Source organism: Rhamphochromis longiceps, unplaced genomic scaffold, assembly GCF_057381845.1.
Source record: "Rhamphochromis longiceps isolate RC_006_pf unplaced genomic scaffold, R_longiceps_female_GT1.1 unmapped_scaffold_9, whole genome shotgun sequence".
NCBI classification, from domain to species: domain Eukaryota; kingdom Metazoa; phylum Chordata; class Actinopteri; order Cichliformes; family Cichlidae; genus Rhamphochromis; species Rhamphochromis longiceps.
This window is the reverse complement of record NW_028187229.1, coordinates 373,484-444,133: the sequence shown is the minus strand read 5'-3', so window position 1 is coordinate 444,133 and position 70,650 is coordinate 373,484.

Below are 70,650 nucleotides of genomic sequence, written 5' to 3'. Positions count from 1 at the left end.
CAAAATCTGAGAGAACAGAAAAAGGAAAGGAAACTTAGCTTAGAACCATGCAGCGCTACAGGAGACGGCAGCACTGCAGAGGTGAGGACCGGCACCTGTTTGAAAGAGACAGATGCACACAAACACACACACAACGACGAACGAGAAACAAACACAGAGAGAGGGAAAAGTGGTTATACAGAACTTGAGGACATTATCTACATGTAATTATCTACATACTTATAAATTTGTTGTGTTTTCTTTAACAATGTCAGAAGGAGAGAGGCACTGAGGCACCGTCTTCCGCCCCCCGGCGCTCCTGCTGCGCCTCCTCCTTCTGACAGGAACTGCCTGCAGAACAAGCATGAATGATGCCTGAGTGGACACACGCAACTCACAAGTTCCTGGCTCTGTCAGCTCCTCTGCAGAGGGTTTCCCTAAGAAGGTGGACCTAGCAGGGTCACCGGGGGACGGGGAGCTGTGCCTCACGGCCCTCACTTCGTCGGAGAAACCCTCATGCAGAGTTCAGAAACTTGTGTGTTGAGTATGTCGCTGTGAGCCTCCACCATTTAACTAGTGGGTGAAGCCTGAACTGTCTAGAGACAGACCAGACCAGCTGCACAACACAGACACTTCAAACCTGAGGACAAAATCTGAGAGAACAGAAAAAGGAAAGGAAACTTAGCTTAGAACCATGCAGCGCTACAGGAGACGGCAGCACTGCAGAGGTGAGGACCGGCACCTGTTTGAAAGAGACAGATGCACACAAACACACACACAACGACGAACGAGAAACAAACACAGAGAGAGGGAAAAGTGGTTATACAGAACTTGAGGACATTATCTACATGTAATTATCTACATACTTATAAATTTGTTGTGTTTTCTTTAACAATGTCAGAAGGAGAGAGGCACTGAGGCACCGTCTTCCGCCCCCCGGCGCTCCTGCTGCGCCTCCTCCTTCTGACAGGAACTGCCTGCAGAACAAGCATGAATGATGCCTGAGTGGACACACGCAACTCACAAGTTCCTGGCTCTGTCAGCTCCTCTGCAGAGGGTTTCCCTAAGAAGGTGGACCTAGCAGGGTCACCGGGGGACGGGGAGCTGTGCCTCACGGCCCTCACTTCGTCGGAGAAACCCTCATGCAGAGTTCAGAAACTTGTGTGTTGAGTATGTCGCTGTGAGCCTCCACCATTTAACTAGTGGGTGAAGCCTGAACTGTCTAGAGACAGACCAGACCAGCTGCACAACACAGACACTTCAAACCTGAGGACAAAATCTGAGAGAACAGAAAAAGGAAAGGAAACTTAGCTTAGAACCATGCAGCGCTACAGGAGACGGCAGCACTGCAGAGGTGAGGACCGGCACCTGTTTGAAAGAGACAGATGCACACAAACACACACACAACGACGAACGAGAAACAAACACAGAGAGAGGGAAAAGTGGTTATACAGAACTTGAGGACATTATCTACATGTAATTATCTACATACTTATAAATTTGTTGTGTTTTCTTTAACAATGTCAGAAGGAGAGAGGCACTGAGGCACCGTCTTCCGCCCCCCGGCGCTCCTGCTGCGCCTCCTCCTTCTGACAGGAACTGCCTGCAGAACAAGCATGAATGATGCCTGAGTGGACACACGCAACTCACAAGTTCCTGGCTCTGTCAGCTCCTCTGCAGAGGGTTTCCCTAAGAAGGTGGACCTAGCAGGGTCACCGGGGGACGGGGAGCTGTGCCTCACGGCCCTCACTTCGTCGGAGAAACCCTCATGCAGAGTTCAGAAACTTGTGTGTTGAGTATGTCGCTGTGAGCCTCCACCATTTAACTAGTGGGTGAAGCCTGAACTGTCTAGAGACAGACCAGACCAGCTGCACAACACAGACACTTCAAACCTGAGGACAAAATCTGAGAGAACAGAAAAAGGAAAGGAAACTTAGCTTAGAACCATGCAGCGCTACAGGAGACGGCAGCACTGCAGAGGTGAGGACCGGCACCTGTTTGAAAGAGACAGATGCACACAAACACACACACAACGACGAACGAGAAACAAACACAGAGAGAGGGAAAAGTGGTTATACAGAACTTGAGGACATTATCTACATGTAATTATCTACATACTTATAAATTTGTTGTGTTTTCTTTAACAATGTCAGAAGGAGAGAGGCACTGAGGCACCGTCTTCCGCCCCCCGGCGCTCCTGCTGCGCCTCCTCCTTCTGACAGGAACTGCCTGCAGAACAAGCATGAATGATGCCTGAGTGGACACACGCAACTCACAAGTTCCTGGCTCTGTCAGCTCCTCTGCAGAGGGTTTCCCTAAGAAGGTGGACCTAGCAGGGTCACCGGGGGACGGGGAGCTGTGCCTCACGGCCCTCACTTCGTCGGAGAAACCCTCATGCAGAGTTCAGAAACTTGTGTGTTGAGTATGTCGCTGTGAGCCTCCACCATTTAACTAGTGGGTGAAGCCTGAACTGTCTAGAGACAGACCAGACCAGCTGCACAACACAGACACTTCAAACCTGAGGACAAAATCTGAGAGAACAGAAAAAGGAAAGGAAACTTAGCTTAGAACCATGCAGCGCTACAGGAGACGGCAGCACTGCAGAGGTGAGGACCGGCACCTGTTTGAAAGAGACAGATGCACACAAACACACACACAACGACGAACGAGAAACAAACACAGAGAGAGGGAAAAGTGGTTATACAGAACTTGAGGACATTATCTACATGTAATTATCTACATACTTATAAATTTGTTGTGTTTTCTTTAACAATGTCAGAAGGAGAGAGGCACTGAGGCACCGTCTTCCGCCCCCCGGCGCTCCTGCTGCGCCTCCTCCTTCTGACAGGAACTGCCTGCAGAACAAGCATGAATGATGCCTGAGTGGACACACGCAACTCACAAGTTCCTGGCTCTGTCAGCTCCTCTGCAGAGGGTTTCCCTAAGAAGGTGGACCTAGCAGGGTCACCGGGGGACGGGGAGCTGTGCCTCACGGCCCTCACTTCGTCGGAGAAACCCTCATGCAGAGTTCAGAAACTTGTGTGTTGAGTATGTCGCTGTGAGCCTCCACCATTTAACTAGTGGGTGAAGCCTGAACTGTCTAGAGACAGACCAGACCAGCTGCACAACACAGACACTTCAAACCTGAGGACAAAATCTGAGAGAACAGAAAAAGGAAAGGAAACTTAGCTTAGAACCATGCAGCGCTACAGGAGACGGCAGCACTGCAGAGGTGAGGACCGGCACCTGTTTGAAAGAGACAGATGCACACAAACACACACACAACGACGAACGAGAAACAAACACAGAGAGAGGGAAAAGTGGTTATACAGAACTTGAGGACATTATCTACATGTAATTATCTACATACTTATAAATTTGTTGTGTTTTCTTTAACAATGTCAGAAGGAGAGAGGCACTGAGGCACCGTCTTCCGCCCCCCGGCGCTCCTGCTGCGCCTCCTCCTTCTGACAGGAACTGCCTGCAGAACAAGCATGAATGATGCCTGAGTGGACACACGCAACTCACAAGTTCCTGGCTCTGTCAGCTCCTCTGCAGAGGGTTTCCCTAAGAAGGTGGACCTAGCAGGGTCACCGGGGGACGGGGAGCTGTGCCTCACGGCCCTCACTTCGTCGGAGAAACCCTCATGCAGAGTTCAGAAACTTGTGTGTTGAGTATGTCGCTGTGAGCCTCCACCATTTAACTAGTGGGTGAAGCCTGAACTGTCTAGAGACAGACCAGACCAGCTGCACAACACAGACACTTCAAACCTGAGGACAAAATCTGAGAGAACAGAAAAAGGAAAGGAAACTTAGCTTAGAACCATGCAGCGCTACAGGAGACGGCAGCACTGCAGAGGTGAGGACCGGCACCTGTTTGAAAGAGACAGATGCACACAAACACACACACAACGACGAACGAGAAACAAACACAGAGAGAGGGAAAAGTGGTTATACAGAACTTGAGGACATTATCTACATGTAATTATCTACATACTTATAAATTTGTTGTGTTTTCTTTAACAATGTCAGAAGGAGAGAGGCACTGAGGCACCGTCTTCCGCCCCCCGGCGCTCCTGCTGCGCCTCCTCCTTCTGACAGGAACTGCCTGCAGAACAAGCATGAATGATGCCTGAGTGGACACACGCAACTCACAAGTTCCTGGCTCTGTCAGCTCCTCTGCAGAGGGTTTCCCTAAGAAGGTGGACCTAGCAGGGTCACCGGGGGACGGGGAGCTGTGCCTCACGGCCCTCACTTCGTCGGAGAAACCCTCATGCAGAGTTCAGAAACTTGTGTGTTGAGTATGTCGCTGTGAGCCTCCACCATTTAACTAGTGGGTGAAGCCTGAACTGTCTAGAGACAGACCAGACCAGCTGCACAACACAGACACTTCAAACCTGAGGACAAAATCTGAGAGAACAGAAAAAGGAAAGGAAACTTAGCTTAGAACCATGCAGCGCTACAGGAGACGGCAGCACTGCAGAGGTGAGGACCGGCACCTGTTTGAAAGAGACAGATGCACACAAACACACACACAACGACGAACGAGAAACAAACACAGAGAGAGGGAAAAGTGGTTATACAGAACTTGAGGACATTATCTACATGTAATTATCTACATACTTATAAATTTGTTGTGTTTTCTTTAACAATGTCAGAAGGAGAGAGGCACTGAGGCACCGTCTTCCGCCCCCCGGCGCTCCTGCTGCGCCTCCTCCTTCTGACAGGAACTGCCTGCAGAACAAGCATGAATGATGCCTGAGTGGACACACGCAACTCACAAGTTCCTGGCTCTGTCAGCTCCTCTGCAGAGGGTTTCCCTAAGAAGGTGGACCTAGCAGGGTCACCGGGGGACGGGGAGCTGTGCCTCACGGCCCTCACTTCGTCGGAGAAACCCTCATGCAGAGTTCAGAAACTTGTGTGTTGAGTATGTCGCTGTGAGCCTCCACCATTTAACTAGTGGGTGAAGCCTGAACTGTCTAGAGACAGACCAGACCAGCTGCACAACACAGACACTTCAAACCTGAGGACAAAATCTGAGAGAACAGAAAAAGGAAAGGAAACTTAGCTTAGAACCATGCAGCGCTACAGGAGACGGCAGCACTGCAGAGGTGAGGACCGGCACCTGTTTGAAAGAGACAGATGCACACAAACACACACACAACGACGAACGAGAAACAAACACAGAGAGAGGGAAAAGTGGTTATACAGAACTTGAGGACATTATCTACATGTAATTATCTACATACTTATAAATTTGTTGTGTTTTCTTTAACAATGTCAGAAGGAGAGAGGCACTGAGGCACCGTCTTCCGCCCCCCGGCGCTCCTGCTGCGCCTCCTCCTTCTGACAGGAACTGCCTGCAGAACAAGCATGAATGATGCCTGAGTGGACACACGCAACTCACAAGTTCCTGGCTCTGTCAGCTCCTCTGCAGAGGGTTTCCCTAAGAAGGTGGACCTAGCAGGGTCACCGGGGGACGGGGAGCTGTGCCTCACGGCCCTCACTTCGTCGGAGAAACCCTCATGCAGAGTTCAGAAACTTGTGTGTTGAGTATGTCGCTGTGAGCCTCCACCATTTAACTAGTGGGTGAAGCCTGAACTGTCTAGAGACAGACCAGACCAGCTGCACAACACAGACACTTCAAACCTGAGGACAAAATCTGAGAGAACAGAAAAAGGAAAGGAAACTTAGCTTAGAACCATGCAGCGCTACAGGAGACGGCAGCACTGCAGAGGTGAGGACCGGCACCTGTTTGAAAGAGACAGATGCACACAAACACACACACAACGACGAACGAGAAACAAACACAGAGAGAGGGAAAAGTGGTTATACAGAACTTGAGGACATTATCTACATGTAATTATCTACATACTTATAAATTTGTTGTGTTTTCTTTAACAATGTCAGAAGGAGAGAGGCACTGAGGCACCGTCTTCCGCCCCCCGGCGCTCCTGCTGCGCCTCCTCCTTCTGACAGGAACTGCCTGCAGAACAAGCATGAATGATGCCTGAGTGGACACACGCAACTCACAAGTTCCTGGCTCTGTCAGCTCCTCTGCAGAGGGTTTCCCTAAGAAGGTGGACCTAGCAGGGTCACCGGGGGACGGGGAGCTGTGCCTCACGGCCCTCACTTCGTCGGAGAAACCCTCATGCAGAGTTCAGAAACTTGTGTGTTGAGTATGTCGCTGTGAGCCTCCACCATTTAACTAGTGGGTGAAGCCTGAACTGTCTAGAGACAGACCAGACCAGCTGCACAACACAGACACTTCAAACCTGAGGACAAAATCTGAGAGAACAGAAAAAGGAAAGGAAACTTAGCTTAGAACCATGCAGCGCTACAGGAGACGGCAGCACTGCAGAGGTGAGGACCGGCACCTGTTTGAAAGAGACAGATGCACACAAACACACACACAACGACGAACGAGAAACAAACACAGAGAGAGGGAAAAGTGGTTATACAGAACTTGAGGACATTATCTACATGTAATTATCTACATACTTATAAATTTGTTGTGTTTTCTTTAACAATGTCAGAAGGAGAGAGGCACTGAGGCACCGTCTTCCGCCCCCCGGCGCTCCTGCTGCGCCTCCTCCTTCTGACAGGAACTGCCTGCAGAACAAGCATGAATGATGCCTGAGTGGACACACGCAACTCACAAGTTCCTGGCTCTGTCAGCTCCTCTGCAGAGGGTTTCCCTAAGAAGGTGGACCTAGCAGGGTCACCGGGGGACGGGGAGCTGTGCCTCACGGCCCTCACTTCGTCGGAGAAACCCTCATGCAGAGTTCAGAAACTTGTGTGTTGAGTATGTCGCTGTGAGCCTCCACCATTTAACTAGTGGGTGAAGCCTGAACTGTCTAGAGACAGACCAGACCAGCTGCACAACACAGACACTTCAAACCTGAGGACAAAATCTGAGAGAACAGAAAAAGGAAAGGAAACTTAGCTTAGAACCATGCAGCGCTACAGGAGACGGCAGCACTGCAGAGGTGAGGACCGGCACCTGTTTGAAAGAGACAGATGCACACAAACACACACACAACGACGAACGAGAAACAAACACAGAGAGAGGGAAAAGTGGTTATACAGAACTTGAGGACATTATCTACATGTAATTATCTACATACTTATAAATTTGTTGTGTTTTCTTTAACAATGTCAGAAGGAGAGAGGCACTGAGGCACCGTCTTCCGCCCCCCGGCGCTCCTGCTGCGCCTCCTCCTTCTGACAGGAACTGCCTGCAGAACAAGCATGAATGATGCCTGAGTGGACACACGCAACTCACAAGTTCCTGGCTCTGTCAGCTCCTCTGCAGAGGGTTTCCCTAAGAAGGTGGACCTAGCAGGGTCACCGGGGGACGGGGAGCTGTGCCTCACGGCCCTCACTTCGTCGGAGAAACCCTCATGCAGAGTTCAGAAACTTGTGTGTTGAGTATGTCGCTGTGAGCCTCCACCATTTAACTAGTGGGTGAAGCCTGAACTGTCTAGAGACAGACCAGACCAGCTGCACAACACAGACACTTCAAACCTGAGGACAAAATCTGAGAGAACAGAAAAAGGAAAGGAAACTTAGCTTAGAACCATGCAGCGCTACAGGAGACGGCAGCACTGCAGAGGTGAGGACCGGCACCTGTTTGAAAGAGACAGATGCACACAAACACACACACAACGACGAACGAGAAACAAACACAGAGAGAGGGAAAAGTGGTTATACAGAACTTGAGGACATTATCTACATGTAATTATCTACATACTTATAAATTTGTTGTGTTTTCTTTAACAATGTCAGAAGGAGAGAGGCACTGAGGCACCGTCTTCCGCCCCCGGCGCTCCTGCTGCGCCTCCTCCTTCTGACAGGAACTGCCTGCAGAACAAGCATGAATGATGCCTGAGTGGACACACGCAACTCACAAGTTCCTGGCTCTGTCAGCTCCTCTGCAGAGGGTTTCCCTAAGAAGGTGGACCTAGCAGGGTCACCGGGGGACGGGGAGCTGTGCCTCACGGCCCTCACTTCGTCGGAGAAACCCTCATGCAGAGTTCAGAAACTTGTGTGTTGAGTATGTCGCTGTGAGCCTCCACCATTTAACTAGTGGGTGAAGCCTGAACTGTCTAGAGACAGACCAGACCAGCTGCACAACACAGACACTTCAAACCTGAGGACAAAATCTGAGAGAACAGAAAAAGGAAAGGAAACTTAGCTTAGAACCATGCAGCGCTACAGGAGACGGCAGCACTGCAGAGGTGAGGACCGGCACCTGTTTGAAAGAGACAGATGCACACAAACACACACACAACGACGAACGAGAAACAAACACAGAGAGAGGGAAAAGTGGTTATACAGAACTTGAGGACATTATCTACATGTAATTATCTACATACTTATAAATTTGTTGTGTTTTCTTTAACAATGTCAGAAGGAGAGAGGCACTGAGGCACCGTCTTCCGCCCCCCGGCGCTCCTGCTGCGCCTCCTCCTTCTGACAGGAACTGCCTGCAGAACAAGCATGAATGATGCCTGAGTGGACACACGCAACTCACAAGTTCCTGGCTCTGTCAGCTCCTCTGCAGAGGGTTTCCCTAAGAAGGTGGACCTAGCAGGGTCACCGGGGGACGGGGAGCTGTGCCTCACGGCCCTCACTTCGTCGGAGAAACCCTCATGCAGAGTTCAGAAACTTGTGTGTTGAGTATGTCGCTGTGAGCCTCCACCATTTAACTAGTGGGTGAAGCCTGAACTGTCTAGAGACAGACCAGACCAGCTGCACAACACAGACACTTCAAACCTGAGGACAAAATCTGAGAGAACAGAAAAAGGAAAGGAAACTTAGCTTAGAACCATGCAGCGCTACAGGAGACGGCAGCACTGCAGAGGTGAGGACCGGCACCTGTTTGAAAGAGACAGATGCACACAAACACACACACAACGACGAACGAGAAACAAACACAGAGAGAGGGAAAAGTGGTTATACAGAACTTGAGGACATTATCTACATGTAATTATCTACATACTTATAAATTTGTTGTGTTTTCTTTAACAATGTCAGAAGGAGAGAGGCACTGAGGCACCGTCTTCCGCCCCCCGGCGCTCCTGCTGCGCCTCCTCCTTCTGACAGGAACTGCCTGCAGAACAAGCATGAATGATGCCTGAGTGGACACACGCAACTCACAAGTTCCTGGCTCTGTCAGCTCCTCTGCAGAGGGTTTCCCTAAGAAGGTGGACCTAGCAGGGTCACCGGGGGACGGGGAGCTGTGCCTCACGGCCCTCACTTCGTCGGAGAAACCCTCATGCAGAGTTCAGAAACTTGTGTGTTGAGTATGTCGCTGTGAGCCTCCACCATTTAACTAGTGGGTGAAGCCTGAACTGTCTAGAGACAGACCAGACCAGCTGCACAACACAGACACTTCAAACCTGAGGACAAAATCTGAGAGAACAGAAAAAGGAAAGGAAACTTAGCTTAGAACCATGCAGCGCTACAGGAGACGGCAGCACTGCAGAGGTGAGGACCGGCACCTGTTTGAAAGAGACAGATGCACACAAACACACACACAACGACGAACGAGAAACAAACACAGAGAGAGGGAAAAGTGGTTATACAGAACTTGAGGACATTATCTACATGTAATTATCTACATACTTATAAATTTGTTGTGTTTTCTTTAACAATGTCAGAAGGAGAGAGGCACTGAGGCACCGTCTTCCGCCCCCCGGCGCTCCTGCTGCGCCTCCTCCTTCTGACAGGAACTGCCTGCAGAACAAGCATGAATGATGCCTGAGTGGACACACGCAACTCACAAGTTCCTGGCTCTGTCAGCTCCTCTGCAGAGGGTTTCCCTAAGAAGGTGGACCTAGCAGGGTCACCGGGGGACGGGGAGCTGTGCCTCACGGCCCTCACTTCGTCGGAGAAACCCTCATGCAGAGTTCAGAAACTTGTGTGTTGAGTATGTCGCTGTGAGCCTCCACCATTTAACTAGTGGGTGAAGCCTGAACTGTCTAGAGACAGACCAGACCAGCTGCACAACACAGACACTTCAAACCTGAGGACAAAATCTGAGAGAACAGAAAAAGGAAAGGAAACTTAGCTTAGAACCATGCAGCGCTACAGGAGACGGCAGCACTGCAGAGGTGAGGACCGGCACCTGTTTGAAAGAGACAGATGCACACAAACACACACACAACGACGAACGAGAAACAAACACAGAGAGAGGGAAAAGTGGTTATACAGAACTTGAGGACATTATCTACATGTAATTATCTACATACTTATAAATTTGTTGTGTTTTCTTTAACAATGTCAGAAGGAGAGAGGCACTGAGGCACCGTCTTCCGCCCCCCGGCGCTCCTGCTGCGCCTCCTCCTTCTGACAGGAACTGCCTGCAGAACAAGCATGAATGATGCCTGAGTGGACACACGCAACTCACAAGTTCCTGGCTCTGTCAGCTCCTCTGCAGAGGGTTTCCCTAAGAAGGTGGACCTAGCAGGGTCACCGGGGGACGGGGAGCTGTGCCTCACGGCCCTCACTTCGTCGGAGAAACCCTCATGCAGAGTTCAGAAACTTGTGTGTTGAGTATGTCGCTGTGAGCCTCCACCATTTAACTAGTGGGTGAAGCCTGAACTGTCTAGAGACAGACCAGACCAGCTGCACAACACAGACACTTCAAACCTGAGGACAAAATCTGAGAGAACAGAAAAAGGAAAGGAAACTTAGCTTAGAACCATGCAGCGCTACAGGAGACGGCAGCACTGCAGAGGTGAGGACCGGCACCTGTTTGAAAGAGACAGATGCACACAAACACACACACAACGACGAACGAGAAACAAACACAGAGAGAGGGAAAAGTGGTTATACAGAACTTGAGGACATTATCTACATGTAATTATCTACATACTTATAAATTTGTTGTGTTTTCTTTAACAATGTCAGAAGGAGAGAGGCACTGAGGCACCGTCTTCCGCCCCCCGGCGCTCCTGCTGCGCCTCCTCCTTCTGACAGGAACTGCCTGCAGAACAAGCATGAATGATGCCTGAGTGGACACACGCAACTCACAAGTTCCTGGCTCTGTCAGCTCCTCTGCAGAGGGTTTCCCTAAGAAGGTGGACCTAGCAGGGTCACCGGGGGACGGGGAGCTGTGCCTCACGGCCCTCACTTCGTCGGAGAAACCCTCATGCAGAGTTCAGAAACTTGTGTGTTGAGTATGTCGCTGTGAGCCTCCACCATTTAACTAGTGGGTGAAGCCTGAACTGTCTAGAGACAGACCAGACCAGCTGCACAACACAGACACTTCAAACCTGAGGACAAAATCTGAGAGAACAGAAAAAGGAAAGGAAACTTAGCTTAGAACCATGCAGCGCTACAGGAGACGGCAGCACTGCAGAGGTGAGGACCGGCACCTGTTTGAAAGAGACAGATGCACACAAACACACACACAACGACGAACGAGAAACAAACACAGAGAGAGGGAAAAGTGGTTATACAGAACTTGAGGACATTATCTACATGTAATTATCTACATACTTATAAATTTGTTGTGTTTTCTTTAACAATGTCAGAAGGAGAGAGGCACTGAGGCACCGTCTTCCGCCCCCCGGCGCTCCTGCTGCGCCTCCTCCTTCTGACAGGAACTGCCTGCAGAACAAGCATGAATGATGCCTGAGTGGACACACGCAACTCACAAGTTCCTGGCTCTGTCAGCTCCTCTGCAGAGGGTTTCCCTAAGAAGGTGGACCTAGCAGGGTCACCGGGGGACGGGGAGCTGTGCCTCACGGCCCTCACTTCGTCGGAGAAACCCTCATGCAGAGTTCAGAAACTTGTGTGTTGAGTATGTCGCTGTGAGCCTCCACCATTTAACTAGTGGGTGAAGCCTGAACTGTCTAGAGACAGACCAGACCAGCTGCACAACACAGACACTTCAAACCTGAGGACAAAATCTGAGAGAACAGAAAAAGGAAAGGAAACTTAGCTTAGAACCATGCAGCGCTACAGGAGACGGCAGCACTGCAGAGGTGAGGACCGGCACCTGTTTGAAAGAGACAGATGCACACAAACACACACACAACGACGAACGAGAAACAAACACAGAGAGAGGGAAAAGTGGTTATACAGAACTTGAGGACATTATCTACATGTAATTATCTACATACTTATAAATTTGTTGTGTTTTCTTTAACAATGTCAGAAGGAGAGAGGCACTGAGGCACCGTCTTCCGCCCCCCGGCGCTCCTGCTGCGCCTCCTCCTTCTGACAGGAACTGCCTGCAGAACAAGCATGAATGATGCCTGAGTGGACACACGCAACTCACAAGTTCCTGGCTCTGTCAGCTCCTCTGCAGAGGGTTTCCCTAAGAAGGTGGACCTAGCAGGGTCACCGGGGGACGGGGAGCTGTGCCTCACGGCCCTCACTTCGTCGGAGAAACCCTCATGCAGAGTTCAGAAACTTGTGTGTTGAGTATGTCGCTGTGAGCCTCCACCATTTAACTAGTGGGTGAAGCCTGAACTGTCTAGAGACAGACCAGACCAGCTGCACAACACAGACACTTCAAACCTGAGGACAAAATCTGAGAGAACAGAAAAAGGAAAGGAAACTTAGCTTAGAACCATGCAGCGCTACAGGAGACGGCAGCACTGCAGAGGTGAGGACCGGCACCTGTTTGAAAGAGACAGATGCACACAAACACACACACAACGACGAACGAGAAACAAACACAGAGAGAGGGAAAAGTGGTTATACAGAACTTGAGGACATTATCTACATGTAATTATCTACATACTTATAAATTTGTTGTGTTTTCTTTAACAATGTCAGAAGGAGAGAGGCACTGAGGCACCGTCTTCCGCCCCCCGGCGCTCCTGCTGCGCCTCCTCCTTCTGACAGGAACTGCCTGCAGAACAAGCATGAATGATGCCTGAGTGGACACACGCAACTCACAAGTTCCTGGCTCTGTCAGCTCCTCTGCAGAGGGTTTCCCTAAGAAGGTGGACCTAGCAGGGTCACCGGGGGACGGGGAGCTGTGCCTCACGGCCCTCACTTCGTCGGAGAAACCCTCATGCAGAGTTCAGAAACTTGTGTGTTGAGTATGTCGCTGTGAGCCTCCACCATTTAACTAGTGGGTGAAGCCTGAACTGTCTAGAGACAGACCAGACCAGCTGCACAACACAGACACTTCAAACCTGAGGACAAAATCTGAGAGAACAGAAAAAGGAAAGGAAACTTAGCTTAGAACCATGCAGCGCTACAGGAGACGGCAGCACTGCAGAGGTGAGGACCGGCACCTGTTTGAAAGAGACAGATGCACACAAACACACACACAACGACGAACGAGAAACAAACACAGAGAGAGGGAAAAGTGGTTATACAGAACTTGAGGACATTATCTACATGTAATTATCTACATACTTATAAATTTGTTGTGTTTTCTTTAACAATGTCAGAAGGAGAGAGGCACTGAGGCACCGTCTTCCGCCCCCCGGCGCTCCTGCTGCGCCTCCTCCTTCTGACAGGAACTGCCTGCAGAACAAGCATGAATGATGCCTGAGTGGACACACGCAACTCACAAGTTCCTGGCTCTGTCAGCTCCTCTGCAGAGGGTTTCCCTAAGAAGGTGGACCTAGCAGGGTCACCGGGGGACGGGGAGCTGTGCCTCACGGCCCTCACTTCGTCGGAGAAACCCTCATGCAGAGTTCAGAAACTTGTGTGTTGAGTATGTCGCTGTGAGCCTCCACCATTTAACTAGTGGGTGAAGCCTGAACTGTCTAGAGACAGACCAGACCAGCTGCACAACACAGACACTTCAAACCTGAGGACAAAATCTGAGAGAACAGAAAAAGGAAAGGAAACTTAGCTTAGAACCATGCAGCGCTACAGGAGACGGCAGCACTGCAGAGGTGAGGACCGGCACCTGTTTGAAAGAGACAGATGCACACAAACACACACACAACGACGAACGAGAAACAAACACAGAGAGAGGGAAAAGTGGTTATACAGAACTTGAGGACATTATCTACATGTAATTATCTACATACTTATAAATTTGTTGTGTTTTCTTTAACAATGTCAGAAGGAGAGAGGCACTGAGGCACCGTCTTCCGCCCCCCGGCGCTCCTGCTGCGCCTCCTCCTTCTGACAGGAACTGCCTGCAGAACAAGCATGAATGATGCCTGAGTGGACACACGCAACTCACAAGTTCCTGGCTCTGTCAGCTCCTCTGCAGAGGGTTTCCCTAAGAAGGTGGACCTAGCAGGGTCACCGGGGGACGGGGAGCTGTGCCTCACGGCCCTCACTTCGTCGGAGAAACCCTCATGCAGAGTTCAGAAACTTGTGTGTTGAGTATGTCGCTGTGAGCCTCCACCATTTAACTAGTGGGTGAAGCCTGAACTGTCTAGAGACAGACCAGACCAGCTGCACAACACAGACACTTCAAACCTGAGGACAAAATCTGAGAGAACAGAAAAAGGAAAGGAAACTTAGCTTAGAACCATGCAGCGCTACAGGAGACGGCAGCACTGCAGAGGTGAGGACCGGCACCTGTTTGAAAGAGACAGATGCACACAAACACACACACAACGACGAACGAGAAACAAACACAGAGAGAGGGAAAAGTGGTTATACAGAACTTGAGGACATTATCTACATGTAATTATCTACATACTTATAAATTTGTTGTGTTTTCTTTAACAATGTCAGAAGGAGAGAGGCACTGAGGCACCGTCTTCCGCCCCCCGGCGCTCCTGCTGCGCCTCCTCCTTCTGACAGGAACTGCCTGCAGAACAAGCATGAATGATGCCTGAGTGGACACACGCAACTCACAAGTTCCTGGCTCTGTCAGCTCCTCTGCAGAGGGTTTCCCTAAGAAGGTGGACCTAGCAGGGTCACCGGGGGACGGGGAGCTGTGCCTCACGGCCCTCACTTCGTCGGAGAAACCCTCATGCAGAGTTCAGAAACTTGTGTGTTGAGTATGTCGCTGTGAGCCTCCACCATTTAACTAGTGGGTGAAGCCTGAACTGTCTAGAGACAGACCAGACCAGCTGCACAACACAGACACTTCAAACCTGAGGACAAAATCTGAGAGAACAGAAAAAGGAAAGGAAACTTAGCTTAGAACCATGCAGCGCTACAGGAGACGGCAGCACTGCAGAGGTGAGGACCGGCACCTGTTTGAAAGAGACAGATGCACACAAACACACACACAACGACGAACGAGAAACAAACACAGAGAGAGGGAAAAGTGGTTATACAGAACTTGAGGACATTATCTACATGTAATTATCTACATACTTATAAATTTGTTGTGTTTTCTTTAACAATGTCAGAAGGAGAGAGGCACTGAGGCACCGTCTTCCGCCCCCCGGCGCTCCTGCTGCGCCTCCTCCTTCTGACAGGAACTGCCTGCAGAACAAGCATGAATGATGCCTGAGTGGACACACGCAACTCACAAGTTCCTGGCTCTGTCAGCTCCTCTGCAGAGGGTTTCCCTAAGAAGGTGGACCTAGCAGGGTCACCGGGGGACGGGGAGCTGTGCCTCACGGCCCTCACTTCGTCGGAGAAACCCTCATGCAGAGTTCAGAAACTTGTGTGTTGAGTATGTCGCTGTGAGCCTCCACCATTTAACTAGTGGGTGAAGCCTGAACTGTCTAGAGACAGACCAGACCAGCTGCACAACACAGACACTTCAAACCTGAGGACAAAATCTGAGAGAACAGAAAAAGGAAAGGAAACTTAGCTTAGAACCATGCAGCGCTACAGGAGACGGCAGCACTGCAGAGGTGAGGACCGGCACCTGTTTGAAAGAGACAGATGCACACAAACACACACACAACGACGAACGAGAAACAAACACAGAGAGAGGGAAAAGTGGTTATACAGAACTTGAGGACATTATCTACATGTAATTATCTACATACTTATAAATTTGTTGTGTTTTCTTTAACAATGTCAGAAGGAGAGAGGCACTGAGGCACCGTCTTCCGCCCCCCGGCGCTCCTGCTGCGCCTCCTCCTTCTGACAGGAACTGCCTGCAGAACAAGCATGAATGATGCCTGAGTGGACACACGCAACTCACAAGTTCCTGGCTCTGTCAGCTCCTCTGCAGAGGGTTTCCCTAAGAAGGTGGACCTAGCAGGGTCACCGGGGGACGGGGAGCTGTGCCTCACGGCCCTCACTTCGTCGGAGAAACCCTCATGCAGAGTTCAGAAACTTGTGTGTTGAGTATGTCGCTGTGAGCCTCCACCATTTAACTAGTGGGTGAAGCCTGAACTGTCTAGAGACAGACCAGACCAGCTGCACAACACAGACACTTCAAACCTGAGGACAAAATCTGAGAGAACAGAAAAAGGAAAGGAAACTTAGCTTAGAACCATGCAGCGCTACAGGAGACGGCAGCACTGCAGAGGTGAGGACCGGCACCTGTTTGAAAGAGACAGATGCACACAAACACACACACAACGACGAACGAGAAACAAACACAGAGAGAGGGAAAAGTGGTTATACAGAACTTGAGGACATTATCTACATGTAATTATCTACATACTTATAAATTTGTTGTGTTTTCTTTAACAATGTCAGAAGGAGAGAGGCACTGAGGCACCGTCTTCCGCCCCCCGGCGCTCCTGCTGCGCCTCCTCCTTCTGACAGGAACTGCCTGCAGAACAAGCATGAATGATGCCTGAGTGGACACACGCAACTCACAAGTTCCTGGCTCTGTCAGCTCCTCTGCAGAGGGTTTCCCTAAGAAGGTGGACCTAGCAGGGTCACCGGGGGACGGGGAGCTGTGCCTCACGGCCCTCACTTCGTCGGAGAAACCCTCATGCAGAGTTCAGAAACTTGTGTGTTGAGTATGTCGCTGTGAGCCTCCACCATTTAACTAGTGGGTGAAGCCTGAACTGTCTAGAGACAGACCAGACCAGCTGCACAACACAGACACGTCGTTGTGTGTGTGTTTGTGTGCATCTGTCTCTTTCAAACAGGTGCCGGTCCTCACCTCTGCAGTGCTGCCGTCTCCTGTAGGCTGCATGGTTCTAAGCTAAGTTTCCTTTCCTTTTTCTGTTCTCTCAGATTTTGTCCTCAGGTTTGAAGTGTCTGTGTTGTGCAGCTGGTCTGGTCTGTCTCTAGACAGTTCAGGCTTCACCCACTAGTTAAATGGTGGAGGCTCACAGCGACATACTCAACACACAAGTTTCTGAACTCTGCATGAGGGTTTCTCCGACGAAGTGAGGGCCGTGAGGCACAGCTCCCCGTCCCCCGGTGACCCTGCTAGGTCCACCTTCTTAGGGAAACCCTCTGCAGAGGAGCTGACAGAGCCAGGAACTTGTGAGTTGCGTGTGTCCACTCAGGCATCATTCATGCTTGTTCTGCAGGCAGTTCCTGTCAGAAGGAGGAGGCGCAGCAGGAGCGCCGGGGGGCGGAAGACGGTGCCTCAGTGCCTCTCTCCTTCTGACATTGTTAAAGAAAACACAACAAATTTATAAGTATGTAGATAATTACATGTAGATAATGTCCTCAAGTTCTGTATAACCACTTTTCCCTCTCTCTGTGTTTGTTTCTCGTTCGTCGTTGTGTGTGTGTTTGTGTGCATCTGTCTCTTTCAAACAGGTGCCGGTCCTCACCTCTGCAGTGCTGCCGTCTCCTGTAGCGCTGCATGGTTCTAAGCTAAGTTTCCTTTCCTTTTTCTGTTCTCTCAGATTTTGTCCTCAGGTTTGAAGTGTCTGTGTTGTGCAGCTGGTCTGGTCTGTCTCTAGACAGTTCAGGCTTCACCCACTAGTTAAATGGTGGAGGCTCACAGCGACATACTCAACACACAAGTTTCTGAACTCTGCATGAGGGTTTCTCCGACGAAGTGAGGGCCGTGAGGCACAGCTCCCCGTCCCCCGGTGACCCTGCTAGGTCCACCTTCTTAGGGAAACCCTCTGCAGAGGAGCTGACAGAGCCAGGAACTTGTGAGTTGCGTGTGTCCACTCAGGCATCATTCATGCTTGTTCTGCAGGCAGTTCCTGTCAGAAGGAGGAGGCGCAGCAGGAGCGCCGGGGGGCGGAAGACGGTGCCTCAGTGCCTCTCTCCTTCTGACATTGTTAAAGAAAACACAACAAATTTATAAGTATGTAGATAATTACATGTAGATAATGTCCTCAAGTTCTGTATAACCACTTTTCCCTCTCTCTGTGTTTGTTTCTCGTTCGTCGTTGTGTGTGTGTTTGTGTGCATCTGTCTCTTTCAAACAGGTGCCGGTCCTCACCTCTGCAGTGCTGCCGTCTCCTGTAGCGCTGCATGGTTCTAAGCTAAGTTTCCTTTCCTTTTTCTGTTCTCTCAGATTTTGTCCTCAGGTTTGAAGTGTCTGTGTTGTGCAGCTGGTCTGGTCTGTCTCTAGACAGTTCAGGCTTCACCCACTAGTTAAATGGTGGAGGCTCACAGCGACATACTCAACACACAAGTTTCTGAACTCTGCATGAGGGTTTCTCCGACGAAGTGAGGGCCGTGAGGCACAGCTCCCCGTCCCCCGGTGACCCTGCTAGGTCCACCTTCTTAGGGAAACCCTCTGCAGAGGAGCTGACAGAGCCAGGAACTTGTGAGTTGCGTGTGTCCACTCAGGCATCATTCATGCTTGTTCTGCAGGCAGTTCCTGTCAGAAGGAGGAGGCGCAGCAGGAGCGCCGGGGGGCGGAAGACGGTGCCTCAGTGCCTCTCTCCTTCTGACATTGTTAAAGAAAACACAACAAATTTATAAGTATGTAGATAATTACATGTAGATAATGTCCTCAAGTTCTGTATAACCACTTTTCCCTCTCTCTGTGTTTGTTTCTCGTTCGTCGTTGTGTGTGTGTTTGTGTGCATCTGTCTCTTTCAAACAGGTGCCGGTCCTCACCTCTGCAGTGCTGCCGTCTCCTGTAGCGCTGCATGGTTCTAAGCTAAGTTTCCTTTCCTTTTTCTGTTCTCTCAGATTTTGTCCTCAGGTTTGAAGTGTCTGTGTTGTGCAGCTGGTCTGGTCTGTCTCTAGACAGTTCAGGCTTCACCCACTAGTTAAATGGTGGAGGCTCACAGCGACATACTCAACACACAAGTTTCTGAACTCTGCATGAGGGTTTCTCCGACGAAGTGAGGGCCGTGAGGCACAGCTCCCCGTCCCCCGGTGACCCTGCTAGGTCCACCTTCTTAGGGAAACCCTCTGCAGAGGAGCTGACAGAGCCAGGAACTTGTGAGTTGCGTGTGTCCACTCAGGCATCATTCATGCTTGTTCTGCAGGCAGTTCCTGTCAGAAGGAGGAGGCGCAGCAGGAGCGCCGGGGGGCGGAAGACGGTGCCTCAGTGCCTCTCTCCTTCTGACATTGTTAAAGAAAACACAACAAATTTATAAGTATGTAGATAATTACATGTAGATAATGTCCTCAAGTTCTGTATAACCACTTTTCCCTCTCTCTGTGTTTGTTTCTCGTTCGTCGTTGTGTGTGTGTTTGTGTGCATCTGTCTCTTTCAAACAGGTGCCGGTCCTCACCTCTGCAGTGCTGCCGTCTCCTGTAGCGCTGCATGGTTCTAAGCTAAGTTTCCTTTCCTTTTTCTGTTCTCTCAGATTTTGTCCTCAGGTTTGAAGTGTCTGTGTTGTGCAGCTGGTCTGGTCTGTCTCTAGACAGTTCAGGCTTCACCCACTAGTTAAATGGTGGAGGCTCACAGCGACATACTCAACACACAAGTTTCTGAACTCTGCATGAGGGTTTCTCCGACGAAGTGAGGGCCGTGAGGCACAGCTCCCCGTCCCCCGGTGACCCTGCTAGGTCCACCTTCTTAGGGAAACCCTCTGCAGAGGAGCTGACAGAGCCAGGAACTTGTGAGTTGCGTGTGTCCACTCAGGCATCATTCATGCTTGTTCTGCAGGCAGTTCCTGTCAGAAGGAGGAGGCGCAGCAGGAGCGCCGGGGGGCGGAAGACGGTGCCTCAGTGCCTCTCTCCTTCTGACATTGTTAAAGAAAACACAACAAATTTATAAGTATGTAGATAATTACATGTAGATAATGTCCTCAAGTTCTGTATAACCACTTTTCCCTCTCTCTGTGTTTGTTTCTCGTTCGTCGTTGTGTGTGTGTTTGTGTGCATCTGTCTCTTTCAAACAGGTGCCGGTCCTCACCTCTGCAGTGCTGCCGTCTCCTGTAGCGCTGCATGGTTCTAAGCTAAGTTTCCTTTCCTTTTTCTGTTCTCTCAGATTTTGTCCTCAGGTTTGAAGTGTCTGTGTTGTGCAGCTGGTCTGGTCTGTCTCTAGACAGTTCAGGCTTCACCCACTAGTTAAATGGTGGAGGCTCACAGCGACATACTCAACACACAAGTTTCTGAACTCTGCATGAGGGTTTCTCCGACGAAGTGAGGGCCGTGAGGCACAGCTCCCCGTCCCCCGGTGACCCTGCTAGGTCCACCTTCTTAGGGAAACCCTCTGCAGAGGAGCTGACAGAGCCAGGAACTTGTGAGTTGCGTGTGTCCACTCAGGCATCATTCATGCTTGTTCTGCAGGCAGTTCCTGTCAGAAGGAGGAGGCGCAGCAGGAGCGCCGGGGGGCGGAAGACGGTGCCTCAGTGCCTCTCTCCTTCTGACATTGTTAAAGAAAACACAACAAATTTATAAGTATGTAGATAATTACATGTAGATAATGTCCTCAAGTTCTGTATAACCACTTTTCCCTCTCTCTGTGTTTGTTTCTCGTTCGTCGTTGTGTGTGTGTTTGTGTGCATCTGTCTCTTTCAAACAGGTGCCGGTCCTCACCTCTGCAGTGCTGCCGTCTCCTGTAGCGCTGCATGGTTCTAAGCTAAGTTTCCTTTCCTTTTTCTGTTCTCTCAGATTTTGTCCTCAGGTTTGAAGTGTCTGTGTTGTGCAGCTGGTCTGGTCTGTCTCTAGACAGTTCAGGCTTCACCCACTAGTTAAATGGTGGAGGCTCACAGCGACATACTCAACACACAAGTTTCTGAACTCTGCATGAGGGTTTCTCCGACGAAGTGAGGGCCGTGAGGCACAGCTCCCCGTCCCCCGGTGACCCTGCTAGGTCCACCTTCTTAGGGAAACCCTCTGCAGAGGAGCTGACAGAGCCAGGAACTTGTGAGTTGCGTGTGTCCACTCAGGCATCATTCATGCTTGTTCTGCAGGCAGTTCCTGTCAGAAGGAGGAGGCGCAGCAGGAGCGCCGGGGGGCGGAAGACGGTGCCTCAGTGCCTCTCTCCTTCTGACATTGTTAAAGAAAACACAACAAATTTATAAGTATGTAGATAATTACATGTAGATAATGTCCTCAAGTTCTGTATAACCACTTTTCCCTCTCTCTGTGTTTGTTTCTCGTTCGTCGTTGTGTGTGTGTTTGTGTGCATCTGTCTCTTTCAAACAGGTGCCGGTCCTCACCTCTGCAGTGCTGCCGTCTCCTGTAGCGCTGCATGGTTCTAAGCTAAGTTTCCTTTCCTTTTTCTGTTCTCTCAGATTTTGTCCTCAGGTTTGAAGTGTCTGTGTTGTGCAGCTGGTCTGGTCTGTCTCTAGACAGTTCAGGCTTCACCCACTAGTTAAATGGTGGAGGCTCACAGCGACATACTCAACACACAAGTTTCTGAACTCTGCATGAGGGTTTCTCCGACGAAGTGAGGGCCGTGAGGCACAGCTCCCCGTCCCCCGGTGACCCTGCTAGGTCCACCTTCTTAGGGAAACCCTCTGCAGAGGAGCTGACAGAGCCAGGAACTTGTGAGTTGCGTGTGTCCACTCAGGCATCATTCATGCTTGTTCTGCAGGCAGTTCCTGTCAGAAGGAGGAGGCGCAGCAGGAGCGCCGGGGGGCGGAAGACGGTGCCTCAGTGCCTCTCTCCTTCTGACATTGTTAAAGAAAACACAACAAATTTATAAGTATGTAGATAATTACATGTAGATAATGTCCTCAAGTTCTGTATAACCACTTTTCCCTCTCTCTGTGTTTGTTTCTCGTTCGTCGTTGTGTGTGTGTTTGTGTGCATCTGTCTCTTTCAAACAGGTGCCGGTCCTCACCTCTGCAGTGCTGCCGTCTCCTGTAGCGCTGCATGGTTCTAAGCTAAGTTTCCTTTCCTTTTTCTGTTCTCTCAGATTTTGTCCTCAGGTTTGAAGTGTCTGTGTTGTGCAGCTGGTCTGGTCTGTCTCTAGACAGTTCAGGCTTCACCCACTAGTTAAATGGTGGAGGCTCACAGCGACATACTCAACACACAAGTTTCTGAACTCTGCATGAGGGTTTCTCCGACGAAGTGAGGGCCGTGAGGCACAGCTCCCCGTCCCCCGGTGACCCTGCTAGGTCCACCTTCTTAGGGAAACCCTCTGCAGAGGAGCTGACAGAGCCAGGAACTTGTGAGTTGCGTGTGTCCACTCAGGCATCATTCATGCTTGTTCTGCAGGCAGTTCCTGTCAGAAGGAGGAGGCGCAGCAGGAGCGCCGGGGGGCGGAAGACGGTGCCTCAGTGCCTCTCTCCTTCTGACATTGTTAAAGAAAACACAACAAATTTATAAGTATGTAGATAATTACATGTAGATAATGTCCTCAAGTTCTGTATAACCACTTTTCCCTCTCTCTGTGTTTGTTTCTCGTTCGTCGTTGTGTGTGTGTTTGTGTGCATCTGTCTCTTTCAAACAGGTGCCGGTCCTCACCTCTGCAGTGCTGCCGTCTCCTGTAGCGCTGCATGGTTCTAAGCTAAGTTTCCTTTCCTTTTTCTGTTCTCTCAGATTTTGTCCTCAGGTTTGAAGTGTCTGTGTTGTGCAGCTGGTCTGGTCTGTCTCTAGACAGTTCAGGCTTCACCCACTAGTTAAATGGTGGAGGCTCACAGCGACATACTCAACACACAAGTTTCTGAACTCTGCATGAGGGTTTCTCCGACGAAGTGAGGGCCGTGAGGCACAGCTCCCCGTCCCCCGGTGACCCTGCTAGGTCCACCTTCTTAGGGAAACCCTCTGCAGAGGAGCTGACAGAGCCAGGAACTTGTGAGTTGCGTGTGTCCACTCAGGCATCATTCATGCTTGTTCTGCAGGCAGTTCCTGTCAGAAGGAGGAGGCGCAGCAGGAGCGCCGGGGGGCGGAAGACGGTGCCTCAGTGCCTCTCTCCTTCTGACATTGTTAAAGAAAACACAACAAATTTATAAGTATGTAGATAATTACATGTAGATAATGTCCTCAAGTTCTGTATAACCACTTTTCCCTCTCTCTGTGTTTGTTTCTCGTTCGTCGTTGTGTGTGTGTTTGTGTGCATCTGTCTCTTTCAAACAGGTGCCGGTCCTCACCTCTGCAGTGCTGCCGTCTCCTGTAGCGCTGCATGGTTCTAAGCTAAGTTTCCTTTCCTTTTTCTGTTCTCTCAGATTTTGTCCTCAGGTTTGAAGTGTCTGTGTTGTGCAGCTGGTCTGGTCTGTCTCTAGACAGTTCAGGCTTCACCCACTAGTTAAATGGTGGAGGCTCACAGCGACATACTCAACACACAAGTTTCTGAACTCTGCATGAGGGTTTCTCCGACGAAGTGAGGGCCGTGAGGCACAGCTCCCCGTCCCCCGGTGACCCTGCTAGGTCCACCTTCTTAGGGAAACCCTCTGCAGAGGAGCTGACAGAGCCAGGAACTTGTGAGTTGCGTGTGTCCACTCAGGCATCATTCATGCTTGTTCTGCAGGCAGTTCCTGTCAGAAGGAGGAGGCGCAGCAGGAGCGCCGGGGGGCGGAAGACGGTGCCTCAGTGCCTCTCTCCTTCTGACATTGTTAAAGAAAACACAACAAATTTATAAGTATGTAGATAATTACATGTAGATAATGTCCTCAAGTTCTGTATAACCACTTTTCCCTCTCTCTGTGTTTGTTTCTCGTTCGTCGTTGTGTGTGTGTTTGTGTGCATCTGTCTCTTTCAAACAGGTGCCGGTCCTCACCTCTGCAGTGCTGCCGTCTCCTGTAGCGCTGCATGGTTCTAAGCTAAGTTTCCTTTCCTTTTTCTGTTCTCTCAGATTTTGTCCTCAGGTTTGAAGTGTCTGTGTTGTGCAGCTGGTCTGGTCTGTCTCTAGACAGTTCAGGCTTCACCCACTAGTTAAATGGTGGAGGCTCACAGCGACATACTCAACACACAAGTTTCTGAACTCTGCATGAGGGTTTCTCCGACGAAGTGAGGGCCGTGAGGCACAGCTCCCCGTCCCCCGGTGACCCTGCTAGGTCCACCTTCTTAGGGAAACCCTCTGCAGAGGAGCTGACAGAGCCAGGAACTTGTGAGTTGCGTGTGTCCACTCAGGCATCATTCATGCTTGTTCTGCAGGCAGTTCCTGTCAGAAGGAGGAGGCGCAGCAGGAGCGCCGGGGGGCGGAAGACGGTGCCTCAGTGCCTCTCTCCTTCTGACATTGTTAAAGAAAACACAACAAATTTATAAGTATGTAGATAATTACATGTAGATAATGTCCTCAAGTTCTGTATAACCACTTTTCCCTCTCTCTGTGTTTGTTTCTCGTTCGTCGTTGTGTGTGTGTTTGTGTGCATCTGTCTCTTTCAAACAGGTGCCGGTCCTCACCTCTGCAGTGCTGCCGTCTCCTGTAGCGCTGCATGGTTCTAAGCTAAGTTTCCTTTCCTTTTTCTGTTCTCTCAGATTTTGTCCTCAGGTTTGAAGTGTCTGTGTTGTGCAGCTGGTCTGGTCTGTCTCTAGACAGTTCAGGCTTCACCCACTAGTTAAATGGTGGAGGCTCACAGCGACATACTCAACACACAAGTTTCTGAACTCTGCATGAGGGTTTCTCCGACGAAGTGAGGGCCGTGAGGCACAGCTCCCCGTCCCCCGGTGACCCTGCTAGGTCCACCTTCTTAGGGAAACCCTCTGCAGAGGAGCTGACAGAGCCAGGAACTTGTGAGTTGCGTGTGTCCACTCAGGCATCATTCATGCTTGTTCTGCAGGCAGTTCCTGTCAGAAGGAGGAGGCGCAGCAGGAGCGCCGGGGGGCGGAAGACGGTGCCTCAGTGCCTCTCTCCTTCTGACATTGTTAAAGAAAACACAACAAATTTATAAGTATGTAGATAATTACATGTAGATAATGTCCTCAAGTTCTGTATAACCACTTTTCCCTCTCTCTGTGTTTGTTTCTCGTTCGTCGTTGTGTGTGTGTTTGTGTGCATCTGTCTCTTTCAAACAGGTGCCGGTCCTCACCTCTGCAGTGCTGCCGTCTCCTGTAGCGCTGCATGGTTCTAAGCTAAGTTTCCTTTCCTTTTTCTGTTCTCTCAGATTTTGTCCTCAGGTTTGAAGTGTCTGTGTTGTGCAGCTGGTCTGGTCTGTCTCTAGACAGTTCAGGCTTCACCCACTAGTTAAATGGTGGAGGCTCACAGCGACATACTCAACACACAAGTTTCTGAACTCTGCATGAGGGTTTCTCCGACGAAGTGAGGGCCGTGAGGCACAGCTCCCCGTCCCCCGGTGACCCTGCTAGGTCCACCTTCTTAGGGAAACCCTCTGCAGAGGAGCTGACAGAGCCAGGAACTTGTGAGTTGCGTGTGTCCACTCAGGCATCATTCATGCTTGTTCTGCAGGCAGTTCCTGTCAGAAGGAGGAGGCGCAGCAGGAGCGCCGGGGGGCGGAAGACGGTGCCTCAGTGCCTCTCTCCTTCTGACATTGTTAAAGAAAACACAACAAATTTATAAGTATGTAGATAATTACATGTAGATAATGTCCTCAAGTTCTGTATAACCACTTTTCCCTCTCTCTGTGTTTGTTTCTCGTTCGTCGTTGTGTGTGTGTTTGTGTGCATCTGTCTCTTTCAAACAGGTGCCGGTCCTCACCTCTGCAGTGCTGCCGTCTCCTGTAGCGCTGCATGGTTCTAAGCTAAGTTTCCTTTCCTTTTTCTGTTCTCTCAGATTTTGTCCTCAGGTTTGAAGTGTCTGTGTTGTGCAGCTGGTCTGGTCTGTCTCTAGACAGTTCAGGCTTCACCCACTAGTTAAATGGTGGAGGCTCACAGCGACATACTCAACACACAAGTTTCTGAACTCTGCATGAGGGTTTCTCCGACGAAGTGAGGGCCGTGAGGCACAGCTCCCCGTCCCCCGGTGACCCTGCTAGGTCCACCTTCTTAGGGAAACCCTCTGCAGAGGAGCTGACAGAGCCAGGAACTTGTGAGTTGCGTGTGTCCACTCAGGCATCATTCATGCTTGTTCTGCAGGCAGTTCCTGTCAGAAGGAGGAGGCGCAGCAGGAGCGCCGGGGGGCGGAAGACGGTGCCTCAGTGCCTCTCTCCTTCTGACATTGTTAAAGAAAACACAACAAATTTATAAGTATGTAGATAATTACATGTAGATAATGTCCTCAAGTTCTGTATAACCACTTTTCCCTCTCTCTGTGTTTGTTTCTCGTTCGTCGTTGTGTGTGTGTTTGTGTGCATCTGTCTCTTTCAAACAGGTGCCGGTCCTCACCTCTGCAGTGCTGCCGTCTCCTGTAGCGCTGCATGGTTCTAAGCTAAGTTTCCTTTCCTTTTTCTGTTCTCTCAGATTTTGTCCTCAGGTTTGAAGTGTCTGTGTTGTGCAGCTGGTCTGGTCTGTCTCTAGACAGTTCAGGCTTCACCCACTAGTTAAATGGTGGAGGCTCACAGCGACATACTCAACACACAAGTTTCTGAACTCTGCATGAGGGTTTCTCCGACGAAGTGAGGGCCGTGAGGCACAGCTCCCCGTCCCCCGGTGACCCTGCTAGGTCCACCTTCTTAGGGAAACCCTCTGCAGAGGAGCTGACAGAGCCAGGAACTTGTGAGTTGCGTGTGTCCACTCAGGCATCATTCATGCTTGTTCTGCAGGCAGTTCCTGTCAGAAGGAGGAGGCGCAGCAGGAGCGCCGGGGGGCGGAAGACGGTGCCTCAGTGCCTCTCTCCTTCTGACATTGTTAAAGAAAACACAACAAATTTATAAGTATGTAGATAATTACATGTAGATAATGTCCTCAAGTTCTGTATAACCACTTTTCCCTCTCTCTGTGTTTGTTTCTCGTTCGTCGTTGTGTGTGTGTTTGTGTGCATCTGTCTCTTTCAAACAGGTGCCGGTCCTCACCTCTGCAGTGCTGCCGTCTCCTGTAGCGCTGCATGGTTCTAAGCTAAGTTTCCTTTCCTTTTTCTGTTCTCTCAGATTTTGTCCTCAGGTTTGAAGTGTCTGTGTTGTGCAGCTGGTCTGGTCTGTCTCTAGACAGTTCAGGCTTCACCCACTAGTTAAATGGTGGAGGCTCACAGCGACATACTCAACACACAAGTTTCTGAACTCTGCATGAGGGTTTCTCCGACGAAGTGAGGGCCGTGAGGCACAGCTCCCCGTCCCCCGGTGACCCTGCTAGGTCCACCTTCTTAGGGAAACCCTCTGCAGAGGAGCTGACAGAGCCAGGAACTTGTGAGTTGCGTGTGTCCACTCAGGCATCATTCATGCTTGTTCTGCAGGCAGTTCCTGTCAGAAGGAGGAGGCGCAGCAGGAGCGCCGGGGGGCGGAAGACGGTGCCTCAGTGCCTCTCTCCTTCTGACATTGTTAAAGAAAACACAACAAATTTATAAGTATGTAGATAATTACATGTAGATAATGTCCTCAAGTTCTGTATAACCACTTTTCCCTCTCTCTGTGTTTGTTTCTCGTTCGTCGTTGTGTGTGTGTTTGTGTGCATCTGTCTCTTTCAAACAGGTGCCGGTCCTCACCTCTGCAGTGCTGCCGTCTCCTGTAGCGCTGCATGGTTCTAAGCTAAGTTTCCTTTCCTTTTTCTGTTCTCTCAGATTTTGTCCTCAGGTTTGAAGTGTCTGTGTTGTGCAGCTGGTCTGGTCTGTCTCTAGACAGTTCAGGCTTCACCCACTAGTTAAATGGTGGAGGCTCACAGCGACATACTCAACACACAAGTTTCTGAACTCTGCATGAGGGTTTCTCCGACGAAGTGAGGGCCGTGAGGCACAGCTCCCCGTCCCCCGGTGACCCTGCTAGGTCCACCTTCTTAGGGAAACCCTCTGCAGAGGAGCTGACAGAGCCAGGAACTTGTGAGTTGCGTGTGTCCACTCAGGCATCATTCATGCTTGTTCTGCAGGCAGTTCCTGTCAGAAGGAGGAGGCGCAGCAGGAGCGCCGGGGGGCGGAAGACGGTGCCTCAGTGCCTCTCTCCTTCTGACATTGTTAAAGAAAACACAACAAATTTATAAGTATGTAGATAATTACATGTAGATAATGTCCTCAAGTTCTGTATAACCACTTTTCCCTCTCTCTGTGTTTGTTTCTCGTTCGTCGTTGTGTGTGTGTTTGTGTGCATCTGTCTCTTTCAAACAGGTGCCGGTCCTCACCTCTGCAGTGCTGCCGTCTCCTGTAGCGCTGCATGGTTCTAAGCTAAGTTTCCTTTCCTTTTTCTGTTCTCTCAGATTTTGTCCTCAGGTTTGAAGTGTCTGTGTTGTGCAGCTGGTCTGGTCTGTCTCTAGACAGTTCAGGCTTCACCCACTAGTTAAATGGTGGAGGCTCACAGCGACATACTCAACACACAAGTTTCTGAACTCTGCATGAGGGTTTCTCCGACGAAGTGAGGGCCGTGAGGCACAGCTCCCCGTCCCCCGGTGACCCTGCTAGGTCCACCTTCTTAGGGAAACCCTCTGCAGAGGAGCTGACAGAGCCAGGAACTTGTGAGTTGCGTGTGTCCACTCAGGCATCATTCATGCTTGTTCTGCAGGCAGTTCCTGTCAGAAGGAGGAGGCGCAGCAGGAGCGCCGGGGGGCGGAAGACGGTGCCTCAGTGCCTCTCTCCTTCTGACATTGTTAAAGAAAACACAACAAATTTATAAGTATGTAGATAATTACATGTAGATAATGTCCTCAAGTTCTGTATAACCACTTTTCCCTCTCTCTGTGTTTGTTTCTCGTTCGTCGTTGTGTGTGTGTTTGTGTGCATCTGTCTCTTTCAAACAGGTGCCGGTCCTCACCTCTGCAGTGCTGCCGTCTCCTGTAGCGCTGCATGGTTCTAAGCTAAGTTTCCTTTCCTTTTTCTGTTCTCTCAGATTTTGTCCTCAGGTTTGAAGTGTCTGTGTTGTGCAGCTGGTCTGGTCTGTCTCTAGACAGTTCAGGCTTCACCCACTAGTTAAATGGTGGAGGCTCACAGCGACATACTCAACACACAAGTTTCTGAACTCTGCATGAGGGTTTCTCCGACGAAGTGAGGGCCGTGAGGCACAGCTCCCCGTCCCCCGGTGACCCTGCTAGGTCCACCTTCTTAGGGAAACCCTCTGCAGAGGAGCTGACAGAGCCAGGAACTTGTGAGTTGCGTGTGTCCACTCAGGCATCATTCATGCTTGTTCTGCAGGCAGTTCCTGTCAGAAGGAGGAGGCGCAGCAGGAGCGCCGGGGGGCGGAAGACGGTGCCTCAGTGCCTCTCTCCTTCTGACATTGTTAAAGAAAACACAACAAATTTATAAGTATGTAGATAATTACATGTAGATAATGTCCTCAAGTTCTGTATAACCACTTTTCCCTCTCTCTGTGTTTGTTTCTCGTTCGTCGTTGTGTGTGTGTTTGTGTGCATCTGTCTCTTTCAAACAGGTGCCGGTCCTCACCTCTGCAGTGCTGCCGTCTCCTGTAGCGCTGCATGGTTCTAAGCTAAGTTTCCTTTCCTTTTTCTGTTCTCTCAGATTTTGTCCTCAGGTTTGAAGTGTCTGTGTTGTGCAGCTGGTCTGGTCTGTCTCTAGACAGTTCAGGCTTCACCCACTAGTTAAATGGTGGAGGCTCACAGCGACATACTCAACACACAAGTTTCTGAACTCTGCATGAGGGTTTCTCCGACGAAGTGAGGGCCGTGAGGCACAGCTCCCCGTCCCCCGGTGACCCTGCTAGGTCCACCTTCTTAGGGAAACCCTCTGCAGAGGAGCTGACAGAGCCAGGAACTTGTGAGTTGCGTGTGTCCACTCAGGCATCATTCATGCTTGTTCTGCAGGCAGTTCCTGTCAGAAGGAGGAGGCGCAGCAGGAGCGCCGGGGGGCGGAAGACGGTGCCTCAGTGCCTCTCTCCTTCTGACATTGTTAAAGAAAACACAACAAATTTATAAGTATGTAGATAATTACATGTAGATAATGTCCTCAAGTTCTGTATAACCACTTTTCCCTCTCTCTGTGTTTGTTTCTCGTTCGTCGTTGTGTGTGTGTTTGTGTGCATCTGTCTCTTTCAAACAGGTGCCGGTCCTCACCTCTGCAGTGCTGCCGTCTCCTGTAGCGCTGCATGGTTCTAAGCTAAGTTTCCTTTCCTTTTTCTGTTCTCTCAGATTTTGTCCTCAGGTTTGAAGTGTCTGTGTTGTGCAGCTGGTCTGGTCTGTCTCTAGACAGTTCAGGCTTCACCCACTAGTTAAATGGTGGAGGCTCACAGCGACATACTCAACACACAAGTTTCTGAACTCTGCATGAGGGTTTCTCCGACGAAGTGAGGGCCGTGAGGCACAGCTCCCCGTCCCCCGGTGACCCTGCTAGGTCCACCTTCTTAGGGAAACCCTCTGCAGAGGAGCTGACAGAGCCAGGAACTTGTGAGTTGCGTGTGTCCACTCAGGCATCATTCATGCTTGTTCTGCAGGCAGTTCCTGTCAGAAGGAGGAGGCGCAGCAGGAGCGCCGGGGGGCGGAAGACGGTGCCTCAGTGCCTCTCTCCTTCTGACATTGTTAAAGAAAACACAACAAATTTATAAGTATGTAGATAATTACATGTAGATAATGTCCTCAAGTTCTGTATAACCACTTTTCCCTCTCTCTGTGTTTGTTTCTCGTTCGTCGTTGTGTGTGTGTTTGTGTGCATCTGTCTCTTTCAAACAGGTGCCGGTCCTCACCTCTGCAGTGCTGCCGTCTCCTGTAGCGCTGCATGGTTCTAAGCTAAGTTTCCTTTCCTTTTTCTGTTCTCTCAGATTTTGTCCTCAGGTTTGAAGTGTCTGTGTTGTGCAGCTGGTCTGGTCTGTCTCTAGACAGTTCAGGCTTCACCCACTAGTTAAATGGTGGAGGCTCACAGCGACATACTCAACACACAAGTTTCTGAACTCTGCATGAGGGTTTCTCCGACGAAGTGAGGGCCGTGAGGCACAGCTCCCCGTCCCCCGGTGACCCTGCTAGGTCCACCTTCTTAGGGAAACCCTCTGCAGAGGAGCTGACAGAGCCAGGAACTTGTGAGTTGCGTGTGTCCACTCAGGCATCATTCATGCTTGTTCTGCAGGCAGTTCCTGTCAGAAGGAGGAGGCGCAGCAGGAGCGCCGGGGGGCGGAAGACGGTGCCTCAGTGCCTCTCTCCTTCTGACATTGTTAAAGAAAACACAACAAATTTATAAGTATGTAGATAATTACATGTAGATAATGTCCTCAAGTTCTGTATAACCACTTTTCCCTCTCTCTGTGTTTGTTTCTCGTTCGTCGTTGTGTGTGTGTTTGTGTGCATCTGTCTCTTTCAAACAGGTGCCGGTCCTCACCTCTGCAGTGCTGCCGTCTCCTGTAGCGCTGCATGGTTCTAAGCTAAGTTTCCTTTCCTTTTTCTGTTCTCTCAGATTTTGTCCTCAGGTTTGAAGTGTCTGTGTTGTGCAGCTGGTCTGGTCTGTCTCTAGACAGTTCAGGCTTCACCCACTAGTTAAATGGTGGAGGCTCACAGCGACATACTCAACACACAAGTTTCTGAACTCTGCATGAGGGTTTCTCCGACGAAGTGAGGGCCGTGAGGCACAGCTCCCCGTCCCCCGGTGACCCTGCTAGGTCCACCTTCTTAGGGAAACCCTCTGCAGAGGAGCTGACAGAGCCAGGAACTTGTGAGTTGCGTGTGTCCACTCAGGCATCATTCATGCTTGTTCTGCAGGCAGTTCCTGTCAGAAGGAGGAGGCGCAGCAGGAGCGCCGGGGGGCGGAAGACGGTGCCTCAGTGCCTCTCTCCTTCTGACATTGTTAAAGAAAACACAACAAATTTATAAGTATGTAGATAATTACATGTAGATAATGTCCTCAAGTTCTGTATAACCACTTTTCCCTCTCTCTGTGTTTGTTTCTCGTTCGTCGTTGTGTGTGTGTTTGTGTGCATCTGTCTCTTTCAAACAGGTGCCGGTCCTCACCTCTGCAGTGCTGCCGTCTCCTGTAGCGCTGCATGGTTCTAAGCTAAGTTTCCTTTCCTTTTTCTGTTCTCTCAGATTTTGTCCTCAGGTTTGAAGTGTCTGTGTTGTGCAGCTGGTCTGGTCTGTCTCTAGACAGTTCAGGCTTCACCCACTAGTTAAATGGTGGAGGCTCACAGCGACATACTCAACACACAAGTTTCTGAACTCTGCATGAGGGTTTCTCCGACGAAGTGAGGGCCGTGAGGCACAGCTCCCCGTCCCCCGGTGACCCTGCTAGGTCCACCTTCTTAGGGAAACCCTCTGCAGAGGAGCTGACAGAGCCAGGAACTTGTGAGTTGCGTGTGTCCACTCAGGCATCATTCATGCTTGTTCTGCAGGCAGTTCCTGTCAGAAGGAGGAGGCGCAGCAGGAGCGCCGGGGGGCGGAAGACGGTGCCTCAGTGCCTCTCTCCTTCTGACATTGTTAAAGAAAACACAACAAATTTATAAGTATGTAGATAATTACATGTAGATAATGTCCTCAAGTTCTGTATAACCACTTTTCCCTCTCTCTGTGTTTGTTTCTCGTTCGTCGTTGTGTGTGTGTTTGTGTGCATCTGTCTCTTTCAAACAGGTGCCGGTCCTCACCTCTGCAGTGCTGCCGTCTCCTGTAGCGCTGCATGGTTCTAAGCTAAGTTTCCTTTCCTTTTTCTGTTCTCTCAGATTTTGTCCTCAGGTTTGAAGTGTCTGTGTTGTGCAGCTGGTCTGGTCTGTCTCTAGACAGTTCAGGCTTCACCCACTAGTTAAATGGTGGAGGCTCACAGCGACATACTCAACACACAAGTTTCTGAACTCTGCATGAGGGTTTCTCCGACGAAGTGAGGGCCGTGAGGCACAGCTCCCCGTCCCCCGGTGACCCTGCTAGGTCCACCTTCTTAGGGAAACCCTCTGCAGAGGAGCTGACAGAGCCAGGAACTTGTGAGTTGCGTGTGTCCACTCAGGCATCATTCATGCTTGTTCTGCAGGCAGTTCCTGTCAGAAGGAGGAGGCGCAGCAGGAGCGCCGGGGGGCGGAAGACGGTGCCTCAGTGCCTCTCTCCTTCTGACATTGTTAAAGAAAACACAACAAATTTATAAGTATGTAGATAATTACATGTAGATAATGTCCTCAAGTTCTGTATAACCACTTTTCCCTCTCTCTGTGTTTGTTTCTCGTTCGTCGTTGTGTGTGTGTTTGTGTGCATCTGTCTCTTTCAAACAGGTGCCGGTCCTCACCTCTGCAGTGCTGCCGTCTCCTGTAGCGCTGCATGGTTCTAAGCTAAGTTTCCTTTCCTTTTTCTGTTCTCTCAGATTTTGTCCTCAGGTTTGAAGTGTCTGTGTTGTGCAGCTGGTCTGGTCTGTCTCTAGACAGTTCAGGCTTCACCCACTAGTTAAATGGTGGAGGCTCACAGCGACATACTCAACACACAAGTTTCTGAACTCTGCATGAGGGTTTCTCCGACGAAGTGAGGGCCGTGAGGCACAGCTCCCCGTCCCCCGGTGACCCTGCTAGGTCCACCTTCTTAGGGAAACCCTCTGCAGAGGAGCTGACAGAGCCAGGAACTTGTGAGTTGCGTGTGTCCACTCAGGCATCATTCATGCTTGTTCTGCAGGCAGTTCCTGTCAGAAGGAGGAGGCGCAGCAGGAGCGCCGGGGGGCGGAAGACGGTGCCTCAGTGCCTCTCTCCTTCTGACATTGTTAAAGAAAACACAACAAATTTATAAGTATGTAGATAATTACATGTAGATAATGTCCTCAAGTTCTGTATAACCACTTTTCCCTCTCTCTGTGTTTGTTTCTCGTTCGTCGTTGTGTGTGTGTTTGTGTGCATCTGTCTCTTTCAAACAGGTGCCGGTCCTCACCTCTGCAGTGCTGCCGTCTCCTGTAGCGCTGCATGGTTCTAAGCTAAGTTTCCTTTCCTTTTTCTGTTCTCTCAGATTTTGTCCTCAGGTTTGAAGTGTCTGTGTTGTGCAGCTGGTCTGGTCTGTCTCTAGACAGTTCAGGCTTCACCCACTAGTTAAATGGTGGAGGCTCACAGCGACATACTCAACACACAAGTTTCTGAACTCTGCATGAGGGTTTCTCCGACGAAGTGAGGGCCGTGAGGCACAGCTCCCCGTCCCCCGGTGACCCTGCTAGGTCCACCTTCTTAGGGAAACCCTCTGCAGAGGAGCTGACAGAGCCAGGAACTTGTGAGTTGCGTGTGTCCACTCAGGCATCATTCATGCTTGTTCTGCAGGCAGTTCCTGTCAGAAGGAGGAGGCGCAGCAGGAGCGCCGGGGGGCGGAAGACGGTGCCTCAGTGCCTCTCTCCTTCTGACATTGTTAAAGAAAACACAACAAATTTATAAGTATGTAGATAATTACATGTAGATAATGTCCTCAAGTTCTGTATAACCACTTTTCCCTCTCTCTGTGTTTGTTTCTCGTTCGTCGTTGTGTGTGTGTTTGTGTGCATCTGTCTCTTTCAAACAGGTGCCGGTCCTCACCTCTGCAGTGCTGCCGTCTCCTGTAGCGCTGCATGGTTCTAAGCTAAGTTTCCTTTCCTTTTTCTGTTCTCTCAGATTTTGTCCTCAGGTTTGAAGTGTCTGTGTTGTGCAGCTGGTCTGGTCTGTCTCTAGACAGTTCAGGCTTCACCCACTAGTTAAATGGTGGAGGCTCACAGCGACATACTCAACACACAAGTTTCTGAACTCTGCATGAGGGTTTCTCCGACGAAGTGAGGGCCGTGAGGCACAGCTCCCCGTCCCCCGGTGACCCTGCTAGGTCCACCTTCTTAGGGAAACCCTCTGCAGAGGAGCTGACAGAGCCAGGAACTTGTGAGTTGCGTGTGTCCACTCAGGCATCATTCATGCTTGTTCTGCAGGCAGTTCCTGTCAGAAGGAGGAGGCGCAGCAGGAGCGCCGGGGGGCGGAAGACGGTGCCTCAGTGCCTCTCTCCTTCTGACATTGTTAAAGAAAACACAACAAATTTATAAGTATGTAGATAATTACATGTAGATAATGTCCTCAAGTTCTGTATAACCACTTTTCCCTCTCTCTGTGTTTGTTTCTCGTTCGTCGTTGTGTGTGTGTTTGTGTGCATCTGTCTCTTTCAAACAGGTGCCGGTCCTCACCTCTGCAGTGCTGCCGTCTCCTGTAGCGCTGCATGGTTCTAAGCTAAGTTTCCTTTCCTTTTTCTGTTCTCTCAGATTTTGTCCTCAGGTTTGAAGTGTCTGTGTTGTGCAGCTGGTCTGGTCTGTCTCTAGACAGTTCAGGCTTCACCCACTAGTTAAATGGTGGAGGCTCACAGCGACATACTCAACACACAAGTTTCTGAACTCTGCATGAGGGTTTCTCCGACGAAGTGAGGGCCGTGAGGCACAGCTCCCCGTCCCCCGGTGACCCTGCTAGGTCCACCTTCTTAGGGAAACCCTCTGCAGAGGAGCTGACAGAGCCAGGAACTTGTGAGTTGCGTGTGTCCACTCAGGCATCATTCATGCTTGTTCTGCAGGCAGTTCCTGTCAGAAGGAGGAGGCGCAGCAGGAGCGCCGGGGGGCGGAAGACGGTGCCTCAGTGCCTCTCTCCTTCTGACATTGTTAAAGAAAACACAACAAATTTATAAGTATGTAGATAATTACATGTAGATAATGTCCTCAAGTTCTGTATAACCACTTTTCCCTCTCTCTGTGTTTGTTTCTCGTTCGTCGTTGTGTGTGTGTTTGTGTGCATCTGTCTCTTTCAAACAGGTGCCGGTCCTCACCTCTGCAGTGCTGCCGTCTCCTGTAGCGCTGCATGGTTCTAAGCTAAGTTTCCTTTCCTTTTTCTGTTCTCTCAGATTTTGTCCTCAGGTTTGAAGTGTCTGTGTTGTGCAGCTGGTCTGGTCTGTCTCTAGACAGTTCAGGCTTCACCCACTAGTTAAATGGTGGAGGCTCACAGCGACATACTCAACACACAAGTTTCTGAACTCTGCATGAGGGTTTCTCCGACGAAGTGAGGGCCGTGAGGCACAGCTCCCCGTCCCCCGGTGACCCTGCTAGGTCCACCTTCTTAGGGAAACCCTCTGCAGAGGAGCTGACAGAGCCAGGAACTTGTGAGTTGCGTGTGTCCACTCAGGCATCATTCATGCTTGTTCTGCAGGCAGTTCCTGTCAGAAGGAGGAGGCGCAGCAGGAGCGCCGGGGGGCGGAAGACGGTGCCTCAGTGCCTCTCTCCTTCTGACATTGTTAAAGAAAACACAACAAATTTATAAGTATGTAGATAATTACATGTAGATAATGTCCTCAAGTTCTGTATAACCACTTTTCCCTCTCTCTGTGTTTGTTTCTCGTTCGTCGTTGTGTGTGTGTTTGTGTGCATCTGTCTCTTTCAAACAGGTGCCGGTCCTCACCTCTGCAGTGCTGCCGTCTCCTGTAGCGCTGCATGGTTCTAAGCTAAGTTTCCTTTCCTTTTTCTGTTCTCTCAGATTTTGTCCTCAGGTTTGAAGTGTCTGTGTTGTGCAGCTGGTCTGGTCTGTCTCTAGACAGTTCAGGCTTCACCCACTAGTTAAATGGTGGAGGCTCACAGCGACATACTCAACACACAAGTTTCTGAACTCTGCATGAGGGTTTCTCCGACGAAGTGAGGGCCGTGAGGCACAGCTCCCCGTCCCCCGGTGACCCTGCTAGGTCCACCTTCTTAGGGAAACCCTCTGCAGAGGAGCTGACAGAGCCAGGAACTTGTGAGTTGCGTGTGTCCACTCAGGCATCATTCATGCTTGTTCTGCAGGCAGTTCCTGTCAGAAGGAGGAGGCGCAGCAGGAGCGCCGGGGGGCGGAAGACGGTGCCTCAGTGCCTCTCTCCTTCTGACATTGTTAAAGAAAACACAACAAATTTATAAGTATGTAGATAATTACATGTAGATAATGTCCTCAAGTTCTGTATAACCACTTTTCCCTCTCTCTGTGTTTGTTTCTCGTTCGTCGTTGTGTGTGTGTTTGTGTGCATCTGTCTCTTTCAAACAGGTGCCGGTCCTCACCTCTGCAGTGCTGCCGTCTCCTGTAGCGCTGCATGGTTCTAAGCTAAGTTTCCTTTCCTTTTTCTGTTCTCTCAGATTTTGTCCTCAGGTTTGAAGTGTCTGTGTTGTGCAGCTGGTCTGGTCTGTCTCTAGACAGTTCAGGCTTCACCCACTAGTTAAATGGTGGAGGCTCACAGCGACATACTCAACACACAAGTTTCTGAACTCTGCATGAGGGTTTCTCCGACGAAGTGAGGGCCGTGAGGCACAGCTCCCCGTCCCCCGGTGACCCTGCTAGGTCCACCTTCTTAGGGAAACCCTCTGCAGAGGAGCTGACAGAGCCAGGAACTTGTGAGTTGCGTGTGTCCACTCAGGCATCATTCATGCTTGTTCTGCAGGCAGTTCCTGTCAGAAGGAGGAGGCGCAGCAGGAGCGCCGGGGGGCGGAAGACGGTGCCTCAGTGCCTCTCTCCTTCTGACATTGTTAAAGAAAACACAACAAATTTATAAGTATGTAGATAATTACATGTAGATAATGTCCTCAAGTTCTGTATAACCACTTTTCCCTCTCTCTGTGTTTGTTTCTCGTTCGTCGTTGTGTGTGTGTTTGTGTGCATCTGTCTCTTTCAAACAGGTGCCGGTCCTCACCTCTGCAGTGCTGCCGTCTCCTGTAGCGCTGCATGGTTCTAAGCTAAGTTTCCTTTCCTTTTTCTGTTCTCTCAGATTTTGTCCTCAGGTTTGAAGTGTCTGTGTTGTGCAGCTGGTCTGGTCTGTCTCTAGACAGTTCAGGCTTCACCCACTAGTTAAATGGTGGAGGCTCACAGCGACATACTCAACACACAAGTTTCTGAACTCTGCATGAGGGTTTCTCCGACGAAGTGAGGGCCGTGAGGCACAGCTCCCCGTCCCCCGGTGACCCTGCTAGGTCCACCTTCTTAGGGAAACCCTCTGCAGAGGAGCTGACAGAGCCAGGAACTTGTGAGTTGCGTGTGTCCACTCAGGCATCATTCATGCTTGTTCTGCAGGCAGTTCCTGTCAGAAGGAGGAGGCGCAGCAGGAGCGCCGGGGGGCGGAAGACGGTGCCTCAGTGCCTCTCTCCTTCTGACATTGTTAAAGAAAACACAACAAATTTATAAGTATGTAGATAATTACATGTAGATAATGTCCTCAAGTTCTGTATAACCACTTTTCCCTCTCTCTGTGTTTGTTTCTCGTTCGTCGTTGTGTGTGTGTTTGTGTGCATCTGTCTCTTTCAAACAGGTGCCGGTCCTCACCTCTGCAGTGCTGCCGTCTCCTGTAGCGCTGCATGGTTCTAAGCTAAGTTTCCTTTCCTTTTTCTGTTCTCTCAGATTTTGTCCTCAGGTTTGAAGTGTCTGTGTTGTGCAGCTGGTCTGGTCTGTCTCTAGACAGTTCAGGCTTCACCCACTAGTTAAATGGTGGAGGCTCACAGCGACATACTCAACACACAAGTTTCTGAACTCTGCATGAGGGTTTCTCCGACGAAGTGAGGGCCGTGAGGCACAGCTCCCCGTCCCCCGGTGACCCTGCTAGGTCCACCTTCTTAGGGAAACCCTCTGCAGAGGAGCTGACAGAGCCAGGAACTTGTGAGTTGCGTGTGTCCACTCAGGCATCATTCATGCTTGTTCTGCAGGCAGTTCCTGTCAGAAGGAGGAGGCGCAGCAGGAGCGCCGGGGGGCGGAAGACGGTGCCTCAGTGCCTCTCTCCTTCTGACATTGTTAAAGAAAACACAACAAATTTATAAGTATGTAGATAATTACATGTAGATAATGTCCTCAAGTTCTGTATAACCACTTTTCCCTCTCTCTGTGTTTGTTTCTCGTTCGTCGTTGTGTGTGTGTTTGTGTGCATCTGTCTCTTTCAAACAGGTGCCGGTCCTCACCTCTGCAGTGCTGCCGTCTCCTGTAGCGCTGCATGGTTCTAAGCTAAGTTTCCTTTCCTTTTTCTGTTCTCTCAGATTTTGTCCTCAGGTTTGAAGTGTCTGTGTTGTGCAGCTGGTCTGGTCTGTCTCTAGACAGTTCAGGCTTCACCCACTAGTTAAATGGTGGAGGCTCACAGCGACATACTCAACACACAAGTTTCTGAACTCTGCATGAGGGTTTCTCCGACGAAGTGAGGGCCGTGAGGCACAGCTCCCCGTCCCCCGGTGACCCTGCTAGGTCCACCTTCTTAGGGAAACCCTCTGCAGAGGAGCTGACAGAGCCAGGAACTTGTGAGTTGCGTGTGTCCACTCAGGCATCATTCATGCTTGTTCTGCAGGCAGTTCCTGTCAGAAGGAGGAGGCGCAGCAGGAGCGCCGGGGGGCGGAAGACGGTGCCTCAGTGCCTCTCTCCTTCTGACATTGTTAAAGAAAACACAACAAATTTATAAGTATGTAGATAATTACATGTAGATAATGTCCTCAAGTTCTGTATAACCACTTTTCCCTCTCTCTGTGTTTGTTTCTCGTTCGTCGTTGTGTGTGTGTTTGTGTGCATCTGTCTCTTTCAAACAGGTGCCGGTCCTCACCTCTGCAGTGCTGCCGTCTCCTGTAGCGCTGCATGGTTCTAAGCTAAGTTTCCTTTCCTTTTTCTGTTCTCTCAGATTTTGTCCTCAGGTTTGAAGTGTCTGTGTTGTGCAGCTGGTCTGGTCTGTCTCTAGACAGTTCAGGCTTCACCCACTAGTTAAATGGTGGAGGCTCACAGCGACATACTCAACACACAAGTTTCTGAACTCTGCATGAGGGTTTCTCCGACGAAGTGAGGGCCGTGAGGCACAGCTCCCCGTCCCCCGGTGACCCTGCTAGGTCCACCTTCTTAGGGAAACCCTCTGCAGAGGAGCTGACAGAGCCAGGAACTTGTGAGTTGCGTGTGTCCACTCAGGCATCATTCATGCTTGTTCTGCAGGCAGTTCCTGTCAGAAGGAGGAGGCGCAGCAGGAGCGCCGGGGGGCGGAAGACGGTGCCTCAGTGCCTCTCTCCTTCTGACATTGTTAAAGAAAACACAACAAATTTATAAGTATGTAGATAATTACATGTAGATAATGTCCTCAAGTTCTGTATAACCACTTTTCCCTCTCTCTGTGTTTGTTTCTCGTTCGTCGTTGTGTGTGTGTTTGTGTGCATCTGTCTCTTTCAAACAGGTGCCGGTCCTCACCTCTGCAGTGCTGCCGTCTCCTGTAGCGCTGCATGGTTCTAAGCTAAGTTTCCTTTCCTTTTTCTGTTCTCTCAGATTTTGTCCTCAGGTTTGAAGTGTCTGTGTTGTGCAGCTGGTCTGGTCTGTCTCTAGACAGTTCAGGCTTCACCCACTAGTTAAATGGTGGAGGCTCACAGCGACATACTCAACACACAAGTTTCTGAACTCTGCATGAGGGTTTCTCCGACGAAGTGAGGGCCGTGAGGCACAGCTCCCCGTCCCCCGGTGACCCTGCTAGGTCCACCTTCTTAGGGAAACCCTCTGCAGAGGAGCTGACAGAGCCAGGAACTTGTGAGTTGCGTGTGTCCACTCAGGCATCATTCATGCTTGTTCTGCAGGCAGTTCCTGTCAGAAGGAGGAGGCGCAGCAGGAGCGCCGGGGGGCGGAAGACGGTGCCTCAGTGCCTCTCTCCTTCTGACATTGTTAAAGAAAACACAACAAATTTATAAGTATGTAGATAATTACATGTAGATAATGTCCTCAAGTTCTGTATAACCACTTTTCCCTCTCTCTGTGTTTGTTTCTCGTTCGTCGTTGTGTGTGTGTTTGTGTGCATCTGTCTCTTTCAAACAGGTGCCGGTCCTCACCTCTGCAGTGCTGCCGTCTCCTGTAGCGCTGCATGGTTCTAAGCTAAGTTTCCTTTCCTTTTTCTGTTCTCTCAGATTTTGTCCTCAGGTTTGAAGTGTCTGTGTTGTGCAGCTGGTCTGGTCTGTCTCTAGACAGTTCAGGCTTCACCCACTAGTTAAATGGTGGAGGCTCACAGCGACATACTCAACACACAAGTTTCTGAACTCTGCATGAGGGTTTCTCCGACGAAGTGAGGGCCGTGAGGCACAGCTCCCCGTCCCCCGGTGACCCTGCTAGGTCCACCTTCTTAGGGAAACCCTCTGCAGAGGAGCTGACAGAGCCAGGAACTTGTGAGTTGCGTGTGTCCACTCAGGCATCATTCATGCTTGTTCTGCAGGCAGTTCCTGTCAGAAGGAGGAGGCGCAGCAGGAGCGCCGGGGGGCGGAAGACGGTGCCTCAGTGCCTCTCTCCTTCTGACATTGTTAAAGAAAACACAACAAATTTATAAGTATGTAGATAATTACATGTAGATAATGTCCTCAAGTTCTGTATAACCACTTTTCCCTCTCTCTGTGTTTGTTTCTCGTTCGTCGTTGTGTGTGTGTTTGTGTGCATCTGTCTCTTTCAAACAGGTGCCGGTCCTCACCTCTGCAGTGCTGCCGTCTCCTGTAGCGCTGCATGGTTCTAAGCTAAGTTTCCTTTCCTTTTTCTGTTCTCTCAGATTTTGTCCTCAGGTTTGAAGTGTCTGTGTTGTGCAGCTGGTCTGGTCTGTCTCTAGACAGTTCAGGCTTCACCCACTAGTTAAATGGTGGAGGCTCACAGCGACATACTCAACACACAAGTTTCTGAACTCTGCATGAGGGTTTCTCCGACGAAGTGAGGGCCGTGAGGCACAGCTCCCCGTCCCCCGGTGACCCTGCTAGGTCCACCTTCTTAGGGAAACCCTCTGCAGAGGAGCTGACAGAGCCAGGAACTTGTGAGTTGCGTGTGTCCACTCAGGCATCATTCATGCTTGTTCTGCAGGCAGTTCCTGTCAGAAGGAGGAGGCGCAGCAGGAGCGCCGGGGGGCGGAAGACGGTGCCTCAGTGCCTCTCTCCTTCTGACATTGTTAAAGAAAACACAACAAATTTATAAGTATGTAGATAATTACATGTAGATAATGTCCTCAAGTTCTGTATAACCACTTTTCCCTCTCTCTGTGTTTGTTTCTCGTTCGTCGTTGTGTGTGTGTTTGTGTGCATCTGTCTCTTTCAAACAGGTGCCGGTCCTCACCTCTGCAGTGCTGCCGTCTCCTGTAGCGCTGCAGGTTCTAAGCAAGTTTTCCTTTCCTTTTTCTGTTCTCTCAGATTTTGTCCTCAGGTTGAAGGTGTCTGTGTTTGTGCAGCTGGTCTGGTCTGTCTCTAGACAGTTTCAGGCTTCACCCACTAGTTAAATGGTGGAGGCTCACCAGCGACATACTCAACACACAAGTTTCTGAACTCTGCATGAGGGTTTCTCCGACGAAGTGAGGGCCGTGAGGCACAGCTCCCCGTCCCCCGGTGACCCTGCTAGGTCCACCTTCTTAGGAAACCCTCTGCAGAGGAGCTGACAGAGCCAGGAACTTGTGAGTTGCGTGTGTCCACTCAGGCATCATTCATGCTTGTTCTGCAGGCAGTTCCTGTCAGAAGGAGGAGGCGCAGCAGGAGCGCCGGGGGGCGGAAGACGGTGCCTCAGTGCCTCCTCCTTTCTGACATTGTTAAAGAAAACACAAACAAATTTACAAGTATGTAGATAATTACATGTAGATAAATGTCCTCAAGTTCTGTATAACCACTTTTTCTCTCTCTGTGTTTGTTTCTCGTTCGTCGTTGTGTGTGTTTGTGTGCATCTGTCTCCTTTCAAACAGGTGGCCGGTCCTCACCTCTGCAGTGCTGCCGTCTCCTGTAGCGCTGCATGGTTCTAAGCTAAGTTTCCTTTCCTTTTCTGTTCTCTCAGATTTTGTCCTCAGGTTTGAAGTGTCTGTGTTGTGCAGCTGGTCTGGTCTGTCTCTAGACAGTTCAGGCTTCACCCACTAGTTAAATGGTGGAGGCTCACAGCGACATACTCAACACACAAGTTTCTGAACTCTGCATGAGGGTTTCTCCGACGAAGTGAGGGCCGTGAGGCACAGCTCCCCGTCCCCCGGTGACCCTGCTAGGTCCACCTTCTTAGGGAAACCCTCTGCAGAGGAGCTGACAGAGCCAGGAACTTGTGAGTTGCGTGTGTCCACTCAGGCATCATCATGCTTGTTCTGCAGGCAGTTCCTGTCAGAAGGAGGAGGCGCAGCAGGAGCGCCGGGGGGCGGAAGACGGTGCCTCAGTGCCTCTCTCCTTCTGACATTTGTTAAAGAAAACACAACAAATTTATAAGTATGTAGATAATTACATGTAGATAATGTCCTCAAGTTCTGTATAACCACTTTTTCCTCTCTCTGTGTTTGTTTCTCGTTCGTCGTTGTGTGTGTTTGTGTGCATCTGTCTCTTTCAAACAGGTGCCGGTCCTCACCTCTGGCAGTGCTGCCGTCTCCTGTAGCGCTGCATGGTTCTAAGCTAAGTTTCCTTTCCTTTTTCTGTTCTCTCAGATTTTGTCCTCAGGTTTGAAGTGTCTGTGTTGTGCAGCTGGTCTGGTCTGTCTCTAGACAGTTCAGGCTTCACCCACTAGTTAAATGGTGGAGGCTCACAGCGACATACTCAACACACAAGTTTCTGAACTCTGCATGAGGGTTTCTCCGACGAAGTGAGGGCCGTGAGGCACAGCTCCCCGTCCCCCGGTGACCCTGCTAGGTCCACCTTCTATGTGAGTTGCGTGTGTCCACTCAGGCATCATTCATGCTTGTTCTGCAGGCAGTTCCTGTCAGAAGGAGGAGGCGCAGCAGGAGCGCCGGGGGGCGGAAGACGGTGCCTCAGTGCCTCTCTCCTTCTGACATTGTTAAAGAAAACACAACAAATTTATAAGTATGTAGATAATTACATGTAGATAATGTCCTCAAGTTCTGTATAACCACTTTTCCCTCTCTCTGTGTTTGTTTCTCGTTCGTCGTTGTGTGTGTGTTTGTGTGCATCTGTCTCTTTCAAACAGGTGCCGGTCCTCACCTCTGCAGTGCTGCCGTCTCCTGTAGCGCTGCATGGTTCTAAGCTAAGTTTCCTTTCCTTTTTCTGTTCTCTCAGATTTTGTCCTCAGGTTTGAAGTGTCTGTGTTGTGCAGCTGGTCTGGTCTGTCTCTAGACAGTTCAGGCTTCACCCACTAGTTAAATGGTGGAGGCTCACAGCGACATACTCAACACACAAGTTTCTGAACTCTGCATGAGGGTTTCTCCGACGAAGTGAGGGCCGTGAGGCACAGCTCCCCGTCCCCCGGTGACCCTGCTAGGTCCACCTTCTTAGGGAAACCCTCTGCAGAGGAGCTGACAGAGCCAGGAACTTGTGAGTTGCGTGTGTCCACTCAGGCATCATTCATGCTTGTTCTGCAGGCAGTTCCTGTCAGAAGGAGGAGGCGCAGCAGGAGCGCCGGGGGGCGGAAGACGGTGCCTCAGTGCCTCTCTCCTTCTGACATTGTTAAAGAAAACACAACAAATTTATAAGTATGTAGATAATTACATGTAGATAATGTCCTCAAGTTCTGTATAACCACTTTTCCCTCTCTCTGTGTTTGTTTCTCGTTCGTCGTTGTGTGTGTGTTTGTGTGCATCTGTCTCTTTCAAACAGGTGCCGGTCCTCACCTCTGCAGTGCTGCCGTCTCCTGTAGCGCTGCATGGTTCTAAGCTAAGTTTCCTTTCCTTTTTCTGTTCTCTCAGATTTTGTCCTCAGGTTTGAAGTGTCTGTGTTGTGCAGCTGGTCTGGTCTGTCTCTAGACAGTTCAGGCTTCACCCACTAGTTAAATGGTGGAGGCTCACAGCGACATACTCAACACACAAGTTTCTGAACTCTGCATGAGGGTTTCTCCGACGAAGTGAGGGCCGTGAGGCACAGCTCCCCGTCCCCCGGTGACCCTGCTAGGTCCACCTTCTTAGGGAAACCCTCTGCAGAGGAGCTGACAGAGCCAGGAACTTGTGAGTTGCGTGTGTCCACTCAGGCATCATTCATGCTTGTTCTGCAGGCAGTTCCTGTCAGAAGGAGGAGGCGCAGCAGGAGCGCCGGGGGGCGGAAGACGGTGCCTCAGTGCCTCTCTCCTTCTGACATTGTTAAAGAAAACACAACAAATTTATAAGTATGTAGATAATTACATGTAGATAATGTCCTCAAGTTCTGTATAACCACTTTTCCCTCTCTCTGTGTTTGTTTCTCGTTCGTCGTTGTGTGTGTGTTTGTGTGCATCTGTCTCTTTCAAACAGGTGCCGGTCCTCACCTCTGCAGTGCTGCCGTCTCCTGTAGCGCTGCATGGTTCTAAGCTAAGTTTCCTTTCCTTTTTCTGTTCTCTCAGATTTTGTCCTCAGGTTTGAAGTGTCTGTGTTGTGCAGCTGGTCTGGTCTGTCTCTAGACAGTTCAGGCTTCACCCACTAGTTAAATGGTGGAGGCTCACAGCGACATACTCAACACACAAGTTTCTGAACTCTGCATGAGGGTTTCTCCGACGAAGTGAGGGCCGTGAGGCACAGCTCCCCGTCCCCCGGTGACCCTGCTAGGTCCACCTTCTTAGGGAAACCCTCTGCAGAGGAGCTGACAGAGCCAGGAACTTGTGAGTTGCGTGTGTCCACTCAGGCATCATTCATGCTTGTTCTGCAGGCAGTTCCTGTCAGAAGGAGGAGGCGCAGCAGGAGCGCCGGGGGGCGGAAGACGGTGCCTCAGTGCCTCTCTCCTTCTGACATTGTTAAAGAAAACACAACAAATTTATAAGTATGTAGATAATTACATGTAGATAATGTCCTCAAGTTCTGTATAACCACTTTTCCCTCTCTCTGTGTTTGTTTCTCGTTCGTCGTTGTGTGTGTGTTTGTGTGCATCTGTCTCTTTCAAACAGGTGCCGGTCCTCACCTCTGCAGTGCTGCCGTCTCCTGTAGCGCTGCATGGTTCTAAGCTAAGTTTCCTTTCCTTTTTCTGTTCTCTCAGATTTTGTCCTCAGGTTTGAAGTGTCTGTGTTGTGCAGCTGGTCTGGTCTGTCTCTAGACAGTTCAGGCTTCACCCACTAGTTAAATGGTGGAGGCTCACAGCGACATACTCAACACACAAGTTTCTGAACTCTGCATGAGGGTTTCTCCGACGAAGTGAGGGCCGTGAGGCACAGCTCCCCGTCCCCCGGTGACCCTGCTAGGTCCACCTTCTTAGGGAAACCCTCTGCAGAGGAGCTGACAGAGCCAGGAACTTGTGAGTTGCGTGTGTCCACTCAGGCATCATTCATGCTTGTTCTGCAGGCAGTTCCTGTCAGAAGGAGGAGGCGCAGCAGGAGCGCCGGGGGGCGGAAGACGGTGCCTCAGTGCCTCTCTCCTTCTGACATTGTTAAAGAAAACACAACAAATTTATAAGTATGTAGATAATTACATGTAGATAATGTCCTCAAGTTCTGTATAACCACTTTTCCCTCTCTCTGTGTTTGTTTCTCGTTCGTCGTTGTGTGTGTGTTTGTGTGCATCTGTCTCTTTCAAACAGGTGCCGGTCCTCACCTCTGCAGTGCTGCCGTCTCCTGTAGCGCTGCATGGTTCTAAGCTAAGTTTCCTTTCCTTTTTCTGTTCTCTCAGATTTTGTCCTCAGGTTTGAAGTGTCTGTGTTGTGCAGCTGGTCTGGTCTGTCTCTAGACAGTTCAGGCTTCACCCACTAGTTAAATGGTGGAGGCTCACAGCGACATACTCAACACACAAGTTTCTGAACTCTGCATGAGGGTTTCTCCGACGAAGTGAGGGCCGTGAGGCACAGCTCCCCGTCCCCCGGTGACCCTGCTAGGTCCACCTTCTTAGGGAAACCCTCTGCAGAGGAGCTGACAGAGCCAGGAACTTGTGAGTTGCGTGTGTCCACTCAGGCATCATTCATGCTTGTTCTGCAGGCAGTTCCTGTCAGAAGGAGGAGGCGCAGCAGGAGCGCCGGGGGGCGGAAGACGGTGCCTCAGTGCCTCTCTCCTTCTGACATTGTTAAAGAAAACACAACAAATTTATAAGTATGTAGATAATTACATGTAGATAATGTCCTCAAGTTCTGTATAACCACTTTTCCCTCTCTCTGTGTTTGTTTCTCGTTCGTCGTTGTGTGTGTGTTTGTGTGCATCTGTCTCTTTCAAACAGGTGCCGGTCCTCACCTCTGCAGTGCTGCCGTCTCCTGTAGCGCTGCATGGTTCTAAGCTAAGTTTCCTTTCCTTTTTCTGTTCTCTCAGATTTTGTCCTCAGGTTTGAAGTGTCTGTGTTGTGCAGCTGGTCTGGTCTGTCTCTAGACAGTTCAGGCTTCACCCACTAGTTAAATGGTGGAGGCTCACAGCGACATACTCAACACACAAGTTTCTGAACTCTGCATGAGGGTTTCTCCGACGAAGTGAGGGCCGTGAGGCACAGCTCCCCGTCCCCCGGTGACCCTGCTAGGTCCACCTTCTTAGGGAAACCCTCTGCAGAGGAGCTGACAGAGCCAGGAACTTGTGAGTTGCGTGTGTCCACTCAGGCATCATTCATGCTTGTTCTGCAGGCAGTTCCTGTCAGAAGGAGGAGGCGCAGCAGGAGCGCCGGGGGGCGGAAGACGGTGCCTCAGTGCCTCTCTCCTTCTGACATTGTTAAAGAAAACACAACAAATTTATAAGTATGTAGATAATTACATGTAGATAATGTCCTCAAGTTCTGTATAACCACTTTTCCCTCTCTCTGTGTTTGTTTCTCGTTCGTCGTTGTGTGTGTGTTTGTGTGCATCTGTCTCTTTCAAACAGGTGCCGGTCCTCACCTCTGCAGTGCTGCCGTCTCCTGTAGCGCTGCATGGTTCTAAGCTAAGTTTCCTTTCCTTTTTCTGTTCTCTCAGATTTTGTCCTCAGGTTTGAAGTGTCTGTGTTGTGCAGCTGGTCTGGTCTGTCTCTAGACAGTTCAGGCTTCACCCACTAGTTAAATGGTGGAGGCTCACAGCGACATACTCAACACACAAGTTTCTGAACTCTGCATGAGGGTTTCTCCGACGAAGTGAGGGCCGTGAGGCACAGCTCCCCGTCCCCCGGTGACCCTGCTAGGTCCACCTTCTTAGGGAAACCCTCTGCAGAGGAGCTGACAGAGCCAGGAACTTGTGAGTTGCGTGTGTCCACTCAGGCATCATTCATGCTTGTTCTGCAGGCAGTTCCTGTCAGAAGGAGGAGGCGCAGCAGGAGCGCCGGGGGGCGGAAGACGGTGCCTCAGTGCCTCTCTCCTTCTGACATTGTTAAAGAAAACACAACAAATTTATAAGTATGTAGATAATTACATGTAGATAATGTCCTCAAGTTCTGTATAACCACTTTTCCCTCTCTCTGTGTTTGTTTCTCGTTCGTCGTTGTGTGTGTGTTTGTGTGCATCTGTCTCTTTCAAACAGGTGCCGGTCCTCACCTCTGCAGTGCTGCCGTCTCCTGTAGCGCTGCATGGTTCTAAGCTAAGTTTCCTTTCCTTTTTCTGTTCTCTCAGATTTTGTCCTCAGGTTTGAAGTGTCTGTGTTGTGCAGCTGGTCTGGTCTGTCTCTAGACAGTTCAGGCTTCACCCACTAGTTAAATGGTGGAGGCTCACAGCGACATACTCAACACACAAGTTTCTGAACTCTGCATGAGGGTTTCTCCGACGAAGTGAGGGCCGTGAGGCACAGCTCCCCGTCCCCCGGTGACCCTGCTAGGTCCACCTTCTTAGGGAAACCCTCTGCAGAGGAGCTGACAGAGCCAGGAACTTGTGAGTTGCGTGTGTCCACTCAGGCATCATTCATGCTTGTTCTGCAGGCAGTTCCTGTCAGAAGGAGGAGGCGCAGCAGGAGCGCCGGGGGGCGGAAGACGGTGCCTCAGTGCCTCTCTCCTTCTGACATTGTTAAAGAAAACACAACAAATTTATAAGTATGTAGATAATTACATGTAGATAATGTCCTCAAGTTCTGTATAACCACTTTTCCCTCTCTCTGTGTTTGTTTCTCGTTCGTCGTTGTGTGTGTGTTTGTGTGCATCTGTCTCTTTCAAACAGGTGCCGGTCCTCACCTCTGCAGTGCTGCCGTCTCCTGTAGCGCTGCATGGTTCTAAGCTAAGTTTCCTTTCCTTTTTCTGTTCTCTCAGATTTTGTCCTCAGGTTTGAAGTGTCTGTGTTGTGCAGCTGGTCTGGTCTGTCTCTAGACAGTTCAGGCTTCACCCACTAGTTAAATGGTGGAGGCTCACAGCGACATACTCAACACACAAGTTTCTGAACTCTGCATGAGGGTTTCTCCGACGAAGTGAGGGCCGTGAGGCACAGCTCCCCGTCCCCCGGTGACCCTGCTAGGTCCACCTTCTTAGGGAAACCCTCTGCAGAGGAGCTGACAGAGCCAGGAACTTGTGAGTTGCGTGTGTCCACTCAGGCATCATTCATGCTTGTTCTGCAGGCAGTTCCTGTCAGAAGGAGGAGGCGCAGCAGGAGCGCCGGGGGGCGGAAGACGGTGCCTCAGTGCCTCTCTCCTTCTGACATTGTTAAAGAAAACACAACAAATTTATAAGTATGTAGATAATTACATGTAGATAATGTCCTCAAGTTCTGTATAACCACTTTTCCCTCTCTCTGTGTTTGTTTCTCGTTCGTCGTTGTGTGTGTGTTTGTGTGCATCTGTCTCTTTCAAACAGGTGCCGGTCCTCACCTCTGCAGTGCTGCCGTCTCCTGTAGCGCTGCATGGTTCTAAGCTAAGTTTCCTTTCCTTTTTCTGTTCTCTCAGATTTTGTCCTCAGGTTTGAAGTGTCTGTGTTGTGCAGCTGGTCTGGTCTGTCTCTAGACAGTTCAGGCTTCACCCACTAGTTAAATGGTGGAGGCTCACAGCGACATACTCAACACACAAGTTTCTGAACTCTGCATGAGGGTTTCTCCGACGAAGTGAGGGCCGTGAGGCACAGCTCCCCGTCCCCCGGTGACCCTGCTAGGTCCACCTTCTTAGGGAAACCCTCTGCAGAGGAGCTGACAGAGCCAGGAACTTGTGAGTTGCGTGTGTCCACTCAGGCATCATTCATGCTTGTTCTGCAGGCAGTTCCTGTCAGAAGGAGGAGGCGCAGCAGGAGCGCCGGGGGGCGGAAGACGGTGCCTCAGTGCCTCTCTCCTTCTGACATTGTTAAAGAAAACACAACAAATTTATAAGTATGTAGATAATTACATGTAGATAATGTCCTCAAGTTCTGTATAACCACTTTTCCCTCTCTCTGTGTTTGTTTCTCGTTCGTCGTTGTGTGTGTGTTTGTGTGCATCTGTCTCTTTCAAACAGGTGCCGGTCCTCACCTCTGCAGTGCTGCCGTCTCCTGTAGCGCTGCATGGTTCTAAGCTAAGTTTCCTTTCCTTTTTCTGTTCTCTCAGATTTTGTCCTCAGGTTTGAAGTGTCTGTGTTGTGCAGCTGGTCTGGTCTGTCTCTAGACAGTTCAGGCTTCACCCACTAGTTAAATGGTGGAGGCTCACAGCGACATACTCAACACACAAGTTTCTGAACTCTGCATGAGGGTTTCTCCGACGAAGTGAGGGCCGTGAGGCACAGCTCCCCGTCCCCCGGTGACCCTGCTAGGTCCACCTTCTTAGGGAAACCCTCTGCAGAGGAGCTGACAGAGCCAGGAACTTGTGAGTTGCGTGTGTCCACTCAGGCATCATTCATGCTTGTTCTGCAGGCAGTTCCTGTCAGAAGGAGGAGGCGCAGCAGGAGCGCCGGGGGGCGGAAGACGGTGCCTCAGTGCCTCTCTCCTTCTGACATTGTTAAAGAAAACACAACAAATTTATAAGTATGTAGATAATTACATGTAGATAATGTCCTCAAGTTCTGTATAACCACTTTTCCCTCTCTCTGTGTTTGTTTCTCGTTCGTCGTTGTGTGTGTGTTTGTGTGCATCTGTCTCTTTCAAACAGGTGCCGGTCCTCACCTCTGCAGTGCTGCCGTCTCCTGTAGCGCTGCATGGTTCTAAGCTAAGTTTCCTTTCCTTTTTCTGTTCTCTCAGATTTTGTCCTCAGGTTTGAAGTGTCTGTGTTGTGCAGCTGGTCTGGTCTGTCTCTAGACAGTTCAGGCTTCACCCACTAGTTAAATGGTGGAGGCTCACAGCGACATACTCAACACACAAGTTTCTGAACTCTGCATGAGGGTTTCTCCGACGAAGTGAGGGCCGTGAGGCACAGCTCCCCGTCCCCCGGTGACCCTGCTAGGTCCACCTTCTTAGGGAAACCCTCTGCAGAGGAGCTGACAGAGCCAGGAACTTGTGAGTTGCGTGTGTCCACTCAGGCATCATTCATGCTTGTTCTGCAGGCAGTTCCTGTCAGAAGGAGGAGGCGCAGCAGGAGCGCCGGGGGGCGGAAGACGGTGCCTCAGTGCCTCTCTCCTTCTGACATTGTTAAAGAAAACACAACAAATTTATAAGTATGTAGATAATTACATGTAGATAATGTCCTCAAGTTCTGTATAACCACTTTTCCCTCTCTCTGTGTTTGTTTCTCGTTCGTCGTTGTGTGTGTGTTTGTGTGCATCTGTCTCTTTCAAACAGGTGCCGGTCCTCACCTCTGCAGTGCTGCCGTCTCCTGTAGCGCTGCATGGTTCTAAGCTAAGTTTCCTTTCCTTTTTCTGTTCTCTCAGATTTTGTCCTCAGGTTTGAAGTGTCTGTGTTGTGCAGCTGGTCTGGTCTGTCTCTAGACAGTTCAGGCTTCACCCACTAGTTAAATGGTGGAGGCTCACAGCGACATACTCAACACACAAGTTTCTGAACTCTGCATGAGGGTTTCTCCGACGAAGTGAGGGCCGTGAGGCACAGCTCCCCGTCCCCCGGTGACCCTGCTAGGTCCACCTTCTTAGGGAAACCCTCTGCAGAGGAGCTGACAGAGCCAGGAACTTGTGAGTTGCGTGTGTCCACTCAGGCATCATTCATGCTTGTTCTGCAGGCAGTTCCTGTCAGAAGGAGGAGGCGCAGCAGGAGCGCCGGGGGGCGGAAGACGGTGCCTCAGTGCCTCTCTCCTTCTGACATTGTTAAAGAAAACACAACAAATTTATAAGTATGTAGATAATTACATGTAGATAATGTCCTCAAGTTCTGTATAACCACTTTTCCCTCTCTCTGTGTTTGTTTCTCGTTCGTCGTTGTGTGTGTGTTTGTGTGCATCTGTCTCTTTCAAACAGGTGCCGGTCCTCACCTCTGCAGTGCTGCCGTCTCCTGTAGCGCTGCATGGTTCTAAGCTAAGTTTCCTTTCCTTTTTCTGTTCTCTCAGATTTTGTCCTCAGGTTTGAAGTGTCTGTGTTGTGCAGCTGGTCTGGTCTGTCTCTAGACAGTTCAGGCTTCACCCACTAGTTAAATGGTGGAGGCTCACAGCGACATACTCAACACACAAGTTTCTGAACTCTGCATGAGGGTTTCTCCGACGAAGTGAGGGCCGTGAGGCACAGCTCCCCGTCCCCCGGTGACCCTGCTAGGTCCACCTTCTTAGGGAAACCCTCTGCAGAGGAGCTGACAGAGCCAGGAACTTGTGAGTTGCGTGTGTCCACTCAGGCATCATTCATGCTTGTTCTGCAGGCAGTTCCTGTCAGAAGGAGGAGGCGCAGCAGGAGCGCCGGGGGGCGGAAGACGGTGCCTCAGTGCCTCTCTCCTTCTGACATTGTTAAAGAAAACACAACAAATTTATAAGTATGTAGATAATTACATGTAGATAATGTCCTCAAGTTCTGTATAACCACTTTTCCCTCTCTCTGTGTTTGTTTCTCGTTCGTCGTTGTGTGTGTGTTTGTGTGCATCTGTCTCTTTCAAACAGGTGCCGGTCCTCACCTCTGCAGTGCTGCCGTCTCCTGTAGCGCTGCATGGTTCTAAGCTAAGTTTCCTTTCCTTTTTCTGTTCTCTCAGATTTTGTCCTCAGGTTTGAAGTGTCTGTGTTGTGCAGCTGGTCTGGTCTGTCTCTAGACAGTTCAGGCTTCACCCACTAGTTAAATGGTGGAGGCTCACAGCGACATACTCAACACACAAGTTTCTGAACTCTGCATGAGGGTTTCTCCGACGAAGTGAGGGCCGTGAGGCACAGCTCCCCGTCCCCCGGTGACCCTGCTAGGTCCACCTTCTTAGGGAAACCCTCTGCAGAGGAGCTGACAGAGCCAGGAACTTGTGAGTTGCGTGTGTCCACTCAGGCATCATTCATGCTTGTTCTGCAGGCAGTTCCTGTCAGAAGGAGGAGGCGCAGCAGGAGCGCCGGGGGGCGGAAGACGGTGCCTCAGTGCCTCTCCTTCTGACATTGTTAAAGAAAACACAACAAATTTATAAGTATGTAGATAATTACATGTAGATAATGTCCTCAAGTTCTGTATAACCACTTTTCCCTCTCTCTGTGTTTGTTTCTCGTTCGTCGTTGTGTGTGTGTTTGTGTGCATCTGTCTCTTTCAAACAGGTGCCGGTCCTCACCTCTGCAGTGCTGCCGTCTCCTGTAGCGCTGCATGGTTCTAAGCTAAGTTTCCTTTCCTTTTTCTGTTCTCTCAGATTTTGTCCTCAGGTTTGAAGTGTCTGTGTTGTGCAGCTGGTCTGGTCTGTCTCTAGACAGTTCAGGCTTCACCCACTAGTTAAATGGTGGAGGCTCACAGCGACATACTCAACACACAAGTTTCTGAACTCTGCATGAGGGTTTCTCCGACGAAGTGAGGGCCGTGAGGCACAGCTCCCCGTCCCCCGGTGACCCTGCTAGGTCCACCTTCTTAGGGAAACCCTCTGCAGAGGAGCTGACAGAGCCAGGAACTTGTGAGTTGCGTGTGTCCACTCAGGCATCATTCATGCTTGTTCTGCAGGCAGTTCCTGTCAGAAGGAGGAGGCGCAGCAGGAGCGCCGGGGGGCGGAAGACGGTGCCTCAGTGCCTCTCTCCTTCTGACATTGTTAAAGAAAACACAACAAATTTATAAGTATGTAGATAATTACATGTAGATAATGTCCTCAAGTTCTGTATAACCACTTTTCCCTCTCTCTGTGTTTGTTTCTCGTTCGTCGTTGTGTGTGTGTTTGTGTGCATCTGTCTCTTTCAAACAGGTGCCGGTCCTCACCTCTGCAGTGCTGCCGTCTCCTGTAGCGCTGCATGGTTCTAAGCTAAGTTTCCTTTCCTTTTTCTGTTCTCTCAGATTTTGTCCTCAGGTTTGAAGTGTCTGTGTTGTGCAGCTGGTCTGGTCTGTCTCTAGACAGTTCAGGCTTCACCCACTAGTTAAATGGTGGAGGCTCACAGCGACATACTCAACACACAAGTTTCTGAACTCTGCATGAGGGTTTCTCCGACGAAGTGAGGGCCGTGAGGCACAGCTCCCCGTCCCCCGGTGACCCTGCTAGGTCCACCTTCTTAGGGAAACCCTCTGCAGAGGAGCTGACAGAGCCAGGAACTTGTGAGTTGCGTGTGTCCACTCAGGCATCATTCATGCTTGTTCTGCAGGCAGTTCCTGTCAGAAGGAGGAGGCGCAGCAGGAGCGCCGGGGGGCGGAAGACGGTGCCTCAGTGCCTCTCTCCTTCTGACATTGTTAAAGAAAACACAACAAATTTATAAGTATGTAGATAATTACATGTAGATAATGTCCTCAAGTTCTGTATAACCACTTTTCCCTCTCTCTGTGTTTGTTTCTCGTTCGTCGTTGTGTGTGTGTTTGTGTGCATCTGTCTCTTTCAAACAGGTGCCGGTCCTCACCTCTGCAGTGCTGCCGTCTCCTGTAGCGCTGCATGGTTCTAAGCTAAGTTTCCTTTCCTTTTTCTGTTCTCTCAGATTTTGTCCTCAGGTTTGAAGTGTCTGTGTTGTGCAGCTGGTCTGGTCTGTCTCTAGACAGTTCAGGCTTCACCCACTAGTTAAATGGTGGAGGCTCACAGCGACATACTCAACACACAAGTTTCTGAACTCTGCATGAGGGTTTCTCCGACGAAGTGAGGGCCGTGAGGCACAGCTCCCCGTCCCCCGGTGACCCTGCTAGGTCCACCTTCTTAGGGAAACCCTCTGCAGAGGAGCTGACAGAGCCAGGAACTTGTGAGTTGCGTGTGTCCACTCAGGCATCATTCATGCTTGTTCTGCAGGCAGTTCCTGTCAGAAGGAGGAGGCGCAGCAGGAGCGCCGGGGGGCGGAAGACGGTGCCTCAGTGCCTCTCTCCTTCTGACATTGTTAAAGAAAACACAACAAATTTATAAGTATGTAGATAATTACATGTAGATAATGTCCTCAAGTTCTGTATAACCACTTTTCCCTCTCTCTGTGTTTGTTTCTCGTTCGTCGTTGTGTGTGTGTTTGTGTGCATCTGTCTCTTTCAAACAGGTGCCGGTCCTCACCTCTGCAGTGCTGCCGTCTCCTGTAGCGCTGCATGGTTCTAAGCTAAGTTTCCTTTCCTTTTTCTGTTCTCTCAGATTTTGTCCTCAGGTTTGAAGTGTCTGTGTTGTGCAGCTGGTCTGGTCTGTCTCTAGACAGTTCAGGCTTCACCCACTAGTTAAATGGTGGAGGCTCACAGCGACATACTCAACACACAAGTTTCTGAACTCTGCATGAGGGTTTCTCCGACGAAGTGAGGGCCGTGAGGCACAGCTCCCCGTCCCCCGGTGACCCTGCTAGGTCCACCTTCTTAGGGAAACCCTCTGCAGAGGAGCTGACAGAGCCAGGAACTTGTGAGTTGCGTGTGTCCACTCAGGCATCATTCATGCTTGTTCTGCAGGCAGTTCCTGTCAGAAGGAGGAGGCGCAGCAGGAGCGCCGGGGGGCGGAAGACGGTGCCTCAGTGCCTCTCTCCTTCTGACATTGTTAAAGAAAACACAACAAATTTATAAGTATGTAGATAATTACATGTAGATAATGTCCTCAAGTTCTGTATAACCACTTTTCCCTCTCTCTGTGTTTGTTTCTCGTTCGTCGTTGTGTGTGTGTTTGTGTGCATCTGTCTCTTTCAAACAGGTGCCGGTCCTCACCTCTGCAGTGCTGCCGTCTCCTGTAGCGCTGCATGGTTCTAAGCTAAGTTTCCTTTCCTTTTTCTGTTCTCTCAGATTTTGTCCTCAGGTTTGAAGTGTCTGTGTTGTGCAGCTGGTCTGGTCTGTCTCTAGACAGTTCAGGCTTCACCCACTAGTTAAATGGTGGAGGCTCACAGCGACATACTCAACACACAAGTTTCTGAACTCTGCATGAGGGTTTCTCCGACGAAGTGAGGGCCGTGAGGCACAGCTCCCCGTCCCCCGGTGACCCTGCTAGGTCCACCTTCTTAGGGAAACCCTCTGCAGAGGAGCTGACAGAGCCAGGAACTTGTGAGTTGCGTGTGTCCACTCAGGCATCATTCATGCTTGTTCTGCAGGCAGTTCCTGTCAGAAGGAGGAGGCGCAGCAGGAGCGCCGGGGGGCGGAAGACGGTGCCTCAGTGCCTCTCTCCTTCTGACATTGTTAAAGAAAACACAACAAATTTATAAGTATGTAGATAATTACATGTAGATAATGTCCTCAAGTTCTGTATAACCACTTTTCCCTCTCTCTGTGTTTGTTTCTCGTTCGTCGTTGTGTGTGTGTTTGTGTGCATCTGTCTCTTTCAAACAGGTGCCGGTCCTCACCTCTGCAGTGCTGCCGTCTCCTGTAGCGCTGCATGGTTCTAAGCTAAGTTTCCTTTCCTTTTTCTGTTCTCTCAGATTTTGTCCTCAGGTTTGAAGTGTCTGTGTTGTGCAGCTGGTCTGGTCTGTCTCTAGACAGTTCAGGCTTCACCCACTAGTTAAATGGTGGAGGCTCACAGCGACATACTCAACACACAAGTTTCTGAACTCTGCATGAGGGTTTCTCCGACGAAGTGAGGGCCGTGAGGCACAGCTCCCCGTCCCCCGGTGACCCTGCTAGGTCCACCTTCTTAGGGAAACCCTCTGCAGAGGAGCTGACAGAGCCAGGAACTTGTGAGTTGCGTGTGTCCACTCAGGCATCATTCATGCTTGTTCTGCAGGCAGTTCCTGTCAGAAGGAGGAGGCGCAGCAGGAGCGCCGGGGGGCGGAAGACGGTGCCTCAGTGCCTCTCTCCTTCTGACATTGTTAAAGAAAACACAACAAATTTATAAGTATGTAGATAATTACATGTAGATAATGTCCTCAAGTTCTGTATAACCACTTTTCCCTCTCTCTGTGTTTGTTTCTCGTTCGTCGTTGTGTGTGTGTTTGTGTGCATCTGTCTCTTTCAAACAGGTGCCGGTCCTCACCTCTGCAGTGCTGCCGTCTCCTGTAGCGCTGCATGGTTCTAAGCTAAGTTTCCTTTCCTTTTTCTGTTCTCTCAGATTTTGTCCTCAGGTTTGAAGTGTCTGTGTTGTGCAGCTGGTCTGGTCTGTCTCTAGACAGTTCAGGCTTCACCCACTAGTTAAATGGTGGAGGCTCACAGCGACATACTCAACACACAAGTTTCTGAACTCTGCATGAGGGTTTCTCCGACGAAGTGAGGGCCGTGAGGCACAGCTCCCCGTCCCCCGGTGACCCTGCTAGGTCCACCTTCTTAGGGAAACCCTCTGCAGAGGAGCTGACAGAGCCAGGAACTTGTGAGTTGCGTGTGTCCACTCAGGCATCATTCATGCTTGTTCTGCAGGCAGTTCCTGTCAGAAGGAGGAGGCGCAGCAGGAGCGCCGGGGGGCGGAAGACGGTGCCTCAGTGCCTCTCTCCTTCTGACATTGTTAAAGAAAACACAACAAATTTATAAGTATGTAGATAATTACATGTAGATAATGTCCTCAAGTTCTGTATAACCACTTTTCCCTCTCTCTGTGTTTGTTTCTCGTTCGTCGTTGTGTGTGTGTTTGTGTGCATCTGTCTCTTTCAAACAGGTGCCGGTCCTCACCTCTGCAGTGCTGCCGTCTCCTGTAGCGCTGCATGGTTCTAAGCTAAGTTTCCTTTCCTTTTTCTGTTCTCTCAGATTTTGTCCTCAGGTTTGAAGTGTCTGTGTTGTGCAGCTGGTCTGGTCTGTCTCTAGACAGTTCAGGCTTCACCCACTAGTTAAATGGTGGAGGCTCACAGCGACATACTCAACACACAAGTTTCTGAACTCTGCATGAGGGTTTCTCCGACGAAGTGAGGGCCGTGAGGCACAGCTCCCCGTCCCCCGGTGACCCTGCTAGGTCCACCTTCTTAGGGAAACCCTCTGCAGAGGAGCTGACAGAGCCAGGAACTTGTGAGTTGCGTGTGTCCACTCAGGCATCATTCATGCTTGTTCTGCAGGCAGTTCCTGTCAGAAGGAGGAGGCGCAGCAGGAGCGCCGGGGGGCGGAAGACGGTGCCTCAGTGCCTCTCTCCTTCTGACATTGTTAAAGAAAACACAACAAATTTATAAGTATGTAGATAATTACATGTAGATAATGTCCTCAAGTTCTGTATAACCACTTTTCCCTCTCTCTGTGTTTGTTTCTCGTTCGTCGTTGTGTGTGTGTTTGTGTGCATCTGTCTCTTTCAAACAGGTGCCGGTCCTCACCTCTGCAGTGCTGCCGTCTCCTGTAGCGCTGCATGGTTCTAAGCTAAGTTTCCTTTCCTTTTTCTGTTCTCTCAGATTTTGTCCTCAGGTTTGAAGTGTCTGTGTTGTGCAGCTGGTCTGGTCTGTCTCTAGACAGTTCAGGCTTCACCCACTAGTTAAATGGTGGAGGCTCACAGCGACATACTCAACACACAAGTTTCTGAACTCTGCATGAGGGTTTCTCCGACGAAGTGAGGGCCGTGAGGCACAGCTCCCCGTCCCCCGGTGACCCTGCTAGGTCCACCTTCTTAGGGAAACCCTCTGCAGAGGAGCTGACAGAGCCAGGAACTTGTGAGTTGCGTGTGTCCACTCAGGCATCATTCATGCTTGTTCTGCAGGCAGTTCCTGTCAGAAGGAGGAGGCGCAGCAGGAGCGCCGGGGGGCGGAAGACGGTGCCTCAGTGCCTCTCTCCTTCTGACATTGTTAAAGAAAACACAACAAATTTATAAGTATGTAGATAATTACATGTAGATAATGTCCTCAAGTTCTGTATAACCACTTTTCCCTCTCTCTGTGTTTGTTTCTCGTTCGTCGTTGTGTGTGTGTTTGTGTGCATCTGTCTCTTTCAAACAGGTGCCGGTCCTCACCTCTGCAGTGCTGCCGTCTCCTGTAGCGCTGCATGGTTCTAAGCTAAGTTTCCTTTCCTTTTTCTGTTCTCTCAGATTTTGTCCTCAGGTTTGAAGTGTCTGTGTTGTGCAGCTGGTCTGGTCTGTCTCTAGACAGTTCAGGCTTCACCCACTAGTTAAATGGTGGAGGCTCACAGCGACATACTCAACACACAAGTTTCTGAACTCTGCATGAGGGTTTCTCCGACGAAGTGAGGGCCGTGAGGCACAGCTCCCCGTCCCCCGGTGACCCTGCTAGGTCCACCTTCTTAGGGAAACCCTCTGCAGAGGAGCTGACAGAGCCAGGAACTTGTGAGTTGCGTGTGTCCACTCAGGCATCATTCATGCTTGTTCTGCAGGCAGTTCCTGTCAGAAGGAGGAGGCGCAGCAGGAGCGCCGGGGGGCGGAAGACGGTGCCTCAGTGCCTCTCTCCTTCTGACATTGTTAAAGAAAACACAACAAATTTATAAGTATGTAGATAATTACATGTAGATAATGTCCTCAAGTTCTGTATAACCACTTTTCCCTCTCTCTGTGTTTGTTTCTCGTTCGTCGTTGTGTGTGTGTTTGTGTGCATCTGTCTCTTTCAAACAGGTGCCGGTCCTCACCTCTGCAGTGCTGCCGTCTCCTGTAGCGCTGCATGGTTCTAAGCTAAGTTTCCTTTCCTTTTTCTGTTCTCTCAGATTTTGTCCTCAGGTTTGAAGTGTCTGTGTTGTGCAGCTGGTCTGGTCTGTCTCTAGACAGTTCAGGCTTCACCCACTAGTTAAATGGTGGAGGCTCACAGCGACATACTCAACACACAAGTTTCTGAACTCTGCATGAGGGTTTCTCCGACGAAGTGAGGGCCGTGAGGCACAGCTCCCCGTCCCCCGGTGACCCTGCTAGGTCCACCTTCTTAGGGAAACCCTCTGCAGAGGAGCTGACAGAGCCAGGAACTTGTGAGTTGCGTGTGTCCACTCAGGCATCATTCATGCTTGTTCTGCAGGCAGTTCCTGTCAGAAGGAGGAGGCGCAGCAGGAGCGCCGGGGGGCGGAAGACGGTGCCTCAGTGCCTCTCTCCTTCTGACATTGTTAAAGAAAACACAACAAATTTATAAGTATGTAGATAATTACATGTAGATAATGTCCTCAAGTTCTGTATAACCACTTTTCCCTCTCTCTGTGTTTGTTTCTCGTTCGTCGTTGTGTGTGTGTTTGTGTGCATCTGTCTCTTTCAAACAGGTGCCGGTCCTCACCTCTGCAGTGCTGCCGTCTCCTGTAGCGCTGCATGGTTCTAAGCTAAGTTTCCTTTCCTTTTTCTGTTCTCTCAGATTTTGTCCTCAGGTTTGAAGTGTCTGTGTTGTGCAGCTGGTCTGGTCTGTCTCTAGACAGTTCAGGCTTCACCCACTAGTTAAATGGTGGAGGCTCACAGCGACATACTCAACACACAAGTTTCTGAACTCTGCATGAGGGTTTCTCCGACGAAGTGAGGGCCGTGAGGCACAGCTCCCCGTCCCCCGGTGACCCTGCTAGGTCCACCTTCTTAGGGAAACCCTCTGCAGAGGAGCTGACAGAGCCAGGAACTTGTGAGTTGCGTGTGTCCACTCAGGCATCATTCATGCTTGTTCTGCAGGCAGTTCCTGTCAGAAGGAGGAGGCGCAGCAGGAGCGCCGGGGGGCGGAAGACGGTGCCTCAGTGCCTCTCTCCTTCTGACATTGTTAAAGAAAACACAACAAATTTATAAGTATGTAGATAATTACATGTAGATAATGTCCTCAAGTTCTGTATAACCACTTTTCCCTCTCTCTGTGTTTGTTTCTCGTTCGTCGTTGTGTGTGTGTTTGTGTGCATCTGTCTCTTTCAAACAGGTGCCGGTCCTCACCTCTGCAGTGCTGCCGTCTCCTGTAGCGCTGCATGGTTCTAAGCTAAGTTTCCTTTCCTTTTTCTGTTCTCTCAGATTTTGTCCTCAGGTTTGAAGTGTCTGTGTTGTGCAGCTGGTCTGGTCTGTCTCTAGACAGTTCAGGCTTCACCCACTAGTTAAATGGTGGAGGCTCACAGCGACATACTCAACACACAAGTTTCTGAACTCTGCATGAGGGTTTCTCCGACGAAGTGAGGGCCGTGAGGCACAGCTCCCCGTCCCCCGGTGACCCTGCTAGGTCCACCTTCTTAGGGAAACCCTCTGCAGAGGAGCTGACAGAGCCAGGAACTTGTGAGTTGCGTGTGTCCACTCAGGCATCATTCATGCTTGTTCTGCAGGCAGTTCCTGTCAGAAGGAGGAGGCGCAGCAGGAGCGCCGGGGGGCGGAAGACGGTGCCTCAGTGCCTCTCTCCTTCTGACATTGTTAAAGAAAACACAACAAATTTATAAGTATGTAGATAATTACATGTAGATAATGTCCTCAAGTTCTGTATAACCACTTTTCCCTCTCTCTGTGTTTGTTTCTCGTTCGTCGTTGTGTGTGTGTTTGTGTGCATCTGTCTCTTTCAAACAGGTGCCGGTCCTCACCTCTGCAGTGCTGCCGTCTCCTGTAGCGCTGCATGGTTCTAAGCTAAGTTTCCTTTCCTTTTTCTGTTCTCTCAGATTTTGTCCTCAGGTTTGAAGTGTCTGTGTTGTGCAGCTGGTCTGGTCTGTCTCTAGACAGTTCAGGCTTCACCCACTAGTTAAATGGTGGAGGCTCACAGCGACATACTCAACACACAAGTTTCTGAACTCTGCATGAGGGTTTCTCCGACGAAGTGAGGGCCGTGAGGCACAGCTCCCCGTCCCCCGGTGACCCTGCTAGGTCCACCTTCTTAGGGAAACCCTCTGCAGAGGAGCTGACAGAGCCAGGAACTTGTGAGTTGCGTGTGTCCACTCAGGCATCATTCATGCTTGTTCTGCAGGCAGTTCCTGTCAGAAGGAGGAGGCGCAGCAGGAGCGCCGGGGGGCGGAAGACGGTGCCTCAGTGCCTCTCTCCTTCTGACATTGTTAAAGAAAACACAACAAATTTATAAGTATGTAGATAATTACATGTAGATAATGTCCTCAAGTTCTGTATAACCACTTTTCCCTCTCTCTGTGTTTGTTTCTCGTTCGTCGTTGTGTGTGTGTTTGTGTGCATCTGTCTCTTTCAAACAGGTGCCGGTCCTCACCTCTGCAGTGCTGCCGTCTCCTGTAGCGCTGCATGGTTCTAAGCTAAGTTTCCTTTCCTTTTTCTGTTCTCTCAGATTTTGTCCTCAGGTTTGAAGTGTCTGTGTTGTGCAGCTGGTCTGGTCTGTCTCTAGACAGTTCAGGCTTCACCCACTAGTTAAATGGTGGAGGCTCACAGCGACATACTCAACACACAAGTTTCTGAACTCTGCATGAGGGTTTCTCCGACGAAGTGAGGGCCGTGAGGCACAGCTCCCCGTCCCCCGGTGACCCTGCTAGGTCCACCTTCTTAGGGAAACCCTCTGCAGAGGAGCTGACAGAGCCAGGAACTTGTGAGTTGCGTGTGTCCACTCAGGCATCATTCATGCTTGTTCTGCAGGCAGTTCCTGTCAGAAGGAGGAGGCGCAGCAGGAGCGCCGGGGGGCGGAAGACGGTGCCTCAGTGCCTCTCTCCTTCTGACATTGTTAAAGAAAACACAACAAATTTATAAGTATGTAGATAATTACATGTAGATAATGTCCTCAAGTTCTGTATAACCACTTTTCCCTCTCTCTGTGTTTGTTTCTCGTTCGTCGTTGTGTGTGTGTTTGTGTGCATCTGTCTCTTTCAAACAGGTGCCGGTCCTCACCTCTGCAGTGCTGCCGTCTCCTGTAGCGCTGCATGGTTCTAAGCTAAGTTTCCTTTCCTTTTTCTGTTCTCTCAGATTTTGTCCTCAGGTTTGAAGTGTCTGTGTTGTGCAGCTGGTCTGGTCTGTCTCTAGACAGTTCAGGCTTCACCCACTAGTTAAATGGTGGAGGCTCACAGCGACATACTCAACACACAAGTTTCTGAACTCTGCATGAGGGTTTCTCCGACGAAGTGAGGGCCGTGAGGCACAGCTCCCCGTCCCCCGGTGACCCTGCTAGGTCCACCTTCTTAGGGAAACCCTCTGCAGAGGAGCTGACAGAGCCAGGAACTTGTGAGTTGCGTGTGTCCACTCAGGCATCATTCATGCTTGTTCTGCAGGCAGTTCCTGTCAGAAGGAGGAGGCGCAGCAGGAGCGCCGGGGGGCGGAAGACGGTGCCTCAGTGCCTCTCTCCTTCTGACATTGTTAAAGAAAACACAACAAATTTATAAGTATGTAGATAATTACATGTAGATAATGTCCTCAAGTTCTGTATAACCACTTTTCCCTCTCTCTGTGTTTGTTTCTCGTTCGTCGTTGTGTGTGTGTTTGTGTGCATCTGTCTCTTTCAAACAGGTGCCGGTCCTCACCTCTGCAGTGCTGCCGTCTCCTGTAGCGCTGCATGGTTCTAAGCTAAGTTTCCTTTCCTTTTTCTGTTCTCTCAGATTTTGTCCTCAGGTTTGAAGTGTCTGTGTTGTGCAGCTGGTCTGGTCTGTCTCTAGACAGTTCAGGCTTCACCCACTAGTTAAATGGTGGAGGCTCACAGCGACATACTCAACACACAAGTTTCTGAACTCTGCATGAGGGTTTCTCCGACGAAGTGAGGGCCGTGAGGCACAGCTCCCCGTCCCCCGGTGACCCTGCTAGGTCCACCTTCTTAGGGAAACCCTCTGCAGAGGAGCTGACAGAGCCAGGAACTTGTGAGTTGCGTGTGTCCACTCAGGCATCATTCATGCTTGTTCTGCAGGCAGTTCCTGTCAGAAGGAGGAGGCGCAGCAGGAGCGCCGGGGGGCGGAAGACGGTGCCTCAGTGCCTCTCTCCTTCTGACATTGTTAAAGAAAACACAACAAATTTATAAGTATGTAGATAATTACATGTAGATAATGTCCTCAAGTTCTGTATAACCACTTTTCCCTCTCTCTGTGTTTGTTTCTCGTTCGTCGTTGTGTGTGTGTTTGTGTGCATCTGTCTCTTTCAAACAGGTGCCGGTCCTCACCTCTGCAGTGCTGCCGTCTCCTGTAGCGCTGCATGGTTCTAAGCTAAGTTTCCTTTCCTTTTTCTGTTCTCTCAGATTTTGTCCTCAGGTTTGAAGTGTCTGTGTTGTGCAGCTGGTCTGGTCTGTCTCTAGACAGTTCAGGCTTCACCCACTAGTTAAATGGTGGAGGCTCACAGCGACATACTCAACACACAAGTTTCTGAACTCTGCATGAGGGTTTCTCCGACGAAGTGAGGGCCGTGAGGCACAGCTCCCCGTCCCCCGGTGACCCTGCTAGGTCCACCTTCTTAGGGAAACCCTCTGCAGAGGAGCTGACAGAGCCAGGAACTTGTGAGTTGCGTGTGTCCACTCAGGCATCATTCATGCTTGTTCTGCAGGCAGTTCCTGTCAGAAGGAGGAGGCGCAGCAGGAGCGCCGGGGGGCGGAAGACGGTGCCTCAGTGCCTCTCTCCTTCTGACATTGTTAAAGAAAACACAACAAATTTATAAGTATGTAGATAATTACATGTAGATAATGTCCTCAAGTTCTGTATAACCACTTTTCCCTCTCTCTGTGTTTGTTTCTCGTTCGTCGTTGTGTGTGTGTTTGTGTGCATCTGTCTCTTTCAAACAGGTGCCGGTCCTCACCTCTGCAGTGCTGCCGTCTCCTGTAGCGCTGCATGGTTCTAAGCTAAGTTTCCTTTCCTTTTTCTGTTCTCTCAGATTTTGTCCTCAGGTTTGAAGTGTCTGTGTTGTGCAGCTGGTCTGGTCTGTCTCTAGACAGTTCAGGCTTCACCCACTAGTTAAATGGTGGAGGCTCACAGCGACATACTCAACACACAAGTTTCTGAACTCTGCATGAGGGTTTCTCCGACGAAGTGAGGGCCGTGAGGCACAGCTCCCCGTCCCCCGGTGACCCTGCTAGGTCCACCTTCTTAGGGAAACCCTCTGCAGAGGAGCTGACAGAGCCAGGAACTTGTGAGTTGCGTGTGTCCACTCAGGCATCATTCATGCTTGTTCTGCAGGCAGTTCCTGTCAGAAGGAGGAGGCGCAGCAGGAGCGCCGGGGGGCGGAAGACGGTGCCTCAGTGCCTCTCTCCTTCTGACATTGTTAAAGAAAACACAACAAATTTATAAGTATGTAGATAATTACATGTAGATAATGTCCTCAAGTTCTGTATAACCACTTTTCCCTCTCTCTGTGTTTGTTTCTCGTTCGTCGTTGTGTGTGTGTTTGTGTGCATCTGTCTCTTTCAAACAGGTGCCGGTCCTCACCTCTGCAGTGCTGCCGTCTCCTGTAGCGCTGCATGGTTCTAAGCTAAGTTTCCTTTCCTTTTTCTGTTCTCTCAGATTTTGTCCTCAGGTTTGAAGTGTCTGTGTTGTGCAGCTGGTCTGGTCTGTCTCTAGACAGTTCAGGCTTCACCCACTAGTTAAATGGTGGAGGCTCACAGCGACATACTCAACACACAAGTTTCTGAACTCTGCATGAGGGTTTCTCCGACGAAGTGAGGGCCGTGAGGCACAGCTCCCCGTCCCCCGGTGACCCTGCTAGGTCCACCTTCTTAGGGAAACCCTCTGCAGAGGAGCTGACAGAGCCAGGAACTTGTGAGTTGCGTGTGTCCACTCAGGCATCATTCATGCTTGTTCTGCAGGCAGTTCCTGTCAGAAGGAGGAGGCGCAGCAGGAGCGCCGGGGGGCGGAAGACGGTGCCTCAGTGCCTCTCTCCTTCTGACATTGTTAAAGAAAACACAACAAATTTATAAGTATGTAGATAATTACATGTAGATAATGTCCTCAAGTTCTGTATAACCACTTTTCCCTCTCTCTGTGTTTGTTTCTCGTTCGTCGTTGTGTGTGTGTTTGTGTGCATCTGTCTCTTTCAAACAGGTGCCGGTCCTCACCTCTGCAGTGCTGCCGTCTCCTGTAGCGCTGCATGGTTCTAAGCTAAGTTTCCTTTCCTTTTTCTGTTCTCTCAGATTTTGTCCTCAGGTTTGAAGTGTCTGTGTTGTGCAGCTGGTCTGGTCTGTCTCTAGACAGTTCAGGCTTCACCCACTAGTTAAATGGTGGAGGCTCACAGCGACATACTCAACACACAAGTTTCTGAACTCTGCATGAGGGTTTCTCCGACGAAGTGAGGGCCGTGAGGCACAGCTCCCCGTCCCCCGGTGACCCTGCTAGGTCCACCTTCTTAGGGAAACCCTCTGCAGAGGAGCTGACAGAGCCAGGAACTTGTGAGTTGCGTGTGTCCACTCAGGCATCATTCATGCTTGTTCTGCAGGCAGTTCCTGTCAGAAGGAGGAGGCGCAGCAGGAGCGCCGGGGGGCGGAAGACGGTGCCTCAGTGCCTCTCTCCTTCTGACATTGTTAAAGAAAACACAACAAATTTATAAGTATGTAGATAATTACATGTAGATAATGTCCTCAAGTTCTGTATAACCACTTTTCCCTCTCTCTGTGTTTGTTTCTCGTTCGTCGTTGTGTGTGTGTTTGTGTGCATCTGTCTCTTTCAAACAGGTGCCGGTCCTCACCTCTGCAGTGCTGCCGTCTCCTGTAGCGCTGCATGGTTCTAAGCTAAGTTTCCTTTCCTTTTTCTGTTCTCTCAGATTTTGTCCTCAGGTTTGAAGTGTCTGTGTTGTGCAGCTGGTCTGGTCTGTCTCTAGACAGTTCAGGCTTCACCCACTAGTTAAATGGTGGAGGCTCACAGCGACATACTCAACACACAAGTTTCTGAACTCTGCATGAGGGTTTCTCCGACGAAGTGAGGGCCGTGAGGCACAGCTCCCCGTCCCCCGGTGACCCTGCTAGGTCCACCTTCTTAGGGAAACCCTCTGCAGAGGAGCTGACAGAGCCAGGAACTTGTGAGTTGCGTGTGTCCACTCAGGCATCATTCATGCTTGTTCTGCAGGCAGTTCCTGTCAGAAGGAGGAGGCGCAGCAGGAGCGCCGGGGGGCGGAAGACGGTGCCTCAGTGCCTCTCTCCTTCTGACATTGTTAAAGAAAACACAACAAATTTATAAGTATGTAGATAATTACATGTAGATAATGTCCTCAAGTTCTGTATAACCACTTTTCCCTCTCTCTGTGTTTGTTTCTCGTTCGTCGTTGTGTGTGTGTTTGTGTGCATCTGTCTCTTTCAAACAGGTGCCGGTCCTCACCTCTGCTGTGCTGCCGTCTCCTGTAGCGCTGCATGGTTCTAAGCTAAGTTTCCTTTCCTTTTTCTGTTCTCTCAGATTTTGTCCTCAGGTTTGAAGTGTCTGTGTTGTGCAGCTGGTCTGGTCTGTCTCTAGACAGTTCAGGCTTCACCCACTAGTTAAATGGTGGAGGCTCACAGCGACATACTCAACACACAAGTTTCTGAACTCTGCATGAGGGTTTCTCCGACGAAGTGAGGGCCGTGAGGCACAGCTCCCCGTCCCCCGGTGACCCTGCTAGGTCCACCTTCTTAGGGAAACCCTCTGCAGAGGAGCTGACAGAGCCAGGAACTTGTGAGTTGCGTGTGTCCACTCAGGCATCATTCATGCTTGTTCTGCAGGCAGTTCCTGTCAGAAGGAGGAGGCGCAGCAGGAGCGCCGGGGGGCGGAAGACGGTGCCTCAGTGCCTCTCTCCTTCTGACATTGTTAAAGAAAACACAACAAATTTATAAGTATGTAGATAATTACATGTAGATAATGTCCTCAAGTTCTGTATAACCACTTTTCCCTCTCTCTGTGTTTGTTTCTCGTTCGTCGTTGTGTGTGTGTTTGTGTGCATCTGTCTCTTTCAAACAGGTGCCGGTCCTCACCTCTGCAGTGCTGCCGTCTCCTGTAGCGCTGCATGGTTCTAAGCTAAGTTTCCTTTCCTTTTTCTGTTCTCTCAGATTTTGTCCTCAGGTTTGAAGTGTCTGTGTTGTGCAGCTGGTCTGGTCTGTCTCTAGACAGTTCAGGCTTCACCCACTAGTTAAATGGTGGAGGCTCACAGCGACATACTCAACACACAAGTTTCTGAACTCTGCATGAGGGTTTCTCCGACGAAGTGAGGGCCGTGAGGCACAGCTCCCCGTCCCCCGGTGACCCTGCTAGGTCCACCTTCTTAGGGAAACCCTCTGCAGAGGAGCTGACAGAGCCAGGAACTTGTGAGTTGCGTGTGTCCACTCAGGCATCATTCATGCTTGTTCTGCAGGCAGTTCCTGTCAGAAGGAGGAGGCGCAGCAGGAGCGCCGGGGGGCGGAAGACGGTGCCTCAGTGCCTCTCTCCTTCTGACATTGTTAAAGAAAACACAACAAATTTATAAGTATGTAGATAATTACATGTAGATAATGTCCTCAAGTTCTGTATAACCACTTTTCCCTCTCTCTGTGTTTGTTTCTCGTTCGTCGTTGTGTGTGTGTTTGTGTGCATCTGTCTCTTTCAAACAGGTGCCGGTCCTCACCTCTGCAGTGCTGCCGTCTCCTGTAGCGCTGCATGGTTCTAAGCTAAGTTTCCTTTCCTTTTTCTGTTCTCTCAGATTTTGTCCTCAGGTTTGAAGTGTCTGTGTTGTGCAGCTGGTCTGGTCTGTCTCTAGACAGTTCAGGCTTCACCCACTAGTTAAATGGTGGAGGCTCACAGCGACATACTCAACACACAAGTTTCTGAACTCTGCATGAGGGTTTCTCCGACGAAGTGAGGGCCGTGAGGCACAGCTCCCCGTCCCCCGGTGACCCTGCTAGGTCCACCTTCTTAGGGAAACCCTCTGCAGAGGAGCTGACAGAGCCAGGAACTTGTGAGTTGCGTGTGTCCACTCAGGCATCATTCATGCTTGTTCTGCAGGCAGTTCCTGTCAGAAGGAGGAGGCGCAGCAGGAGCGCCGGGGGGCGGAAGACGGTGCCTCAGTGCCTCTCTCCTTCTGACATTGTTAAAGAAAACACAACAAATTTATAAGTATGTAGATAATTACATGTAGATAATGTCCTCAAGTTCTGTATAACCACTTTTCCCTCTCTCTGTGTTTGTTTCTCGTTCGTCGTTGTGTGTGTGTTTGTGTGCATCTGTCTCTTTCAAACAGGTGCCGGTCCTCACCTCTGCAGTGCTGCCGTCTCCTGTAGCGCTGCATGGTTCTAAGCTAAGTTTCCTTTCCTTTTTCTGTTCTCTCAGATTTTGTCCTCAGGTTTGAAGTGTCTGTGTTGTGCAGCTGGTCTGGTCTGTCTCTAGACAGTTCAGGCTTCACCCACTAGTTAAATGGTGGAGGCTCACAGCGACATACTCAACACACAAGTTTCTGAACTCTGCATGAGGGTTTCTCCGACGAAGTGAGGGCCGTGAGGCACAGCTCCCCGTCCCCCGGTGACCCTGCTAGGTCCACCTTCTTAGGGAAACCCTCTGCAGAGGAGCTGACAGAGCCAGGAACTTGTGAGTTGCGTGTGTAGGCATCATTCATGCTTGTTCTGCAGGCAGTTCCTGTCAGAAGGAGGAGGCGCAGCAGGAGCGCCGGGGGGCGGAAGACGGTGCCTCAGTGCCTCTCTCCTTCTGACATTGTTAAAGAAAACACAACAAATTTATAAGTATGTAGATAATTACATGTAGATAATGTCCTCAAGTTCTGTATAACCACTTTTCCCTCTCTCTGTGTTTGTTTCTCGTTCGTCGTTGTGTGTGTGTTTGTGTGCATCTGTCTCTTTCAAACAGGTGCCGGTCCTCACCTCTGCAGTGCTGCCGTCTCCTGTAGCGCTGCATGGTTCTAAGCTAAGTTTCCTTTCCTTTTTCTGTTCTCTCAGATTTTGTCCTCAGGTTTGAAGTGTCTGTGTTGTGCAGCTGGTCTGGTCTGTCTCTAGACAGTTCAGGCTTCACCCACTAGTTAAATGGTGGAGGCTCACAGCGACATACTCAACACACAAGTTTCTGAACTCTGCATGAGGGTTTCTCCGACGAAGTGAGGGCCGTGAGGCACAGCTCCCCGTCCCCGCGTGACCCTGCTAGGTCCACCTTCTTAGGGAAACCCTCTGCAGAGGAGCTGACAGAGCCAGGAACTTGTGAGTTGCGTGTGTCCACTCAGGCATCATTCATGCTTGTTCTGCAGGCAGTTCCTGTCAGAAGGAGGAGGCGCAGCAGGAGCGCCGGGGGGCGGAAGACGGTGCCTCAGTGCCTCTCTCCTTCTGACATTGTTAAAGAAAACACAACAAATTTATAAGTATGTAGATAATTACATGTAGATAATGTCCTCAAGTTCTGTATAACCACTTTTCCCTCTCTCTGTGTTTGTTTCTCGTTCGTCGTTGTGTGTGTGTTTGTGTGCATCTGTCTCTTTCAAACAGGTGCCGGTCCTCACCTCTGCAGTGCTGCCGTCTCCTGTAGCGCTGCATGGTTCTAAGCTAAGTTTCCTTTCCTTTTTCTGTTCTCTCAGATTTTGTCCTCAGGTTTGAAGTGTCTGTGTTGTGCAGCTGGTCTGGTCTGTCTCTAGACAGTTCAGGCTTCACCCACTAGTTAAATGGTGGAGGCTCACAGCGACATACTCAACACACAAGTTTCTGAACTCTGCATGAGGGTTTCTCCGACGAAGTGAGGGCCGTGAGGCACAGCTCCCCGTCCCCCGGTGACCCTGCTAGGTCCACCTTCTTAGGGAAACCCTCTGCAGAGGAGCTGACAGAGCCAGGAACTTGTGAGTTGCGTGTGTCCACTCAGGCATCATTCATGCTTGTTCTGCAGGCAGTTCCTGTCAGAAGGAGGAGGCGCAGCAGGAGCGCCGGGGGGCGGAAGACGGTGCCTCAGTGCCTCTCTCCTTCTGACATTGTTAAAGAAAACACAACAAATTTATAAGTATGTAGATAATTACATGTAGATAATGTCCTCAAGTTCTGTATAACCACTTTTCCC